The 72,089-nt window shown below is 40.4% G+C and overlaps 2 protein-coding genes and 1 pseudogene across 3 annotated transcripts; 1 reads left to right on the top strand and 2 right to left on the bottom strand.

The window, feature by feature from the left end:
- Nucleotides 1–11,513: 11,513 nt before the first annotated feature.
- On the bottom strand, nt 11,514–44,393 carry ADHFE1 (alcohol dehydrogenase iron containing 1). Of its 2 annotated transcripts, none has more exons than XM_037148947.2 (14): nt 44,317–44,393; nt 37,549–37,586; nt 35,842–35,888; nt 34,501–34,554; nt 34,166–34,320; nt 33,821–34,017; nt 32,294–32,371; nt 30,381–30,486; nt 26,262–26,414; nt 24,385–24,483; nt 21,486–21,564; nt 21,221–21,317; nt 18,454–18,611; nt 11,514–12,027 (listed from the first exon to the last, which is right to left on the bottom strand). In XM_037148947.2, the coding sequence occupies exons 1-14, from the start codon at nt 44,373–44,375 to the stop codon at nt 11,944–11,946; spliced, it is 1,404 nt and encodes a 467-aa protein (XP_037004842.2). In that variant the 5' UTR covers nt 44,376–44,393; the 3' UTR covers nt 11,514–11,943. The 2 variants fall into 2 exon arrangements, with proteins under 2 accessions (XP_037004842.2, XP_053517164.1); XM_053661189.1 differs by lacking the exon at nt 44,317–44,393 and adding an exon at nt 37,945–40,359.
- LOC119051963 (40S ribosomal protein S8-like) lies at nt 29,063–30,239 on the top strand (annotated as a pseudogene).
- A 1,508-nt stretch (nt 44,394–45,901) lies between the features above and the next one.
- On the bottom strand, nt 45,902–47,527 carry RRS1 (ribosome biogenesis regulator 1 homolog). Its single transcript, XM_037148961.2, has one exon. It carries the CDS (start codon nt 47,420–47,422, stop codon nt 46,325–46,327), a length of 1,098 nt encoding a protein of 365 aa, XP_037004856.1. The 5' UTR covers nt 47,423–47,527; the 3' UTR covers nt 45,902–46,324.
- Nucleotides 47,528–72,089: the final 24,562 nt, after the last annotated feature.

Below are 72,089 nucleotides of genomic sequence, written 5' to 3' on the forward strand. Positions count from 1 at the left end.
AATTTTCTGTGTTTTGGTTGTGTTTTTGTTACTAAAACTTTGTTGTCTTTAAACTTGGTTGTGTGAGGAGGCACAGTGTTTCCACCTACAACTCCATTGTGGCTGGAAGTCTATATATGTCTTTATGTATGTCTTCTAATATTTTTATAAGATGAATTTCTAGTTGTGGGAGTGTAGGTCATGGCAGATACATATTTAAAATTTTGGGAGAATTTCACAAATTGTTTTATAAAAATTCTGCATCAGTTGATACTTTTAGCCTTGGCAATACTTGATATTACTAATCTTTAAACCTTTGCCAACATGATCCTGTCTGACTGCTGTTCACTGAGCTCAGAATCTTGATCACATTACATAATTAGGGCTCTGTTAGCTCAGGCACTTTACAATGTCTGGAGGGGCAAATGGCTGGGTCCCCATTTGGGAATACAAACTCTATAATCCGTGCACAAATGTCAGTATATACCACACCTATGGGTACCAGTGACAACCTCTGTCCAGGACCAGATGAAGGGTAAGGAAGAGAGGCCTGTCCTGGCCTGGGGTCTTCTTCTCTGGGGTCCTAGAAAGTCACTACGGAGGGTTCTACACTGTTGGCACATGAATGTCCAGTTATGACCATTTAAAATTTTTGTTTCTATGGCCATAAGACCTGACTGACATTCACTTACCTGCCTTTCCTGTTTGGGGGAAATTCTACCCCAACTCAGATCCCATGGTTACCATTTTGCCCCATCCCCAGTTATCAACAAGATGACATCGGTACTGGGACTTCCTAGGAATGAGCCTTCCTAGCGCTGGGAGAGCACACTATCCAAACAGTAGGGTGGTCATCAATGCATCCTTCGGACTGATTATTACCAAAAGGAGGGACTGTGGACCTATTTATCAAAAAAAAAAAAAAGAAAAGAAAAGAAAAAAGGGTGGTGGGAAGATTCTATGTAAGGAACAATAAGTTCCTGAGCAAGTCATACTCCAGGAATGTAATTTTTAGTAAAAGGTTAATCTCTACCTTGAGCAAGCCCTGCCCATTGTTTCTGTGCATCTAAATTAACACACCCTGAAATAACCACCCTCAAGAAAGCACATAATCTTGTTAACTAACCTGTAATCCAATCTCTGCTTTTTTTCTCACCTCCAAGTTATCTTCCTTAGTCCCCTCCTTAATTGCAAACACATAGAAGAAGCTGCAAAACTTATTTTCTGGGGCCTTTGAGATCTCACTCCCTGCCATATGTGATCAGTTTGGCTCAAAAAAAAAAAAAACTCTTATAAAAATTTTTAAAAATTTGCTTCTACACTTACTCCAAGGGCAGTCAGTTCATGTCAACAGAAGCCTTTATTATGTTACTGCAAGTTTTGCAAAATGTTTGGTTACCAGTTTGGCTAGTGGGAAGAGCTGAGTGATTGCTAACTCTTTCTCCAACCTGGAAGCCCTGGAAATCCACCCTCTGGAGAAGCCCTCTCTGACAGAGTTCCATGTAGGCTGAAACATAAACAATGCTTCTCAGACATTAACGTGCATGGGAATCACTGAGGGTCTTGTTAAAGTGCGGATCCTGATTCCACAGTTCTGGGGTGGGGTATGAGTTTCTAAAGAGGCCCTGTGAAGCCCTCCTTGCTGGTTCCCGGGCACACAGGAGTGAGAGCAGAGAATTCTTGTAAGGAGAGCAGACATTCCTGAGCTGGGTGCATTATAATTATGAGGTGCTCAGGTCCCCCACCAGACTATTTAAATATGATCCCCTAGGGCCCAAGCCTAGGTATTGAAAAACAACCCCCATGATTGTAATATGCAGGTAGGGTTTAGATGAGCAAAATGGTTCTGAAACTGTCCTCAGACCACAGGTCAGTAGCATCCGGGAACTTGTGAGACATGCAAATTCTCAGGTTCTCCCTGCCCCACCCCGGCCTTCAGAAACTCTGGGGTAGAGAGTCCAGCAATCTGTGTTTGAACAAGCTCTCCAGAGCTTCTAATCTTTGCTGAAGATTAAGAACCACTGATGAACAGAAGAGGGTTCTTGACAAAGTAAGTCCTCTTTCAAGAACCCTGCTGCAAATCAGATCACTTAAGGAGCTTGATAAAAGCTGGAATGCCTGGGCCCTAAACTCATTCTTTCTGATTCGGAAAATCTGGAGTGGTTCTCAGTACGTACTCACACATGGCTTTAAAACCACCTGGGGGATGTGGCTTTAGTGGCTGAGCACTGAGGCAGTAGCCCCTCAACAGGATACCTATTGTGTACCAGGCACTTTATACACTAGCCCTGCAATAACCCTGCAAGGTGGGTCTCCTACTGTTTTACAGAAGGGAGTCCTTAACCCAGGTCAGTCATGACTCCAAAACCAGGACTCACCAGCAAGCCACAATGCCAGTCTGAAGACTTGGGGGCACCAGGCTGTGGGCCTCTGAGAAGCATCTGTGTTTAATGTTCAGTATCTGATTCTGTGAAGTTGGAGATACACTTGTAATTTTAGCAGGACTAACATTCAACTTTCAGTTCCTCTGAGAGAGAGAAAGATGGTTTCAATCTTTAACTTATGCAAAGTGATGTTCTTTGTGGGTGAAGAGGACTCTCCTTATCCGAGGGCAGGTACTTGGAGTATAGATAGTCAGATAAACTACAAGTTACCTAGTTACGTTTTAATTTAAGGAGAATAACAAATTGTTTTCCTTGTATGTTTTTCTCAAATATCACACGGGACATACTTATACTAAAAATGATTTGTTGTTTACTGAAATTCAAATCTAATTGGGTGTCTGTATTTTAGGCTAAGTCAGGCCTCCTAATTGACCTCCTTCTTGAGTCGCTGGATATTGACCACCTTGGGAATGAGTATGATCATGGGCATGGCAGTTCTCCCTAGAGGAGTGAGGTGGGTTTCTGAGAAACCACAGTAGGTGTTACCTGATCTTCTCCCTCTGAAATGTGTTGCCTTCCTGTTTAGTGATGATGGCTTATTTGCCTTGTTAAATCCTTGAACTGTTATTCTACATTGAAGCTGTGTGAGCACAACTTTTTCTTTTTTTTTTAAAGAAACTATGAAATTAGGCAAAAATGCTGTTACTACAAATGCAAGCTGTCATTTTTCATTTTATTTTTTAAAAACTTTACAAATAATTCTAAATATATACAAAAGTAAAGAATATAGTATAATAAACACCTAGCTTCCCATCACTCATTTTAATAATGAGAAACTCATGGCCAACTTTTTCATTTATAACTTGACTTCCTCATTCCATCTTATTTTGAAAACAACTGCGGACATCATATATTTCATCTGTAAATATTTGAGCATGCATCTGAAATGCATTTTTTTTTAAACTTAGAAGAGGATTTTTGATTTCCCTTGCTACCTCTTGTTTCTTGGTAAGATCAGCATTGCAAATTGGGTCCCTACACTCAGCACTATGGTAAATTTTTAGGTATTTCAACGGTTGGCACATTAATGACACAAGGAACCAGAGTTGCTATTAGCTCCTGATTCATGAAGCCACATGTTCAGCTTGTGTGACGGATGCCCTTGACATCAGGCGTGGCGGGCTCATTCATCCGTCTCTGCCCAGTGCTCTTCAGTCATGAGCTCACTCGGCAGATGGGGCATTTCAGGGCCACAAAAGGAGTTGTTTATCCTTGCATTGTTCCTGTGTCAGCAATCAAACTAAATCCATTATCCACCAATAAAAAGACCAACCTGCTGCCAATTCAGTAGAAGCAGTGGAAACTGTGTTGAGGGGTTTTAAGTTTTAGAGGAGATTAAAAAAGAAATAAGAAGCCACATAAAAATTAAAACCCGAGAGAAGAGTTTGAGTCTCTCATTCTAAAGCTGAAGGCTTTATGGGATTTAAAAAGAAAGGCCTAGTAATTCCATTTTTTTAACATAAAATACACTCTCAAGACCTATGATTATAAATGTTGCGTAGCTTTTATTGTGTGTTGATGGCTTTATTATTTAATTTTAAAAGTGAAAATGGCTGAAACTGGGCTTTGAAGAAGGAAATGTCAGATTCATAATAAAAGAGCTGGTAAGATGTTAATGGTGTTATACTGGCAGGAAGATTTTCTTTTGTGTAGATAAATAGTTGTCTGCTTTTTATAAAGTTGTCCCTCATTGGCTCAGCTACGGTGTTCTGTCTTCACCGATCTGTAAGAGGAAGCTCCTAAGTTCTGTGGACCCACCAGGCTGCTCTCCCAACATTCTCAATGGTCCAGAACTTTAAAAAGTGGGTCCTAGAATGCCATTTACTTTTTGCCAGATTGTTTTTTATATCAGGATATAACAGGCAAGGGATGCTAGTTCTGTCACTCATTGGTTATACCTGAGGATCTGGGACATGCAGGCTTGGCATTTATTCACTTGTAAAATTTGAGACTTTGGCCAATGAAAACTCAGATTGTCTGAGTAGGAAAAAAATCAGAGTGGCTGTTTTATTCTCTCCTTTCCATTCTATTCTGCCCATACTTACCAATAATTTACTGCTGTAAATACCAGCTATTTGCTAGGTGATGAGGATCTAGAAATGATTAAGGCAAACTTCTACCCTCTGCTTACTGATTACAGGGGTAGACAGACAAGAAAATAAATCATTGCCCACAGAATAAGATGTATTTACAACCCAGAGTAAAAACAGATGCATGCAAGAGACGTTATGAGAATTCAGAAGACCCTCAAATGAGGGTTGCTTGACTCCCCCAGAGAGAGGGGTGAGACTCAGAGGAATCTCGCAGTCAAGACTCACTTGAGTCTTGGGGAAAGATTGTTATATACTTTGATTACAAAAAAATAACCTAACTGCAGTAAATTTTCTAAGCATAAGCACTAGAGAGAAACAAAGGCTAGCATTAATATTTTGAAAGGAATCTTTTCCCTGGCAGGTCTCAACAGTGGGCTTAAAATATTCAGTAAACCATGTTGTAAATAGATGGGCTGCCATGGAGACTTTGTTGTCCACTTGTTGAGCATAGACAGAGCAGATTCACCATAATTCTAAAGGGACACAGGATTTTTGGAATGATGAACATTGGCTTCAACTTAAAGTCACCTGGTGCATTCGCCCCTAACCAGAGAGTCGGTCTGTCTTTTGAAGCTTTGAAAGCAGGTACTGACTTCTTCTGTTTAGCTATGAAAATCCTAAATAGCATCTTCTAATATAAACCTTTCATCTGCATTGAAAACCTGTTGTTTAGTGTAGCCACCTTCATTAATTGTCTTAGCTAGATCTTCTGGATAACTTGCTGCAGCTTCCACAACAGCACTCGCTACTTCACATGGCACTTTTATGTTATGGAGGCAGTTTCTTTCCTTAAAGCTCATGAATCACCTTTTGCTAGTTTCACACTTTTCTTCTGCAACTTCCTCACCTCTTCTAGGCTTCACAGAACTGAACAGAGGGACTGTCTCTAAATTAGGCTTTAGCTTAAGTGAATGTTGTGGCTGGTTTGATCTTCTCTCTAGACCACTATAACTTTCTCCATTGCAACAATAAGGCTGTTTCACTTTCTTATTATTCATGTGTTCACTGGAGTAGCACTTTTAGTTTCCTCCACAAACTTTTCCTTTGTATTCATGACTTGGCCAAATGTTTGGTGCAAGAATCCTGCCTAGCTTTTGGCCTGTCTCAGTATTCAGCATGCCTTCCTCACTAGGCTCGATCTTTTCTAGATTTTAATTTAAAGTGAGAGACATAGAACTCCTCTTTTTACTTGAACACTGAGAGGCCATCGTAGGCTTTAATTGGCCTAATTTCAGTATAGTTGTGTCTCAGGGAACAGGGAGGCCTGAGGGAAGTGGGAAAGACAGAGGGAATGACCAGTCAGCGGAGAAGCCGGAACACACACAGCATTTATCAATTAAGTTCTCCATTTTATATGGGAATGGCTCATGGCACCCCCAAACAATGACAACAATAACATCAAAGTTCACGGATCCCAGATTGAAACAAATATAATAATGAAACCATTTGAAATATTGAGAGAATTACCAAAATGTGACAGGGAGACACAGAGTGAGCAACCGCTGTTGGGAAAACGGTGCTGATAGACTTGGTTAACACAGGGGTGCCACCAACCTTCAGTTTACAAAACTGAAGTGCAGTGAAGTGCAATGCCCATATTATTATTGCCTGATTTATTATTATTACCAGCTGTAATAGGTGTCCTACTGAATAGGCCACTGTGTTTCACAAGAGTTGATATCTAAAAATGTCAACAGTTTGGTTAAAAATACCACTAAATGTCCTGTTCCTATAATTATTCCCTAGCCCTCTCCAAAACACTCCTGCCTGCAGATTCCCAATTCTCTTCCTCTTTCCAAATCAGCGATCCCCTTCCTTCTTCGGGAAACTCCTCTCCAAGGTACTGAGTTATGTACTGCATTTATTATAGCTGTTAAATGAGATATAAAACATGAAAGAAAACTAGCCTGTCCTTTACTCAGGTTGTCACTCCAGCCTCTTGTTATCATTTGGACATTTTTTCTTTGTATGCTGCCTTACAAACATTCGTTTCTCATATGCAATGCTTGGCATAAAGTCCACATTGGGCTGCAGTAATGTTGCCATCGTGGGACCAGTGAGCACAACCGCAAAGCTTGGAGAGGTTTAGGGTTAGAGGAGCAACTCAGCCCCTTGGAAGGGATGTTGGTGGGGTGGTTGTTTGAGGACGCTCACTTCCCCCCCAGTGTAGCAATAGTTTCATTCACAGGCACAAATGATTCTAGAACTTCCTTAGAGAAAAGGATTTTTCTGTTTTCTTGTCCTTTCCCTTGGTCAGCATAAGTGAGGACCATGAATGTAAAAACACAGGCCCATAGACTTAGGGGCCTATAGAGGGTCCTAGAAGGAAAAGTAAATGACCAAGAAAAATAGACTTGGTCATCTACAGTTTCACTTAAGAGGCAGTAATATAATATTAAAGTAAGCTTCACAGTTTTATTTGGAAATTTTAATCTGTTCATGTGAACTGTTAAGATACACTGACATAAAAGAAAAACCGCAGCTGAATGTTACAGATCTGCACATACAGTCTGGCTGGTGCAACGGCGTGAACTTTATTTCATTGTTGTTCTTGTTGTTCATTGTTGTTCTTGTTGTTCTGCACTACCACTGTTTTCACTTAAAATTTTATTTTTTAATTAGTTCATAATCAATATTATTTTGTATTAGTTTCATACCCACCTGGTACCATTTAGAATTCCTACAATATTATTGATATATCTCCCTTTCTGTCCACTACTATTGATGTTGAAGAGAAGATTGAAGGAGAGGATAAGCAGTGTTTAAAAAATAGTGAGGTGTATACAATTGGACGACATGAATTGGGAGCCATACAAATGTCTATACTCTAATGTAAAAATTTAGTCGGGGGTTAATTAACCTAAGAAATTCATTTAGAGCATGAAAAAAATCCATATATATAATATTCATTGCTATAACATTAGTAGGGATAAAATTTGGAAGCAATCTTGATGCCCTACAAGAATAAATTATTAAATTCCTATTTAAGAAACTATTGTGTACCTTTTAAATTGTTATGAAGATTATGTGGCGACATAGGAAATACTTAAAATATCATGCCTTATGAGCTAAAGATTACATCACCCGAGTGAAAAAGATGGAAAGGAAATATATCAAATGTTAACAGCTGTGTTTGGGTAATGGCATGATGGTACTTTTTTTCTCATTTTTGCTCATGATTATTATAATTAGTTTCCAATTTTATAAATTGGAAAACCAAGTAAAAGCAACCAGATGAAAAAGCTAATAGTATTTAAGGCCAGAAAGAATAAGATGAGGTTATTTTAAAGCTAGCTGTCCTCATAGCTTCAGGAGGCATTTCACATGAGACAAAATCACAAACAGTTACTGCAATTTGTGGGGCCTATGCATTTATTCGGAGTTGTTGGGGTGGTTGGAAAGACAGTGGAATAATAGCCTGAGAAACTAGACCCTCCCTCCCCCAGCTGCCAGCTCTTCAACCTAGGGCTTCATGAACCAATTTCTGCCCAGAGTGTGGCCTTTCCTGGTGACTGCCTCCCACAGGCCATTGTGATGGTGATGGCTGGGATGTGTGGCCTGGCCGCCTCACAGCTCCCAGGGGATCAGGCGGTTAACGGAGGAGCCTGCAGCCAGCTCGGCTTGGGGTCGCTGGTCATCAGAGACACAGCAGCCTGTGCGGTGTTGACCCAGGGTGACTGGTCCCCTTTCTCATACCCACTCCCCAGAGGCAACAGTCCTTCACTAGTGTACAGTTTCTAAACCAAACAACCATTAATCTTTCTCCGGGTTAAAAGGCCAGAAAAGCAATTTTTACTCTCTTTCTCTTTCTATATATATTTAGATACTGTACCTGTCTGTATTTTACAAGAGCAGACTGACTTCATTAACCACTGTCAATGGGGCCAAACACCCCACAGCTGTGTCCGCAGCTACGCAGACAATGCTGAGCCCAACACAGCAGTCTGCACGCACGGGGAAGGAGCGGGAGTGCAGAACCAGTCAACTATTTACTGTGGCACTTGACAATAACTGTGCAAACACGACTTACTTGAAATAAATTAATATTATGTATTTATTGTATCATGGAATAAACTAGGGATGTGCATATATTTTAAGTGAAAATGTCACCAAAGAGGATAGTTTTAAGAAAGTAGCATTTCACAAACTTTTGAATACTGTTCTTTAATATTCCTCCCCTTACTTAGCAAGTAAATTAATCCATATAAATGGAGCTGTGAGTCCGAAGGCCTTTTTGATTTTTAAATCAATAGAAAAAAATAAGATTTGATTTAGAAAAATGCACTCGATTGTCTCAGAAACATCAAAGTGTTTGGTTTATGGAAATGGGCCTAATCTCCTATTTCACACTCTTTTAATAGCTGGTACATCAAGAAACATTTTTCTATATTCTTAAATTGTGAGGACCAAAAATGATGGGTATTAAGATTAAAAACCTGAAGGCTTCCTAAAGCTGTTTCTCCATGATTGACCTTTAAATCCTTCCTCCAGCGTCATCATCAGTATGAACAGCAAACACTGCTCCTGGTGAGTCACATTTAGACATCTGGCTCCTGATATAAAGGCACCAGACATTTAAGAGAGATAGAGAATGCATTTTTATAGCTCAAATTATTTTATATTAAAGTTCTCATACTCAAAATCTTGCATTAAGGACGAGGAAAAATGTAAAACGCTAGTCATAGCATTTTCAAGTGGAAGAGGCCTGGGTTGAATAGTGACTCAGACACACCAAGGGACTAAAGGAGAATTCAGGGCCCTTGGCTCCTCATCCAATGTTGTTCTCAGGGTGCACGTCACCTTGCAGAATATATTACAAAAGTTCTGATGCTTCCCTGGGTTTTTTTTGTTGGTGGGGGGGAGCAACACCTTTATGTTTCTCCTATGCCAAATGTATTTTGAGACATTCATTAACAATTTTTACTAAAGTCCTCTAAAGAATCTCAGAATGACAGAGAATTTAACTGTTCTCTGTGTCATTCATGAAGCTTCTGCCCTTGGAATCCATGATAAAAAAAAAAACTGGAGGGAGGAAGGGGGTGTGGAGGATGGAGGGGAATGAAGGGGGGAAATAGAACAACTGTAATGGCATAATTAATAAAATATATTAAAAAATAAAATAAAATGATTCCCTTTAGAAAACCTAAAAAAAAAAACTGGAGGGAATTTTAACTAGATATTTAGGTATGCAAGGTACAACTGGAATTCTGTTGGTGCTATTTTAGACTTTCCTTTGGGGCACTTGGTATAATGAATTTGTATGTATAGTAGGAGTTATAACTATGCAATTGCTAAGTAAAAATATATGCATATGTACCACATCTTTATCCATTCACCTATCAATGAACACTGAGGAGTTTTCACATCCTGACTATTGTAAATAATCCTGCAATGAACACGGGGGTGCACATATCTTTTTTAATTAGAAAACACTAACATTTTACATGAGAATTCCCTCTTTGGAAAAATATTTCTCGTGCTCAGAGTAAATTAATTCAAAAGCAAGCAGTTTTGTAGTTTACACTCCTCAGTCCTGCCAGGGGAACTGAGGAGCAGGATGGTCTGCCTCCTTGTTATTCCTGACCTGCAGACACTTCTACGGCTCATTTTCCTTACAAAGGTTTCCACAGTGAGATCTGTCTGCTCAGGTTTTGGAGGCTAGATCTCAGTGTGCTTGTGGAATTATTCATGTTTTAAGTTGAATTAAAGTTTTAATCAAATAAGTAATGTATATTTAATTACATCAGGGTTTTAAAAAACGGATGAGTAGGGCATTGCTGTGCCATTCAACCTTCCCAGGCCCACTTCACCTTTATGAAGATTTTTATTTCTTTGAAATTCTGAAAATAACATTTAAATAATGTGTATTGTGGGGTTTCTCTAATTGCAAACATAAAATATGTTCAGTATCAAAAACTGGTAATACAAGGATAAACACAAAAGAAAATATTTGTTCACATTATACCATCCAAAAGATAGCCACTGTTAAAAATTTGGTATATGTCCTTTAAGTAATTTTGTATGCATCTATATATATTGTATAAATAATGATATATGAGTACGATGGAATACTGAGTCATAAGAAAAGATGAAATATTGCCATTGGAGACAACGTGGATGGATCTTGAAGGTATTACGCTAAAGTAAGTGAAACAAGTCAGATGGAAAAGGACAAAAACCATATGATTTCACTCATACGCAGAATGCAAAACAAAAAAGAAACAAATAAGCAAACAAAACAAAACTCAGAGATACAGAGATACAGACTACAGATTGGTGGTTACCAGAGGGGGAAAGGGGTGGGGAAAGGGCAAAATACTTAAAGGAGGTCAAATGTATGGTGACAGATGGAGACTAGACCACAGGTGCTGAGCATGCCAAACTGTACACACATATCTAATTGTTATGTTGTACACGTGAAATTTATATGTTAACCAATGTTACCTCAATTCAAAGAAAAAGTGTTTTTTGCAAAAGAACAATTTGTTTGCCAGAGGATAGGTCTCTAATATTAAACCCCTTTCTATTTGTTTTTAACTTTTAGATGTGTTACTAGTATTTTTATAAAATATGATACATCTGACCTAAAACTGTAAAGTGATATTTTTATTTTCTTCCCCCTTTCAGATGAGAAGATCTATGCTATTGTAACAAATCCAAACAACATAAATGTTCTTAAAATAAAAAGTGAAAGTATGAAATATAAAGTGAATATTTTAATTCTCTCTGTCCTAAATTCCATTTCTGCAGTGATAACTTTTAATATTTTGGTTGTATCCTTCTTTTCTATGTAATATAGACATATATTTATTTATAATTAAAAACACAAAAATCAGACTATAATAATATATAATTGTTCTGCAACTTACTTTTTTCCAACTTAGCACTATATCGCAAACATATTTCCAGTAGTTTTACTCATTCTTATTAATAGCATGATGGTATTCCATTATTTAATATACTGTAATTTATTTATCAATATATTATTAATGAATACTTAGGTTCTTTCAAATTTTATTAGAAAAAGTGCTGCCAGAAACATCCTTGCTGTATTTCTTTACACATTCATGAGAGTACTTTTATAGTATAAATTTTTAGACATGGATTACTGGGCAAAAATGTGCATTAATAACTTCTGATAGACACTGAGTTTTTACCCAGTTGATACATGAAGCAGGGGTGGTCTGCAGAGTGTAGGGCAGGAACACAAACCAGGGTCCAACACTTGGGGCATTTTTCTAGCCTATATTATGGAAATAGCTTGACCTCATGCATCTTGGAGTCTTCTGCAGGATAAATTCATTATCACGTTCAAACTGGTAACAGATAAGTTATGTATGGAGATGAGAAGACAAAACTCTGGCTAGACCAACTTTTCAGTTCAGAACTATGAGAGCTGATGCTAATTCTTTAGGTGAAAATAAAAATTAATACAGTTTCATTGAAGCTTCAAACAGGGCAGACAGATCCTCTTCTGACTGAGGGCGTGGTGCAAGCTTGGTAACCCTTTCCTGAAACATTAAACAAAAGGAGTTACTCGAAAAGACAGTTTGTAAAAGGTACTAGGTTATGCAAATGCACTTGGGCATAAGAAACAATGACTTCAGAATAGTTGTATCTTTAAAAATCATATTTCTTGTTTGCTTCATACTAGCTGATTTGCAACTTAGAAGCTTATCAAAGTGATGCCTCTTTCACAAAAAGCTTTCTTTTTTTAAATTTCATTTTTAAATTGTAGTTTACATTCAATAGTATTTTGTATTAGTTTTAAGTGTACAGCATAGTGGTTAGACAATCATATACTTTACAAAGTGATCCCCCAAATATTTCAAGTATTCACCTGACACCATACACAGTTATAACACTATTATTGACTAAATTCCCTAATCTGTATGGCTTTCAAAAGCCTATGCCTTGCCTTCTGCTCTGGCAATAGCCTTCTGCCCAAATGTACAGAACCAAACCAACCTTGGGAAAAACAGCTCCTATAATGACCAAATAGCATTGGTCAGCAACCTGAGCCAGTTTTTTGTGTGCAGAGAGCCCTGTCCCAGGCACAGCATGTGCAGCCAAAGGACATAGAACCAGCTGTCCCTGACTTCAAAGACTGTGTATTTTGCAACTTGGACTTCAGGTAGATTCAAAAGAATTTCACTGAGACATAACTTTCAGGCTACAGGTGACAAGGGGCTCCTTTTACAATATTAACTAAGGTTTTATCTTTACCTTCCCAAACACATCCGGGGACTTGCTTAATTTTCTAATGATTGCTAAGTCAAGTTAGCAAAGCTAGCCAGCACATGCTTCTGCTATTTAAACTCCTGTATAATCCCCTGTCCCAGTGGCTTCTTGATGCCTCTGGGACAAGGGATGAAAAGATACTATAATGACTATGTCCAAATTTCTGGGCCTAAATAAAATTAAGAAATGTAGCAGCTTGGGGGGGTCCCATTTTCATGCGTCTCTCAGTCTGTTTTCTTGTGATTGGCGCTTGTTTGGAAGCAACTGGTGGAAGAGGGAAGCCCCGTGAGGGCAGGGCTCTGTTCCCTCCACGTGCGGCACCTCCCAGAGTGCTCAGCACACAAAGGGGTCCTCAGCAGTTATTTGTTGAATTAATGAAGATGGTGGGAGCAGGGATACTGGCATGTCAAAATTCACACATTTTCATTATCTCAGAAATGACACCCAGTCACTAAGGCAAAAACCTAGCAGTCACCTCTGATTCCTCTTTCCCTTTCTCTACATGTTAAATCCATCAAAGTCTGTCAGACCAACCACAAACATGAACCCCAGATCTGACTGCTTCCACTTCCCATTCCACCAGAATCCAAATCTAAGTCCCCTTCAGTCCTCTGTTCTCCTTGAAAGGCCTCTTAAATTCACAACTATCATCAACTGAATCTAAAAACAAAACAAAAAAAAAAGTGAAGCAAATAACTAGAACAGGAACAGAATCACAGAAATGGAGATCACATGGAGGGTTATCAGTGGGGAGGGGGTGGGGACAGAATGGAGAAAAAGGTACAGAGAACAAGAAGCATAAATGATAGGTACAAAATAGACAGGGGAGGTTAAGAATAGTATGGGAATTAGAGAAGCCAAAGAACTTATATGTACAACCCATGACATGAACTAAGTGGCAGGGAATGCTGAAGAAATTCCAGGTAGAAGGGAATAATGGGGAGAGAAAAGAATGGGACAACTGTAATAGCATAATAATAAAATATACTTAAAAGACAAAGTATTTAACAAGTGTTAGATGTTGAAAAACTGGAGCCCTAGTGCACTGTTGGTGGGAAAGTAAAATGGTGCAGCTGCTGTGGAAAATAGTTTGGCAGTTTCTTAAAAAGTTAACATAGAATTACCATGTGATCCAACATTTCTATTCCTAGCAGACCAAAATAAATTGCAATTAGGGAGTAAAACAGATGCTTTTAAACCAATGTTCTTAGCAGCATTATATGCAATAGCCAATAGGTGGAATCAACCCAGGAGGCTATCTGCAAGTAAATGAATAGGCAAAATATGGTATAGCCACACAAAGGAATATTAGTCAGCCATAAAAAGGAATGGAATTCTAAAACACTGAAGACATTATGCTAAGTGAAGTAGGGCAAAAACAATAAGGCAAATATTGTATAAGTCCATTTATAGGAAGTACCTAGCACAGGCAAATTCATAAAGACAGAAAGTAAAATAGAGGTTACCAGGGGCTGGGGAGAGGGGAGAAAGGGGACAATGGTCATGTTATTTGCCATTAAACAATAGAGCAGAGCTTCTATTTGGGATGATTAGACAATTCTGGAAATGGACAGTGGTGATGGTTGCATAAGATAATTAATGGCATTAAATTAGTTAAATGGCATTAATTTTGGTTAAAATAGTTGATTTTGTTAGGTATATTTTTTACCATAATTAAAAACATAAACCTTGCACTGGCTGGAGTGGCTCAGTTCGAAGGTTCGATTCCTGGTCAGGGCCCCTGGCTGGGGCCCCAGCTGGGGATGTGCAAGAGGCAACCAATCCATGTTTCTCTTGTGCATCACTGACGTTTCTCTCCCTCACTTTCTCCCTCCCTTTCCCTCTCTCTAAAAATAAATAAATAAAATCTTTCAAAAAATAAAGAAAATAAATCTTAAGAAAAGAAGAATGGATGGACAGATGGCAGGAGAGGGAACAACATTGACAAGTATGGGTAAAACCGAGGTACAATCGTACACCCCAGCGGAGCTTTTAGAAACTAAGGAATGTTGAAAATCCACAGCAAGGCAGACACTTGTTCACAGTGACCGTTCACAGTGACCTATGTATACCTTTGTGGCAGGGACAAGAACTGAAGTTCAGCATTTGCTATGGCCAAAGATTGCTGTCCCATTATTCTCTTATAAAGAACTCTTGCCGAATGAGCAAAGGGCCCTTAAAATGATACAGTTCATCCTTGGTGAAGTAGTTCAAGACTCTCAGAAGTACTTCAGGCCAAGCTGAACTGAGTTTCTCTTTTAGATTTCTAACCTCCAATGACTGGTTCAACAGGGGCAAGGATGTAAAGTTTGTGATATATCCTCATGTCATCAATGCCAATAAAAGCTAAACTATTAAAATTAAGATGTGTTCTGCAGTGTGCTATTATTTATAAATATGTAACACCAAAAGACAACTGATTAACACGGGCACTGAAATAAATCCAGACTACTGCTTTCAGCACATTCATAAAATAACATTTCAGCTGGTCTGCCTGCCAGGGAGTGGAAGTACTCATTTTGGTAGACAGCTCTCCTCAGTAATGAAATGTTTTGATTTGAAATGTAAATGTTTCTTTCCAGAGGTTTCAGAAATCCAGCTGTGAAGATTAATTTATTCTCGCCCACTCCCCTTGCAGCCTGGCTACGGCCGTTGGAAGCCTCTGCACACAGGACTGCTATTTGCCGCTGCCAGTATGAGCCGGGTGTTTGGTCAAGAATACTGGCCTGGTTGTTCCTTCCAGAGAAAACCAATCCCTCCTCTCTGAACATAAAAGAAGCTTTATCAGATGTTGACTATATGAAATAACCTTTTTTTTTTTTGTAGGAGTAAGTAGATCCCCTTCACTACCTAAATCCTGCAGATACTAATAAGTGAAGATTAGTGTGCTGTATGTGTAAGTTCTAAAGTTGCTAGAGCACTCCTGTGAAATTTTTACTGCTGCCCAACAAAGAAACCCCATAGTTTTTCATTAGTCAGGCAAGCTTATTTCTAGGATTCCTTCTAAGGTCCTTCTAAGGTAGATTCCTCTATGAATATACCTCTCTTTTTATCTACATGTGTATCTATATATCTGTATGTCTATCTATATCTCTCTCTCTGTCTATATCATATATATGACACTGACTCCAAATGTGACAGTTAATTCAAAATAACTGTGTTTCTAACATAATCAAAAGAAAAAAAGGCAGCATACCTGTTGGGACAGCCTGAGGGAGTTCTACTTTATAAACATAACTGGTATTCCAAAGATTCAATCTATCTTGCATCTTTTGTGAAACAAAGAAATTAGTTTTGTCTGATTAAGGTTTTGCTATCTGTATTTCCCAGTATGACATGTACGCTGTGGTATTCAGAATGATACCTACTCAACTTGCTATTTTAGTGGATGGTCTCAAGTGTTAATCTGGAACAGCTTCTGAAAGTAGAAGTCTGGGCACAGCAGAATTAAAACAGTAAACACTTGTCAATGTGCCCTGATGGCTGGAAGATGCATTACTGCCAGCAATTCTGGCCAAAAAAATCATACAGTTTCATCTGAAAATCATGGATACCATTCATAGAGGTTGACAAACACATATTCCTGAACACTTCCCTGGGCTATAGAAGCAGAACTTTTCGGAGGACCCATTGCAGAATGACATTATAATTAGGACCATACTATAAGAGCCAGAGTTACATCAAAATTGTGATGACCGTTTGGTCTCTGCTATCCCTGGACAGGCTTTTATGGCTCCTTGTCATTGGTTGAATCCTATTAAATCTAAGAAAACTTCTCAAAAAGTTACCACCATTCCTCCATTAAGCTCACCTAGATAGAAGGTTTAGGAGGGGAGGGCTACAGGTGTGTGTTCATTTCACATGTTTACTAGCCCGTGCTAGATGCAATAGAGGATGGATGACCAAAAGAGACAGGTTTTAGCCTTCATGGAATTTACAGTCTAGTAGATTTGGATGGAAAAACTGGGATGGTCATGTTTTTTGGTCATTTAGTCCCTGGGACTTGTGGGTTAGGACCTAGAGTTTCTGAGTTGGCCTAGGAGCTTTGCTACACTTTCAGACTCCTCTTTTTCTCATTCATTTATATTTTTAGATGCAATAGAGTCCACTTAGACTGATTCTCAGTCTAAATCAGGAAAACTTATGAGCCATGGGCCATGTTTGGTTTGTACATTGGGAAATGAGGGAATTCAACACAAATACTCAGATTGTGGATTTTGCTTAAAAACGGAAAGTTCTACCAACACTAGGATCTAAATTTCTACTTGAAAATAAATTTTAGCTGAAAAGAGGCTTACCCAGTGAAATAAGCCATGTGATTTCCAGTTCACCAAAGTCCCCACTACTCGCTACTGCCTTAAATTACTTTGTTCATTGCTATTACTGGCCTGGCTCCTGTGGACAGGAGTAAACCCAAACAAATATTATCTTATCTGAGCTGAGGTCTTCAACATTCTAAGCATTTGCTAAGCAAGGATAAAGCTAGTGTGAAGCCCTTGCTTAACTGAGCAGGATGCTGTGTGAGTGGATATTCCAGCTGTTAACTCTGTTCAAAATTCAGGGGTAGATGTGTGAATACCTTTGGTCAGAGATGCCTTATCTTCATGTCCTCATAATGTTTAAGTGGCCTTGTCTTTCCCATTCTGGACAGAAGGACTAAGTGAGCACTCAGCATGTGAGCACTCAGTTCCACAAACTGAGCACTCACAGCTCTGGCTCTCTATTTTAAGGTTTTGACCTGTTAGGATCTGATGCTATAGCACCAGGGTACCTGATCCTACACGGAAGAGATGTCCGATGGGGAACAAACTCTCTTCATGAGAACCGCCAGAGGGGAAACTCTATATCTATTATGATTCCTCTACCAAATACAGAGTGGCAGCTCAGTTTAAGTTCTTTAGCAACATGTAGCCCTGGCTGGTGTGGGTCAGTGGACTGAGTGCCAGCATGCGGATCAAAGGGTCACCAGTTCAGTTCCCAGTCAGGGCGCATGCTTGGGTTGCAGGCCAGTTATCTATTTGGAGGGTGTGCAAGAGGATACCACACAGTGATGTTTCTCTCCCTCTCTCCCTCCCTCCCCTCCCCTTTCTCTAAAAGTAAATAAATAAAATACTAAAAGAAACAAAAAATGAATTCTTTAGCAACATTGAAATAAGTGAAATAAGACCCAAAGTGACACAGATATGTACGTTATATATTTCATATTTATATGTATAAAATATATAATTTCCCAAATATATTAAAAAGTGATTTTGTGGTAGTTATAAAGACCATGTCTATTCTTCACAAAATTGTAGGAATCTGTAATTCTTTGTGAGGGAAAACAGTATTAGTGGCTCTTTTGTAGCAGCTTCATATAGTTTTATAGGGAAGTACAAAAAGAGGAGACATGGAGAAAAGAGAAATTTCGCCATACCTCAATATAAATATGGTTGTTTTTGCCTTGAATTTTTATAAAGGCTCCTTTCAGTTACATCATAAAAGTTTCACACATGCCACAGTTTTATGGAGGAATATAAAGGTGAGGGAGCTGTGGCCCCATCCCCCTGGGGAAGGGGGGGATCTGCCCTCTGGTGTAGAGGAGACCTGAGAGCCACAGGAGGACCCTGGGTTTGCAGCTCCCGCATCAAGCACCAAGTGGGCAACGCCTTTCCTGCAGCTTCTAGAAGGGAGTGAGGATGCACTGCGTCTCTTACCTGGGGCAGCGTTCCTTTTACTAATGCAGGGATATCAACCTTGGAGTAACCAATGGCAGCTAGGCCATCATCCACATCCAGATCGAATAAGAGTTTCCGGAGTGTGTCGGCTAAAACAAGCCCAGCATCTGCGATCCTGGCAGTGCGGGTGTCAGCTCCTGGAAGACACAAAGCGCTGACTGTAGACGGAGGAGGAAGCTGGCCCTACGTGTAATTCAGTCCCATGATAGCTGATATATAACCTACTGCTGGCTCCCCTCACACAGAGCACAAGGGCACCAATGTGTCTCCACCTGGAGGCTGGCCCAGCAGGCAGTCCCACAGAAGACAGATGGGCCAGGCCAGTGCAGAGAAGTCGCTGGGGCGGCTAACCTGGCTCTCACCTTTCCAAAGGGCTGCTCACCCTTTGTGGGGTGGGACGACAAGGAACAGAGCCAAGAAGAGGCACAGGAAAGAGACCAAGAAAGAAGGCTGGTGTTTGGATGAGGAAGAGGGGGAATTGGTAGAAGAAAACACAGCTTATGTAACTTTCAAGGCTTGCAATTTGCTGACATCTAGAGGTTTTACATGTTCAATGTCTTTTTCTCACAAGCAACATTGAAGGAAAAGACAAACCCTTTGCAAAAATACTTTGTGAGACAAGGATATATGTAAGTACAAAAACTTCAACACTAACTGCTAAAAAAAGGAAGAAAATGACACAAATGGATTATGTGTAACTAGGGAAGGAAGCATTTCCTCTCTATAACTATAAAAGTTTTTATTTTGGACTTTGTTACCAAGGGGCAAAGCAGGTTCCTCTAAATGAATACTACAGAACTAGTCAGACAGAACCAAGAACGTGGAGACTCCCAGAAAACAGATTTTAATATGTAGATAATGACATTGGTGAAAGGAGAGAAGGTTGCCAAGGGTTGGAGATTTGAAGGACAGAATTTTAGACATGATTAATGATTAACACACAAAATTATAGAGATATCAACCTGGAAGAGCCAGGTTCCACCCTCAGGAAAGGTGGCAGGGAAGATTCCCAGATGAAGGGAACTGATCCCGAAACCTTGGCACCCCTGACCCCACCTATCCTAGTTGAATGCATTCGCTGCCCGAAAGTGGAGCAATTTACAAGTGGAATGTAGCGTTAGTTATCACCCCCAAAGCCTCTGCTGCCATCCAAGTCTACTTTTTCCGTATTGTTCGAAAGGAGACTAGAATGTACAGTTCACCTCCACACTGACGCACATTATAAAATTGGTTTTAACCTCTTGGTCTTCTAGGACAGTGGGAACTGTTTTAGTAATCCAGGAAAGGATAAACTGAACCAGATACAGGGCTGGCTGGTGGAGCAGCTGGAGCGAGCATAAACCTTGCCTGACAAGACCAGTCTAAGTTATGCAGCACAGCTAAAACATGGAGTAGGTGGAGATACAACACACGATACGAGTGTTACAAGATTTTTATTTTCTTGGGTTGCTGCCATAAAACACACCATCAAAACGTCTGGGGTTTCCTATGAAGTGTTGTAGAGAAAAGGGGAGAGTAAAGAAAGAGAATATACTGGTATAAAGCTATAAAAATATAAGATTACTTAGGGAATCAAAATATTAATGGCTAAGTGTAGAATTAATATTAAACAAAATTTCTGATGTAAGAAGAATTGGTGGATTCTTCTTGCCTGGGTTTTGTCTAACAGAGAAATTGCTTTTTTTTTTCAGTAATTTTGTTGGTTGTCTGGAAGGTAGCTGTAAGTTCTCTCAGATTTTCCTATTTATCATCCATTTAGCCTACTATATGGGCTCCTAGTCAGGAGCCCATACATGGTTTTACATACATGGTTTGCATATTAGCAAAGGCATCTGAGTCCCAACAAATGGGTGAACAATGTCCCTAGTCCCAAAGGGAAAAGGAACAGATGATCCTTAGTAAAGTGGGACCACATTTCTGACAGCATTTGCTGGAAAACCAGGTCCTCAGCAGCGTTCCTCTGCCCCCGACTTCTTTTGTGACATTCCTGGCCCAGCACTGGAACTCAACAAAAAGCACAAAGGTCAGCATGTCAGAGAGAAGCTAGAGTGAAGCGGCCCCGCAGAAGGACGTCTGTGTGGTCATTCCTACCTTCTCAGAAATCCCTCTCCAACAGCTGGTGCTAGGGGAGCATGATAAGTTTCCTTTTTAGCCTTTCCCTTCCTACCCTAAATACAAGTAGAGGAATAAAATGTCTGGAAAGTTAAGAAAAAATACTCATCTACTTAGAAGAGTTCTTGTTTTAGAAAAATACCAAAATTTTACTTACGTAAGCTATCCTGAATATATTTTATTTCTCGTTAGCATCTTATTATAGGCATTACTTATTCTACAGAGCAGCAAGATATTCTTCTTTGGTGATCTTTTTAGAAGCTTTCCAATTGTTTAGACTCTCTACAGTTGGGAATTAAATTAATTTCATTACCTATTAAACATACTAAAAGCCATTTATAACATTTTGCAGTATGTACAGAGTTTCATTTCCTTGGAGATAAAAAGTAGAAATAGGATTATTCTAAACTTAAGCAATATTTGGTTCCATTTCATTGGTAACAAGCTATTAGATACTCAAACTTAAAGAATTTTAGTGCTAGATGGGACCTGGAGCAGGTCAGTGACAAGTTATTATTAAACTATCTCAAAGCAAGATTTTTTTTAGTATTACTTTTTATGGTTTATCTTCAGAAGCAACCCCAGGAAATGCTCCCCCTATGTGGGTCAGAGAATTATGAGCAATGGTTCATACCCAATATTTCTGCGGTCTCCAGGTGCCGCTCAGGAAACATCTGTGCTGTGAAAGTGAACACGGCTGGGGAGGTCAGCACCACAGACAGGCCATGAGGCTGCAGAGAAAGAGAACAGGGGACCGATTGGGCAAGCTGGTTTTCCCTCTGCATGTTAGATATTAAATTACTTTACCCTGTACTCCAAGCAATCAAGAATCGACAAAAAATATTTATAGCAATTACAAGGAATGTAAGGTTTAATTAAAGAAATTATGATGATTTTACCACCAATGGGTGATCCACATTATAATCTTTTGCTTTATATGTCTTCACTAAGCCTGAAATTGGGTAAGACATTCCATGGCTAGAAAAAAAAGAAAGTCTTTATGTTGACATGCAGATATCAGAAATTCAAGTCAAAGCAAAGATCTCTTATGGGAGAGCCCTTCACAGTCTCCTAAGTTATACATTCTGTTTTCTTTGCTATAATGATGTATTGTTATACACTTGATATTTGGTGTTATTCATAACAAAAGCTCTGAAATGTTTAAATTCAAATGCTCATAAAATTATATGCCAATAAAATGTGTTGATGCAGAAGATTCTCTCCAAATATATTAGTTAACTTTATAATCTTGAAGAAATTGAGAATTCACTTTGAAGTTTCTTTAATAAGTTTCAGGGCATGCGTTTTCTGTCTTGCTCTGCAATACTTTGGCAGTGCGCTCCTGCACAAGCTGACCGTGCTGGTGGGAGTTTTATGAAGCAAGATGGGCTGCATCGGACATGCAAGCTTAACCTGCCAGTCATATGTACCACCAATAATTGATACAGCCTTCTGAATGTTACATATTAATGGAGTCGAATCATAAACGATTATTCTAGCCTGAAAGACTTTCAAGAAATAGCTTTTCATTTGTGGGAGTCTGGGGAGAGGGTGAAATTTGCTTTGCTGGAAAACCTTTTTATATCCTCTTGAATTCCTAATGAATAAATAGGATAACATTATAGTTGAACAGATGACTCAAAATATAGATTGTGAGAAGTTAATAAAATTACAATTAATATATTAAAAATAAAATGTTTTATAATAGTCTGTAAGTCAATTAATATGGGTTATTGGACAGCTTTGCACTTATGTACCAAAAGATTTATATTTCACAGAAAATGAAATTTTTGGTGAACTATATAATTATCTATTCCCCTCAAAAAAGGTTACCTTTGCCTATCATCTTTCATGAGGCAGATCAGAAGCTATGGGTCCTTTGATTTGCTGGGTATTTTGCAGTGTGTTTTACTTTTCTCAGGCTCCAGAGTATTCAGAAAATTATTGTTGAGTGTGTTTTCATGATATGAAAGGGTTCATGCAGATTTCAAAGGGACCTTTCCAATGATAGCCAATATTTTAGTTTGTTTCTTTCACTTTGTTATATACATTCTTTGTAAAAACATTAATATAATCCACAATCCTATTTCCTCAAAATAACTGTTATAGAATTATTCCCTCCTCATATTCATATGTATATCTTTAATATATGATCCTACTATGCACTCAGTTTTAAACAATGATTTTGTTACTTAATATTCTTTATAACATTTTCCCATCTTTTTATATTCTTCTAAAATATTATTTTAAAATGTTATTATTATTTTGATTTAGAGAGAGGGGAAGGAAGGGTTGGAGAGAGGGGGAGAAACATTGGTGTGACAGAGTAACATCCATCAGTTACTTTCTGTGTGTGTCCCGACACGGGACGGAACCTCCACCCCAGGCATGTGCCCCAACCAGAAATAACCAGTGACCTTTTGGGTTGCAGGACAATGCCTAATCAAATCACACCAGCTGTGGCCTAAAAAATTATTTTTAATAGCCTTATTTTATTCTTTAAGTACTGCTCTTTAGTTAACCATTCCCAAACTGTAGGAAATTCAGGGTGTTCCTAAATTTTTCAGTTATAAATAACACTTAGGTGATTATCCTTATAAGAAAACACTTTGGTCATATGATTATTATTATTTTTTTGTAAGATACATTTCTAGAAGTATTATTAGTGGGACAAAGGGTAAACACATTTTTCACACTTTGGCAGATCTTGTTCACTTGCTTTTTGGGAAGAGTGATAATCTGTGCACTTCTAAGCAGCAGAGTTTGGGGTGACCAATTATTTTATTGTTGCCTCCTTAGCAAAGGCCTATTCTCAATCCTCAGTGTTCACTGGTATCAATTTTTAAGGCAATATACTAAAGTTCTGATTAAGCAGGTTAATTCTGGGCTAATGGCAAAGATTCTGATCTCTCTTTTTGTGAGAGATTAGAAGAAAATATCTAGATTTTGTGGATTTTAAAAATTCACAACATGTAGCAAGGATGTGGGGAAATCAGAGCCCTCAGCCCCTGCTGGTGAGGATACAGAATGATGCAGCTGCTATGAAAAAACAGCCTGGAAGTTCCTCAAATTTAAATGTAAAATGACCAGAAATTCCGCTCTCTGGTATATAAATCAAGTGAAAACATATGTCTATACAAAAATTTGTACATGAACGTTCATAGCAGTGTTATTCACAATAGCCAAAAAGTGGAAACAACTGAATTGTCCATCAACTGGTGAATGAATAAATAAAATGTGTTATAACCACACAATGGAATGTTACTTGGCAATTAGTTGTACTCAACTAATACATGCATGAATGAACCATGGAACCACTACGCTCAGTTACAGAGGCCAGACACAAAAGGCCAGATATTATATGATCCTATTTGCGTAAAATGTCCAGAATGGACAAATTTATAGATAGAAGGTAGATTAATAGTTGCTTAAGGCTGGGGATATAGGAGGATTGGGAGGTGGCAGCTAAGGGGTACAGAATTTTTCTTTTGGGTGATAAAATGTTATAAAATTGATTGTGGTAATGGTAACTTTATGACTATATTATAAACCCCTGAATTGTACATTTTAAATAGGTGAATTATATAGTATGTAAATTATATGTCAATAAAATTGTTACTAAAAAACCCTATAACCCAATAAACTACATTTGTATTAAGAAAATATTCCAGGATGCTAAGTTAAATTATCTTCTGTCTATAACATGCTGAAATCTTAACACCTGTCCTAAGTTATAAACATTACAAAAGTTGAAAAGCCATAGCTTAGGTGAAGACATAAAATCTTAAATTTGCTCACCACAGATGAACACCAGCATTTCCAAAGCCAATGCCAGCAAAAGCACTTGCCAAGTGCATGTTGGACCTTGCTTCTAGATCATCAGGATTTCTGACAGCCCTGTGGATGATATAAAGACCTAACAATAACACATCAACATTGGCATTTCCTACTGAATAAAGAGCTGCCTTAGGGAAAAATCTGGAAAAAAAAGAAATGCTATTTGGTAGGAAGAAAAATTAGGCAACTTATTCAAACGACATCTTGTCTTCTAAAGGAAAACTGAGGGTAAACATTTTCTCATCAATGGTTTCAGCAGAGGCATAATAAATACGCTGTCAGGCTGCTCATGGGATAAAAGTGCCAGAGGAAGCGGAGCACTGACCCTTGGATTGTGAGAGCTGCTCTAGCAAAGTGCCCTGAGACTCATTCTTCTTCTTCATTTGTCAATGACCTTGACTGCAGCTGTGAATAGCCTTAGAGTAAACATACACTCGGAATGCACAGGGCCCAGACTGGTTTACTGGAGTGAGTCCCTGTCGCCTGGGGCTACCTGCAGGCTACACACAGCCTGCCCAGCCATCTTTCTTTTTGTGACACTGCCCCAGTCGGACCCACTGGAGGCTTCTTATGTTATCTGTGGAAACTGCACATGTTATTTTAATCTTTATTATTGTGGAAGTGGGATGTTATTGTAGGACCAGCTTTTGCTTGCTCTATTTGTCCCCAGTGCCACTTTGGAAAAGCAAATCCTCAAAGGCCCCTTTCAGAAGCGGCTCAGCCTTCCTGCACACACTGTGTGGAAAGCCACCCTAGGGAGAAAGCCTGAGACTGGCAAGCACACCACTTCTCACTTGCTTGCGATTTGCCTGGAGTTAAGGGTTCCTGTTATGAAATAAGAGTGCCCTGGCCTTTTCCCCCTTTCATTTGAAATGGCTGAGTGTTTGAGTCTCCTTTCCAAAACCCGGGGTTTGCTCTGTGTTCCCCAAATAACAAGATGAAAGAGTTGATGACAGAGTTTCAGCCTTTCCTCTGTCCAGTGCTACTCTGCCAAACCTTCTGCTCCTGCCAGAACACACTGGCTGACAGTTATCTGTATCCGCTTCTACCAAATCAGATGCTCCCGTGCTTCCCAGGGGTCCCTACAAGTCTGAAATAGTTTGGTGTCCCTTCCCCTGGCTCTGCCACAAATGCAGTCTAGTCTCCTCTTCATGGTAGCTTCTAGCTCTGGGCCAGAGGAGGCACCATGCTCATGTCGCAGCCTAACTTGCCATGTTCTTTCCCTCCTCCGTGTATAAATACAGAAGTGAGTCCGACTTTGTGGATGTCTTCATGTCTCAGGGATCAACTTTCACCTCTAAGTATATATTTGCTCACCCAGGGGCCTATTATGGTTATGTCATTCATAAATCTTGCATAACCTTTTAGGAAGCCTTTTATATCTCCTGGGACAGACAACTCCACACATTTAATTCTTAAATACATCTCATCTGAGTATACCTTTGCCCAGGGCTCAGATGGGCACAGCCAACATCTGCCTCTGTGGTTATCTTGGTAGCCAAATCTCAAAAGGACATCTCCCCTCATCCTAGCTTTGGTTTGGGGGCTTCAGTGAATAAACCTTGTATCTGCCTCTTTCATAAATTAGAGGCTTCTATTTTGCCCCCTTTTAGTCTTTGTCTTTTTAGACTGAAGGACTTAGTTTTCACCTGTCATCACATGTCCCCCCTAATCCCCCCTTCACGCTCCCAGAAGTTTGCTGATGCTTCTCTACATCCACTGACTGACCTTCTGGTGAAGAGACTTACTCCAGACATGTCAGGATCGGGCATGCTACTTTTATGTAAAGGTGGAATGTGGTTTTTCTCTTCTATTTTTATCCCTTCTGGGTGGCATACCTCTTTAGATACTTAGCGACGATCCGCAAGGCGTGGACTGCCCAGATGTCACTGATTGGGTTGCTGCCCTGGTAGGCTGGCCGAAAGATGGGATTTGAAGGGCAGGGGCTCCGCATGTGGTAGGGAAGGGCAGTGTAGGACTCCAGGGCATGGCTAACAAGAAGTATTTAAAATACACAGATTGAAAGTGTGGTCTTCCTCCTTCCCAACATGAGGATTACAAATGTATTCACTCAACTGTGGATATGCTATGTGGCACTGATAACCACGGTACATTCCACTGGTCAACTCTTGCCCACAACAGTCAATGCTTGTTACAGAAATTAATATAGTGAAGCTTACATTAAAAGCACTGCAGTTTTTTGACCCCTTCTAGTGCAAACAAATCTTTACCATGTTAAATTTTCAAACATTTAAGGAAGGAAAGCACTGAATCTAAAAAAAAATTATTTCCTCCTAAAGCATGTTTATCATTTTATACTTTGCATTAATCAAATACTATACTACACAAGTAGGATCATAATTACTCTACCCTCCCATTACAAGTACGTACAGGGAGTGAGAACACTGACCTGGGGTCACCTGCCCAGGTATAAATCCTACCACTGGATCTTCCCACTGCAGGCTGGGGTTGGGGGTCATCACCATCTCCCTATGATTCCAACATGGGAATAAACAATGCAACATTTTCCTGAGCTACTGTTGAGTTGACTTATGTAAAGTTCTTAGCACATGGTACAAGCACATTGTAAAACTTATTATTCACTGTTATTATTAATTCTTGTCCTGAAAAAAAATCCAATTCTTCTTCCTTAAGTGCCCTAAATTTAGGGTTGGCTATTTCAACACCCAAGCTTCAAAATTTCCACGAACTGCTTGTTGGCCACCAATTCTGTCTAATCCACTGCTGAAGGTAATAATAAACATAACTCTCCAGATCAGTGATGCATTGGGAACACAATATAACATGAATGATTTTTTGCACGAATTACAGCTTTCAGTCTTAGAATGGAGAATTTCCTTTCTTCTATACTTGAGAAGCAGATAACATCTTGAACAAAGCATTAGAACTTTAAAAAAAATTAGTTGGTATGACTTTGTGGTTCTAAACAGGGACTCTGTGGGCAATGCAAGAATAAGGTGTCCACGAGAAGAGGACAGGGTGGTGAGGTTCACTGAGGTACCCTGCATGCATCTTGATTCTGGACCCTAAGAGAAGCCCTGTCTCACCAAGCTGAGCTCACAGAAACTATGTATAAAATCTGAAAGTCCCATTAAATGTATAAAGAGAAATATAGCTGCTGAGGGGTACAAGTACCTGAGTCATCTAGAGAGCATCTTTTCTCCTTGTTGGCAAGTCCTATGGATGCTAATTCAAGATCAGAAGAACCTTGAAGTCCTAACAAAGGGAATTGCCTCTAAGGTTAAATACGTGGGTGTGTCTATCTCCAGAACTGGCCACTGGGGACCAGGGGTAGAGACTTCAGGCCAGTGGTTCTCTTCCTCAGAAAGTACTTGGAAGAGTGAGTACCATAATTTTTTCTTCTGAGCCCATCCCCACCCCTTTTTGATTGACAGTGAAGTGTTTGGGCTTGTGAGTCATTCACTTAAAGGTGACTTCCTTGGTCTATTATATATTTATTAGGTAGTTTCCAATTAGGGAGGATAATCTAATTTCCCTTATTTCCAAGTTGTTAGGGGACAACTCTTCAAAGCATTGACAACTTTGGCCAGGACAGAGTTGAAAACAATTTTGTCCAATTTTTTGGCAGGCAGCATAATGTAGGGAGAAAAGCAGATCACAGACTTGGATAGACCTGGAAATGAATCCTAACTCTGCTGCCTCCTGCTTGTGCAAACTTCATTCAACAGCTATGACATGCCAAGGGGCAGGGATATATAAGTGAGTAAGATGGTCTTATCCTCACCAAGGTCACAGTCCACTGAGGAGATGATAGGCATGTGAAGAGAGAGGTGTCTCAGAAGCAATGCACAAACCCCCAGTGGGGAAGTGCAAAGGATGGAATGGTCGGTTGTACTTGAGGAGAGGGGAGGGCAGGGTCAGTAAAGGCTCCATCAAGGAAAGAATGCTCCAGTGGAACCCAAAAATCAGTTACACAAGCAGATAAAGAGTAGTGCATTGTTGATATTCCAGGGCCAAAGAAATTGGACCTTTGGACATTAAGCATGGAAAGCCACTGAAAGACTTGTAAGGTAGAGTTGTATATGTGTGTATGTGTATTGATTGTCATCTCGAATTCTGCAAGTTTGGTGAGGCCTGTTTGGAGGACAGATAGAAAGACTATGGGATGGAAACAAGCAGACTGATGAGGAGGCTACTGCAACCATTCAGGCAAAAGCTGGGGTAGGCCTACACCAAGGCAGGAGCATTGAAGCAGGAGCAGATCTGAGAGAGATTCAGCAGGACAAAGTGCAGGATCCGATGGCTAGTGTGGGCATGAGAGAAAGGAGGCGTCCCTACTGAGTCCTGTTGCTCACTAAGGTAAGAGACTCAGAGGAGAAGTTGCCAGGTATGTTGGCTGGGGCAGGGGGTGGGGAAAGAGGTGGAAATTAAGAAAATGATCAGATTTCATCAAATTTAAGATATTGTGCATTATAACATACCATTTTAAAAACTGCACTACTGGGGAAGAAAATCCTATACCATGCCACAGATTTTAAGATATGTTCTGATTTGAGATGTTAGAATATGAAAAAATGTGCATGTGCAAATGGATGAAATAGGGTAGCTTGGCACATACTGGTGTGAAGTGCCCATGGGACCTCCGTGAAGCCGTGGAATGAATGGCCTGGAGCTCAGCAGTGAGGTCTGTGGTAGAAGCCACTGATTAGGGAGCCATCTCGCAAAGCAGCTGAAGCCCAGGGAGCTCACAGTATAACTCTGGGCAAGTTACTAAACATCTCAAAGACAGTTCTCCTTTTCATCTGGCACAGAGCTGTGGTGAAGTGATAATGAGTATGAAGTGCTGACATGGCGTGCACAGTCCAGCTCAGGGAATGTCAACTCCCTCCCCTCCCCTCTTCCGTGTTGTGGCAACTCTGGGATTCTCTGGTTAGTGTAGCCACAGAGGCATGCCAGCTTCAACTGCTCCTTTTGCCTGTCCCTGCAGCCACAGCTGCAGCTAGGGTGGTCCATCCTGAACAGCAGGTTTGTGGCTCACCCGGAGCCTCACCTATTTACTACCCTGCTCACTAACAGTGTCCTTCTTTTTCATTTAGGAAAGGGGATAATGACAGTCTAAGCTGAGGTTGCTGTGGAGAGCTAATCAGTGAATGGTTAGTAAGTACTTTCACTGAGAAAATACTGTGCTCTTCCAGCCGGCACCCAGCCATGGCATCTCTTAGGACAATTGGCACAAGCGCTGCAAGACTGAGGGCAAGAGAAAGCTCTGCCACAAGAAGCAGAGATATGAGCTGGGACTCCCTGCTGTCAATACTGATTGGCTCTTGCCTCATACAAGTAGTCTGTGTGCAGGGAAGCAATATGAAGTACTGAGCCTTGAGGTTGGACATGGGCAACTTCTCCTGGGGTTCAGAGTGTTGTAAGCACAAAGCAAGGATTATTGATGTTGTGGACAGAGTGTTCAACAATGAACCGGTCTGTACCAAGACCCTAGCAAAGAACTGCATTGTGCTCATTGACAGCACACAGTATCGACAGTGGTATGAGTCCCACTGTGCACTATCCCTGGGCCACAAGACAAGGGCCAAGATGACTCCTGAGGGAAGAAGAGATTTTAAACAAAAAGCAATCAGGAAAAAATTTCAGGAGAAACATGAAGAAAGGAAAGAGAATGCCACAATCAGTCATTTTCTAGAGGAGCAGTTCCAGCAGGGCAAGCTTCTTGCACACACTGTTCCAAGGTCAGGCCACTGTGGGCAGGCAGATGGCTTGTGCTCCAGGGCATGGAGCTGGAGTTTTATCTGAGGCAAATCAAGGCCCAGAAAGGCAAATAAATCCTCTTCCCTCCTATCTCAGCTCATGTAATAAAGGTTTTCATTGTTCGGGGTGGTGGGGGGGGGGGGAAGGAAGAAAGAAAAAGGAAAGAAAATACTGTCCATAGATCCAGGTACTGAAAATGCCCCTCAGGTACCTACCAAAGCACATCGAAGCCACTGTTGGCGACCACCCGGTCAGGCATATGCAGGGTGTGCAGAGGGTCAATCAGCCCCAGCGTGGGTTTGATGGCTCTGGAACCAATGCCTAGGACAGGGATTTTCAATAGAGGCTATAGGTATAGATGGATGTCATTTACAAACATTGAATAACTTTAGGATGATAAATTATCCTAAAAAATAGAAAAATATGAGATATGAGTTATTCTCACATAGGGAGGCAGCAAGGAGCATGGAAAGAGATCTGGAGTTAGACACCTGAGTTTTCAGTGGAGCAGAAGCTCTTTTCAGTTTGCAGGAGCCAAGTATGTGCATCTCTTCCCAAAGGCAGGCTGAGTGACATCATTGGCTATGGTGGGAGTATTTATGTCACAGGAATTGGCAAAGGCTGTACAAATCAGGGTTTATTTGCTTAGTAAATGTTAGAGAGGTGGTTCACTAGCTCACCCCTGGTTTGGATCTTTGCTCTGCAACTGATCATGTGTCTTTGGGCAAGTCACTTAGCCTCCCTGAATTCTCTGTGAGATTCGACTACACAGTCACAGGGCCTCCGTCCATCATGGAGCTGTTGTAAGGACCACTTTAGATAAAATTATGGGAAAGCCTTTAAAAAATTGTAAGATAAAATTTAAGTGTTGGTAATTATTATTCCTTGATGTCCAAGGATAATGTAATTTAATTTTAAAGAGAAGTTACTAAAAATGTGTGGTTGAAAGTCAATTTATTCTGCTATGAAGGCCTGAAAGAAGGATATTGAGACAGACTCAGAGAGAGGGACATTTCCACTCACTTAGCTGAGAGTCAGAGAAGAAGATAGAATAAAAAGGACAGAGAAGATGGAAAGCAGAGCAGTGGTTACTGGGAATGGGACTGGAGGGATTGCTCTGGAGTGATGGTGGTGCTTTGCATCTTCATTGGGGTGGTAGTTAAATGGGTGTCTATTATTTGTCAAAGTCCATCAAACCAGGCTCTTAAAATGTATGAATCTTATTACAGAAAAGTTATATCTCAATGAAATTGATTTAAAATGTAAAAAAGATATCTAAGAAAAGGAATAACCCTTTATTACTGATGTACCATTGCTAACTTTGGCAGAAAAATGGCCAGTCAAGACTCCAGGCCTTCTAAGTCATGAAAGGCAAGGACCTCATCCAAGATTGCTCTACCCAGCAAAACTTTCATTTAGAATGGAAGGGCAGATAAAGTGCTTCTCAGATAAGGTTAAGTTAAAGGAGTTTATCATCACCAAGCCCTTATTATATGAAATGTTAAAGGGACTATCTAAGAAAAAGAAGATAAAAAACATGCATAGTAAAATGACAGCAAACTCACAATTATTAACAACCACACCTAAAATAAAAACAAAAACTAAGGAAACAACTAGAATAGGAATAGAACCACAGAAATGGAGATCACATGGAGGGTTAGCAACAGGGGAGTGAGAGGAGGAAAGAGGGGGAAAAGATACAGAGAATAAGCAGCATAGATGGTAAGTGGAAAATAGGGGGAGGGCAAGAATAGTATGGGAAATGTAGAAGCTAAAGAACTTATAAGTATGACCCGTGGACATGAACTGAAGGGGGGAATGTGGGTGGGAGGGGCCGTGCAGGGTGGAGTGAAGGGGGGAAATGGGACAACTGTAATAGCATAATCAATAAACTATATTTTTAAAAAGACTCAAGTCTTTTCCATACACTTTTGTAGGCAATTCTCAAAAAGAAGTTTTTTAGACTTCTTCCCTATTTTTGATAGATATTACTTAGAAAAAAATGTGTATATGTATATACCCTTCCCTTAACTCCTTGATTGTTAAATATTAGGATTAAATAAAAGGGGCTAGGTTTGAAAGGTAAAAGAGAGAATTTTTTAAAAAAGTTAATGGGCAAAGTTCTTACCAGTTTTTACTTTCAAGGGCTCATAGTCAAAAATGGCAACTCCAGTAGTTTCACTCCCAGTTCCTGAAGTAGTTGGGACTTGAACAAAATAATATTAATATTAATAGAGCATCTAAATAAAGGTCTGTGGAAATATTTCATTCAGCCTTAGGAAATAAGAAACAAACAGAAGGAGGCTTTGCTGCCCCTGTTGCTTGTCTGATGTTATATCTCTATTCACTTGCATGCATATGTGCCTGCATTAACATGTATGTACAGCAGTACAATGCCCAGGCCAGCATTAACATACATAATGTTTGCATCTGTATTAACATGCATACGTGTAATGTGCATGTTGGCATGTATAGGATGCTTGTGTCTGTTAACACATATGGATGATGTTCACATCTGTATTAAGCACATGTAGGTTTAACATATATGTATGATGTCTTTTTCTGTATTAACAGTGAGGAGCTCTGGGAACCTCAGGCTTCTCTAGCGCCAGAGCTGAAGCAGCTGCAGTTGGATATTCAAATGCAGGCTGCTGGGCAACTCCAGGAAGAAAACTTGGATTTGCCTCTCTAAAAGATGTCTTTATTCTCTCTTGGCAGCAAGCACAGTAATGCTCTGCCTTTGCTGGGCTCGGCTCTGTAGTTCTGTCAAGTTTCTAAACTTTACTAATCACCCCTCTGTGTGATGCCGACACAGTTTCACCAGAGGGTTCCCTTTGCCAGACATCAATTATGCTGCTCCCTGCTGATCGCTCATTCCCATCAAAGCAGCTCATCTGCCGCCACCTCAGTCCTATCCTCTCACAGGCCTGTTAACAATGGGGGCAGAAGAAAGAAGATGAGACTTTAAACTGGCATTTTCCAGTGACCAGTTAGGGCATTTTAGCCATAAAACTTTAAACAGTAATATGCTAACAGTTATAAAATGAGAGGGGAGAAAAAACAGAAAGCTGCTAAGGTCTGTGTGAAACAGACAAGCTATTCTGATTTGCATTTGCATGTCTGTGTCCCTTGCAGCCAGAGAGCAGATGTCTCCCAGAGCTATGTGACCAGGCTGGCCACATGTCCCCGCGCAGAGACAAAGCCTCAGGTCAGCCGAAAAGCCATTATGTAAAGGGAGGGGTTGAGTCAACACCAGGAAAAATAATAGTGAATGTTCCACTTAATCTCCATAGTGGCTGGCAAAGTGGGACAAAACAGAGAGGGGCTTAGAAGACAAACCTACCTATAGGGGGATCTAATGATATGTAAATGATGGCCTTCCCTCCTCCTTCACATAGTGACTTCATAGCTTAAATCTGCAAACTTTCCTACTACTGGCCCGAACTGTTCCAATCTGTGCAATAATGAAGATCAGATTTATAAACAAACAAATTTGCTTTGTTTTGATCTCTAAACAAGGTACTACACTGAAATGAAGAAATCAGAAAGCTTTAGAAACACATACCCTAGAATTCCTGGCTTGCATCTTTCCTAAGGTCTTTTGCCAATTGCCAAAGAGAACAAATGAAAAAACAAGCAAATGAACAATCTTTACCTGCAATCAGAGGCTTCAGAGGCACGGAAACAGGCCTCCCCTTCCCAATGGGGACACTGACGTAATCTAGGAAATCAGAGTGAGGGCTGGACGCATACAGATTAGCGGCTTTGCAGGTGTCCATGGTGGAGCCGCCACCCACAGCAACGTAGGCATCAAAAGCTCCCTTTTTGGCAAACTCAATAGCTTCCATGAAGCTGTGAGAAAGGAAAAGAAAAGCGATTATGTGACATTTTTGAGAAATAAACTTACATGTCACTAAGCAATTTTTGCAGTAAGTTTCAAGCAACAGTGATATGTGTGGGCTTCCATTTAAAGTAAGTAACAACAACAATTAAAAAATACCTTCTATCGGTTGGTTCCACTCTCACATTATCATAAACCTTAAAGCGTATACCATGCTTCACCAGGGAATCCATAACTATTTGTGCAGGAGGGAGCTGGGAGAGGTTCTTATCTGTCATCACACAAACGTTTTTAGCGCCCATGTTTTGTAGGTCCTGCAATAACAAAAATAATTTATAAGTTAGGTCTGATTACACTAGAAATGTAATAGACACTTCTAGCCAACTTAACATTAAACTTTTTCTTTAAACAAAGGACTCAATTGTTGTCCATTTGCATTTGTTTTAAAAGATATGTAACCTCTCCAGTAGACTCTAGAAATCTTAAATACTTGCCATTCCCACTTCCTTTGTAACTCCTGCTCCATATCTAATGTTCGAAACAGCCATCTGAAAAAAAAAAAGATTTTGGTGATGGCTGTATGAGAGATTAACCACTTCACTTCTAAAGCCTGAAATATTTCCTCATTGCCTAGAGAATAAAGTATACGTCCCGTACCATGGCCTTCCTGTTCACTCTATCTGGCCAGACTCACCCTACCTCTTTAAGCAAACCTTGGCTCTAGCCACACTGAAATTACTTATCTTTTTCCAGACACATCATAAACTCTCCATTGTTTCCTCAGCTTGAAATGCCTGCCTTTCCTTGTCTCCACAAGTAAGTAACCTCTCAAATTTCTTATTTTCCAATTTAAATGTTACTTCCTCAGATATTTTCACCTCTTCATTCATTCATCCAACCATTCATCACCCAACCATTCTTCTACCCAACTATCCTTGCATGCACGTATGCATCCATCCATCCAATCGTCCACCTGTTTTTCCACCCACCCAATGCTACCGAGTGCCTACTAGGCTCCAGATTCTGTGCTAGGCTCTGCTGGTACAACTATGAACAAGAGAAACAGTCTCATAAAGTTTACAGCTGAGAGAAGAGCTTCTATACCAATGGATGAATAGTCACTATTGGCCCAAAGATGTGTTTTGTTTGATCCACAATATGTTTAGATTTCTTTATTGAATTGGCTCATAACTTTTAAAAATCGGCATAAAAACATCCAATGTGACTGTGCGATCTCTCTGAAATAACTGGGTGCATGGGCCTGCATCCCCATGTGGCAGCCATCCTGTGGGAATGAGGGGAGGACAGTCTTCAGAAGGCCTGTACACTCAGTGCACTCAGCACTGTCCTCATCCAGCCTGTTCGTGGGCTGGCTGACTGTCCACCCTGGTGACATTTAATTTACAAGTCCTGAACTGGGAAAAGACATGGATTTAAACAAATAATTATGTAATTACAGTGTGATAAAGATTCACCAGAATGAGTTGTTTCTTTACCCTTATGTGAAAAGGTTACTTGATATAATCTTTAGGGGTTGTTATACTTACAAAACTAAAGAAGATTTAACATGCAGCATATATAAACTGAAAAGTTTATAGAACTGGGAATTTGTCTTATTTTAATGGCCATACAGAAGATGGTATTCTAATCATTACTCATGTTATCAGAAGATTTATATTCCATTATCCTAACAAGGTATTTTGCTAAACAGGGCCAGATCAAATATTGAGATTAAGGGACACCAATTAATAGCAGACTTTAAATGAGATAATAATGCATACTCTAGTTGTATTTTTTAGATCATCCATGAAAGAAAGAAGGGCTGATAAATTTACCTCAAAGGCATAATCTGTCGTTTTTCCAGAAGGTGCAGGCCCGGGAGCTAGAAATGTAAAAGTTAGTATCAGTGCAGGCCTCAAAAACAGCAAAATATCGTTATTTGATAGTAAATTAGTATTCTAGCAGTGAACATAAGCATCTCCCTTGCAGCCTTGCCTGAAATATATTTTTCAGGTTTCATTGTTGCATATCAAATTAAAATTAAAACTATATTTTAAGAGAATGCAATGCTAACTTGTCTGATTGTGTGAAAATAAAGTTACTTAAAATATTTCCCCATTGAAATTAACATATACTTTTGAAAACATGTGTAAAAAATATTTTACAAAAAGATATCTTCTAGACTCAAGAGTTGGGTTATTGTTAGAGAACAATTATTAGCAGATTCATTAATTAGAATCTTGCTCACACTTCTTACAGTACTGTGATCATTTGTTTCAATTAATAATTTTTCCAAGGAGGTTACTTATCACAATAAGGTATTTCTATTTTTCAAGATTATAAATATAAACATTTTAGCTCTCTTTGTGAAATGTAGTTAAAATTTTTTATAAATTGATACTTCTTTGTAACAGTTGTAGGTAGGGCAAAATGCTTTTCTGCGTATTGGAACAACAAGCGGGCCCCACTAAATGTCCTTGTTTTTATCTACTTACTTTTAAATCAGTCCTGGTTCGTCTAATCTATTACTCTAGTGACTCAAGTTTAGGAAAGGACATAAATTGGATCCTATTAAACTGTGAAGTTAACTTTCTCTAAATTACTGATTTTAATCACCCATATAGGAAATTCCCCATTCTTTGTTGAAATCCAGTAAGAGTTGGAGAAAATCAGCTGAAGGCAAAGTTCTGCACAGGCTCTCGAGGGCCAGAAAGCCTTCTGTTTGGTGAATGACCGTTAATGAATGGGCAGTCCCTTGGCTTGTCCTGCAGTGTGAGTCACTCCACCGGCCGCAAAGCACTCAGTTTTCCTGTCTCTGTTCCACTCCCAACAGGCCTCTCTGCGGGTTTCTGCTTTGGGTCCTTTTGGCCAGACCCCTTACTTTTCATCCCTCTCCTCCCCTTGCTGTTTATATGTGACCTTTCCTTCCAAGAGGTGAAATCAGTGTTTGTGTCAGTAATTCATGTGACATTCTGACAACTCGCTGAAGTTACAATGAGCTTCCTGCTGGTCTGTGCACAATGGAGTGGGTAAGAATTAAGACATTTGTGGGAAATGAAAACTTCTCATTATTTTTAATTATTAAGAAATAGAGCTATTTTAATAGAATATTATTTTTAAAAATTAATGAACAAATTTTTAATTCTAGGAACCGCCTTGCTCTTTAGCTTCTTTCTTTTTTTGAGATGTATTACAACATTCAAAAAATTTCATCTTTATGGTTTGATGTCTCGGACAATCCTAAGAGTCTCTTCATGGCATCATTTTTAGCTTTGCAAATAATTCTATTTAAAACAGAAAAACATTATAAAACAAATTAAATACATATTAGAACCAAACACACAATCAGCAGCATGTATTCAGCTAACTTTGTGTAATTAGAAGCACATATTACCAATTTCTAGTGAAAAGGCAGCCATTTTCATCAACCTCCTTCTCCTATCCCTTGATTTGCTTGCTTTACCCTTTGCCCAAGTGTAACAGAGTGCCAACTGTGGAAACGGGAATTGTGGCCAGTTTAAAAACACAAAATGTATCATTACCTTGGGAGTAAGTATGAGAATGAGTTGGGCACTGGCATCTAGGGAGAAGGAGAAAAAAAAAAAGGCAAAACTGTAAAGCAAAACTGTAAAATCCAAAGATAGGACAAAGTAACTTGCTCTGCAGTCTTACAACGGTAGCAAAATAGTAGCTATTGGCAAAGATTGGACATAGAAAAAAATCAGAAATCACCATGGACAAAAATTCGGCCTGAGTCTTCCAGTGTTGTAAGCTCTTTTTTTTTCATTAATTCTCCAAGCAGTACTTAATAAATGCCCGCGAGCGTTCTGGGGACACAGGCAAGTTTAAGATGGAGTCCCTGGGCTCAGCGCTTACCAGTTAAAAGCTTTGATGAAACTGACCCGAGGTTAACTACTCACACACTTCCTTTTACCCACCTGTGTTTTCCCATTGTCGTCAGGTGTTTAATTCGTCTTCATACAGGTTCTGGGCCTCATCTGCTGGCCTTCCTGAGGAGGCCACCTCCCGCCTCCGCCTCCTTCCTTCCTCTGCCAAAATCCAGGGACCAGCGACCACCTCCTAGACTCCCCGTGCCTGTCCACTTCCGCCTGAATTGCACTCCCACCTGCTCCTCTACCCTTGCCTTCCGTATTCCTTCCCTGTCTTGGTAGCATCCTCCTTCGTGGACAGTCCCCTTCTCCAGCTTCCTTTTGTCCTGCTCATTATGTTTGTTGAGAAAGGGTTTTGTTTGTATTTATTGCCCAGAGGACTTTGTCATAGTGGGGTTCCTATAGATACCCGAGTGTATAACCTCCCCCATTCAAATTTGTAATGAAAACATCTGAATGAGAAGGAGAAAGAAAAAGGTTGAATTCAGTGGTAGTCAAGATCTCAAAAACCAGAAGTCAAAACTACAGGGGAAGCCAGCGTGAGCGCTACCGTGAATCACAGCTGCCATCTAGTGGGCGAAGTTGAGCACGCCAGGCGCTACGGGTTCCCCGGGAGCATCCCAGCCGGTCTGATCCAGCTGCAGGCTCCCCCAGGAGAAATGAAAGTAGGCAAGGCCAAGGTGTTCTCTCCTTCACAGGTGGGCTTATTTCCCTCCAAGGACAAGAAAAGAGGTGCAAAGGGAAGGAAAAAATCACACGCAAAGCTTTCATCCCATCCCCTCTTGCCTTATCAGGAGCTCTGTCCTGTATTTACTAGTTCTCCCCCTTACTTGATCTTGTTGTATCATGTTTCAGATTTTCATGCTTAGAACTCTCAACCTCATTTCCCTTTGGGCTTGTTCTTTCTGTGGTGCTGCACTCCTGACCTACATCTGCTGGCCCCATTTCCTTGCCTCCCACACATTCTTTGGCCCCCTAAAATCAGCTGCTGTCTTCACAAGTCCCAGCTTTCCTACTGTATCCTCACTCCTCAGACCTCCTCCCAGCACCATGCTCTCAAAGCACTGGACACTGTGGGCCCGAAATGCTCTTGGCTTCTAGGACTCCCTGCTCACCTGCAGTTATTCTCCTTGTGGCTTCTTTTCCACTCTGCCCATTGCTTTAAATGTTGGCTTCTGTCTTGGGCTCACCCCTCACCCTTTGTAACCAACCGTGCATCAAGGCCCCCAGTATTTCTCTACCCAGATCTGCCCACTGCTCTGGGGCCCTCTGCCACTCTCTTGTTCCAGTGTTATCTCTCATCTGGTTTATTATCAAGTTCCTAACATGCTTCTCTTCACTCCACCTTTGCCACACTGTGGCCAGGGGTATATTTCCAATGATGTCACTCCCTTGTTTAAAAGTACTTTGATGGCTCTTAGATGAAGTTCAGGTGAGGCCCTGCTAACCTCTCTAGCCTAGCTCCTCATCACCCTCCATCTCTGGGGCTGAGCTCTTAAAAAATAAACTTGGTTCTTTTAATCAACCACACATGCTCTTGCCTCTAGAACTTTGTCCTTATTTTCTCTGCCTGGAACTTACCTTCCCCACTCTTCTGGATAACTAGTGTTCTTTTCTGTTGCCAATTCTGATGTCAGTTCCCCACTCTTCTGGATAACTAGTGTTCTTTTCTGTTGGCAATTCTGATGTCTTCTCCGAACTTTGTCCTTATTTTCTCTGCCTGGAACTTACCATCCCCACTCTTCTGGGTAACTAGTGTTCTTTTCTGTTGCCAATTCTGATGTCAGTTGCCCTAGGCATTTTCCCCTAAGGCCTGGGGGCCACGGAAGGCACCCTCTCTCTGTGATCCCTGCACTTACCTTCTCATTAAAACCGTTACCACACTGCCTCTTTCCTGTTTCCATTTGCCTCCAGTATGTAAATTTTGTGGTAACAAGACACGAGCTAACCTTTTCCACAACTTTATCTGCAGTGGCTAGCATAGTGCTGGGCACAAAGTCAGCCCTTTATACTGAATAGATGAGTAATGAATGAAGACATTTTAAATTCCCTGACCTTCTCTGTTTTCCTAGTGTGCAAAGACACAGAACTTGACTTGGGGAAGGAAGAATAGACTGGTCTCCCCCACTTTCTTAGAATGGCCCAAAGCCACTGATGAGCTTCTTGGCTCCTAGGAGAAGTAGAGGAAACCCCAGTTAGAGCAAACACCTCACCCACCCACCTCCTGGCTCTGGCCTAACCCTCTGGCTTCCCTCCCTGCGTCACTGATAAACTGGCCATGCTTTTAGCAAATGCCTGCCCCTCACCTGTGTACTACGTCTCAGTCCCACTCAAGGGCATTACTAGTTGTTCCTCCTTATCAAAATTTCCCTTGCGATAGACCTTTTTCCATATCGTATTAGAAAGCAAACAGCTTTCAGCAGCTGTGAAACAGGAAATACCGGCTGGGCAGAGGACCTCAGGTCTCCTTGTCCTCCTAGCCCTTCATCCTCCCCCAAAGGCCCTCAGTAAAATGGTTTTATCTCCCCACCCCACAAAGCAAACGATAACCTTCTCTTGTTCCTCTTCCCTCTCCTGATGCTGCCCCCACCTCTCTCCTTCCCTTTACCTGACTATACCTGCTCTCTCCAATTTCTCTTCTCCTATCAGCTCTGGAACCTCTTCCAATTGGCCTTTGCCCATGATTCCACTGACAAGGTCACTAAAATCCTCACCTTGCTAATACCTGACTCACTTCTAAGTTCAGTTCTCATCTTACCTGACCTGTCAACAGCATCCTGTTGTCCATTACCTCCTCCCTGGAAACATTTTCTTCCCTTGGCTTCTAGGACACCACTCTCCGGTTTTCTCCCTCCCACACTGGCTGCTTGCTCCTTGACCGATTGCTCTTCATGCTCTGAGTCTGAATGCTACAGGGTCCTAGAATGCAGCCCATGGGCTTTTCTCTTTCCACACTCACTCCCTGAGTAACCTTACCTGGTCTCGTGGCCATGAATACCTTCTATGATGACTTCCACATTTATCTTCTAGTTTAGGCCTCTCACCTGAATTCCAGGTTCAACTGCACTTGAATATCTATTAGGCATCTCAGTTTCCCTGCTTAAGACTCAGCTTCCCTCGAAGCCTCCTCCCCACTCCAGGTTAATGGCAACTTCATCTTTCCAGTTGTTCAGGTAAAAAATATTGGGGTCATCCTTGGCCACCCACCTGGCCCCCAATGTCTCTGACCTTGTCTCCCCCTCATGCACTCTGCTCCAGGCACCATGTTCTAAAACCACACTGGGTATTGCTTCACCTCTAGGCACCTCCCCAGAGAGCCACATGGTTCACTCCCTCCCTCCATTGGTCTTTCTGCAACAGTTAATTCTCAGTGAGTGTGATCAGCTGAGTCCCTGAAGATATCTGGGGTCCCATTTCCTGGAATCTGTGAATATTACTTTATAAAGCACATCTGCTGGTGTGGTTAAATTAAGGATTATGGGATGGAGAGATTATCCTGGATTATCTGGCTGGGCCCTAAATGTAATCACAAGCATCCTCATAAGGGAGCCAGAGGGAGATCTGGCATAGCAGGCAATGCGACTACTGAAGCAGGATTCTACATTGCTGGCTGTGAAGCTGGAGAAAGGGGCCACAAGCAGAGGAATTTAAGGAGCACAGCTCTAGAAACTGGATAGAGCACGACACATTAGTTCTCCCCTAGAACCTCTGAAGGGAGTGTGGCCTTCATTTTGGCCCAGTAAAACTGATTTTAGACTTCTCAAACGTCAGAACTGTAAGAGAATAAATATGTACACAGCCAGAATATATGAGTTCATATTATGGCTGTGCAATTTGCTTAGCTGTGTGACACCAAATTCTTTTTCTCCATGCCACTGTGTTCACAATAATCTGTGACAGCAGCAATAAGAAACGATGAGGTCTTCTCTGACCATCTTTTCTAAAACTGCATCCCCTCCTCCAACACCCAATCTCCCTTTGCTTTATCTTGTTCATCAACATCTAATTTACTCTAAACTTACTAGTTTATTGTCTGTTCCGCCTGCCCCATGCACACAATTAAGTGCCAGGGATGTTGGGCTGTTTTGTTCCCAGTGTACCCCAGGGGATGAGAACTCTGTAAATATGCAGTTATTGTGATGTCTTTCCCTTCTGGGTTTTCTCCCATCTCTTTGGCCAGGACTCCAGTCCTTTAATGCTGATGTCTTTTCCTCCATTCAAAATGCAAATTATTTGCAAATCCAGATGCCTAAGGAGGCCAGTAGGTAACGTAAATAAGAGGCCAGAGCACGTCAGAGTGGCTGCTGTGTGGAGTGAGCGGTGGGCTGTGCTGGGTCTCTCAGGAAGCTGGAGTGCACCCCTGTCCAAAGGAGGTGGCCACGGCCTCGGCCCCTGCAGACTTCCTCCAGATGTGGGTCCCATCATGCCATTTCCCAATTTGCCAAGATTTTTATTTGAAAAATCTCTTTTAAATGCTTACCTTATTTAAAAAAATGTGTAGGACCAACAATGCACCATTTTACTACTTAGGCTGTAACAGTGCTGCTCCCCAGGACTTCATTCTCAGCCCTTTTTGTCTATGCTTACAGTTTGCCAGGGCATTTGCTGCCACCCTATGGTGCGTTCTCAACTTGCTCCTGAATTCCAGAATAATATATTCAATTCCCGGCTGGGGGTCTTCATCTGGATATTCCTGAGTCATGTCCAACTCAAAATGTCCAGGACTTGTAAGTCATCACCTTCCTCCCAAAGTGAACTCTCTTACAGTCCCGACTTCAGTAAATGTCCCCACTATTTAACTGATGCCCCAGGCAGAAACCTCCATTTCTCTTTACCTCACTAAAACTATACAAAATCTTGCTGATTCTAACCAATTCCTCAATATTTCTCATATCTACCTTGTGTACTGGCTGCCTCTCCTCAGTGTCTGAAGCCATCATCTTTCAGCTGGAGCACTCTGCAACCACCTCCAGTATCTCCACTCTCAACTGCCACCAGCAAGCTCTAACTTAATTCTAATTATGCCACATGCCTTTCTCACGTGACCATTCTGAAAACATATCTACATGACACTTCCAGGGCATAGAAATGGTGTTGCTTGGTGAAAAGGTCTCTGATGACACAAGTTTAGAATGAAGAGTTTAAATACAATTGACCATTTGCTCCCCTTGCCTGATTTCTCAGAGCCCTTCCTGTGCTCACACACATCCCGAGTGTCCAAGAGAGCTATGCACCAGTGAGCAGTTTCCCAAATCTATTTGGTCATTGAATTCTTTTTTTATGGGGCATTTCAACATATTAGTGTTTTCACAGTAAGAATTATTGCTTCCACAATTTCCCATTATCCACACAACACAATTCAAACTCCTTAGATGAGAACAAGAAATGTAAAACCAGAATATATGAGTTCATATTATGGCTGTGCAATTTGCTTAGCTGTGTGACACCAAATTCTTTTTCTCCATGCCTTTATTTCTTCACCTATGAGGATACAATACAGTATTGCGAAGGGTTGTTGTAAGGATTACAGTTACTATTAATAGTAAGTGTAAAGTGTGTAGGACAGTGCCTGGCACATGGTTAAGTGCCCAGTAAGTTCTATTTTCTTTTTATGGTCTTTTACCATCTGTCTTTTCCTATGAAGGGGCTGGAGGGTGCACTTTCTACTTCTCTTGCCTCTGGTGCTTCTCTTCCCTTGGCCTGAAATTTCTCTCTAGTGCCCCCTATCACCTTATTTTTCTCCACCTGTTTGAATTTTTCCAGGCCCAATATTGCACCAGCACATCCAACGAGTATTTTATCAGACGGCTGCTTATGTACCTTTTTTTTTTTTTTACAAAGTCATACACATCATAACATTTTAACAGTCCTGCTGTAACAGTGCTGCACATGAGAGGGAGTGAAGCTTCGGGTGACTTCTCAGCTTCATCTTTCTCTTCTACACTCTCTGTCCACTGCATTCCGCCCAGACCTGTTTTACAAACCCTAACCGCTCAACCCTATATCCTACTAGACTTTATAGTGTTCCAGTGTCTTTCATCTTTGTATCCCCAGCTCCTAGAATAGTTTTTTGGCACTTAACATGCACCCAGTATAAGTGCATTGATTGGATACACGAATTTGTCTCGGTCACTGTGCCATGAGCTGACATGACATGGGACCAGGCACTATCCTCTCTGGGCCTGTTTCCTTAACTGTATATAGAACGGGGTAAAAACCTGCCTCACAGCGCAATGCGTGATTGCGTGGTACTGTGACAACGCTGTCTCGCCCAGCGCACTGCAGTAGCCCCTTCCCCAAGTTAATGAAAGTAACCCAAGGAACAGTGCGCGGGGCCCAGGCGCATCACGCCCAGAGGGGCTGCGTGGGAACCATGTCACCCTCGGGTCCCCCACCCGCCCACCGGGCCCCCGCACTCACGCTGCACGCTGCAGTTGCCTCAGCAAGTGCGCGACACGAGAGCGGGAGGCAGCGGCCATGACTGCGCGTCTGTCTCCCCGTGGTCCCGCCCCCAACCCCCATGCTGGCCAATTCCTGCAGCGCCCGCCTCCTTCCTAGGACTGCCCACCAGCCTCCCGAGCTCAGCCCCCAGCGTAAGCCCTGGGGCTCAGGACCACTTTCCCACTAGCCAAAACCTCAACTGTCGCAGGGGTATCTCCCCATCCAGCTTTGAAACTGCTCGGTGCGGTTTTGGATACTTACGTCTCTCTACCTGGAACCCTCTAATTCACACGAAGGGAACGAGAAAACCATGACCCTTCTTTTCCCACTAATTTCTTTAAAATGCTATGACTTCTTAAAGTACTTTCAGAAAAAAAAATAAGACACTATTTAAACTGTTTCAGCAAACAAGAACCCTGCAAAGAGCCCGAGGGTCCCTTTTTACAGGATCCATGCTGTGTTCGATTGATAAATCATGCAAGTGTGAACGCAAACATGCCCAAAGAACACAGCAACATGACCACTCCCCGCCGCTGCAGTGGCGACCACCGCCAGCAGCCCTCGAGGCCACCACCACCACCAAGTTGAGATTTAAAAAGTTAAGTGTTAACTGCTCTGTGAATGGCTAGGTTTTTGATGAAGTTGTTCAGGATTCCACTAAATGGTTCAATGAGCACATAAAACTTTCCGTGATTAGGCTATACTCTCTGAGAGGGGACAGCAGCCCCAAGTGCATCCACGTCCAAGTGGAAAAGATAATCAATGATCAACTTGGCAAAGTTCAACTTTAACTTAGAAAGCATCCTGTATAATGACTAAGCATGTATCTTAAGTATCATGTAAGAAATCAGTATTTTCTTTCATAGCAATTTCCAAAAGTAACCTTATAAAATGAGAACAGTGAAAAAAAAATGAATTTCCCATTTTAATTTCCTATCAGTTGTCACAGCAAAAAGTACAGTAGAGTGACTTTCAGTTCTGTAATAGCAGCAAACCCTGCCCTGAATTCTAGATCTACTACGAATCTTTTTTAGGAGATACTTAGTTTTACAAGGATGTTACTGAGATCAAATTAGAAAAAAGAGACCCAGAATAGCTATAAACATTTTACCACTTACACCAGCTCAGCTCAATTTGACAAAATAATCAAAATAAGAAAATATTCCCATTAAGAAATCTGTAGGTTTTCTGTCTTCCCAAAACAGACCCTACTTGAAACTAAATAAACTGAGAATATAAATGTTGAAAGATGTGAATATTCTCTGGATTAAGGACGATTACCATTATTTAGTTAGGCTCAAATTTATCATTTGTAACAAATCAATGTTTTCAGTGTTCAAAAGCAGAAAGTCTTTTTGTCAGAAATACCAGTTATACCACACCTTCAATATTATATCTGATACTAAAAGAGATATAATTTTTTTACAGTGGTATCACTGTAATAATCACAATTCAGTTCCTTTTGTGTTTTTTACAGAGTAAAAGAAAATTATCTATTCAAGGTATCCAGGTCACTCGCTTTACTTAAAATTTCTACCAATAAGCCAACAAGTTAAAAGCAGTATTAGCTACAGACATACTTTTATTAAATAACTTCACCATTACTTTTAAGGCCAGTTCTGAAAATGTGATCTTTGTGTCCCACTTTTGAGAAATACACAAGCTTGTAATAAAAATAACGCCTAACAATTCTCCCTCACACCACATCCAAAATTTAAAAAAAAAAGAAAAAAAAGATGGCTTTTTCGACCAAATTCTTATGTCCTCAAATACATCCTTTAGATTTCCAGCCAAAGGCCTAGTCATTGGGAAAAAAAAATTAATCTGTAAAGTCCAACATTTACATACTTCTTGAGGGGAGAGCATTCCTATCCCTACAACCTCAAGTTCAATGAAGTCGGTGGCCTTCTTTATCCCCCTACAGGTCTTGGATCTCAACATTTAGAATAGTTCTCAGTTTACAGGCAGGCGGGTCAGAGGGTGAACTTTACTTCCTTTTCTTTCCTCCTTGGCGTTGCCCTCCTTTCCTCTTGCTACCCAAGCCAGGTGCCCGGGAATTCATCTTGCTTCCCAAGCTTCCTTTACTCTTCCCCCTCAGGCTGGGTGGACCCCCTTTCCTCTTGCCTGCAGGCTCCTGCCGGTGCCCCCTTCTCTTGCCCTTTTGGCTCATTTTCCTCCTCTTGGCAGCCTCTTCCTGGTCCTCTTCCCTCATCTGCTTATTGGTGGCCCTTGTCACGTCCAGCTGAGGTTTTTTGCTGTTCATGACTCGTAGCATCTCCAACTGGCTCTTTTTCTCCGCTGCAAAGTCCCCAAAAAGGGGCTGAAACTTTCTTTTCTTGCCGGAGCCCCGGGGTGCCTTCTCCTTGGGCAGGCGCTCCTGGAAGCGCCCCACAGAAGCAGTGGAGACCTTGGCCACTTGCAAGGCGCGGCCCAGCTCCTCCTTACTCTGGTGTCCGGTAGGGTGCATACCGGCCGAGCTGGGCAGCTGCATCTTGTGCGCACGGGCTAAGTTACGTAGCCGGTTCAGCTCGTTCTTGGCCACTCGTTCCTTTTTAGCCTGAATCCGCTTGGCAAACTGGTCTTCCATGGGGTCGGCATTGCCCGGCACTTCGATCAACCACTCCTTAGTGTCGTCGCGGGCGCGCTGGTATCCCCAGCGGCGCCGCCACTGGCCACTCACCTCGTCCCACACCAAGTTGGTTTTCTTCTTGGGACGGATGCCCTTAAGTCGCGCGAACTGCTGCCAGCGTGTCAGGGGCCGCGGCCGGGGAACTGGCTTCTCGCGCGGCAGGCGAGTGGTGGGTTCCGGCAGCTGCGCCACCACCGCCTCCTCCACGCGCTCCGTCGGCAGCTGCCACAGCTGGTTTATGAGCAGCTGCGTGTTGTCCCGCGCCAAAGCCCTCAGCTCGGCCTCCGGCGGGGGTCCCCCGCGTCGCAGGCCTGTTGGGGGGTTCCGGTCCGAAGCCAGTAGGTTACCCAGATCGAACTCCAGTTCCAGCTCTTTGTGGACCGTGATGCGCTGCAGCTTCTCCGCTTCATCCTGCTCCGCCTTTGCCAGCAGCTCCTCTACGCTCTGGCCCTCCATAGCTCCGGCTTTGCTCACTAGGTCCGGGAAGACAGTTTAAATTACTTCTCCGCCAGTACCGGTTCGGGGGAAACACAACCACGTGTGAGCATTCACCGGCGCAGCCCGGAAAAGAAAACTTCACTTCCGGAGCAACCGGAACTGTCCCGTAACCGTCAACTGGAAAAGAGGCCGGCAGAGGGCGGTGTTGGAGAGCAGATAGTATTTGAAGCGGCCCTTCGGCTCGAGCTGGGCTGGACGTAGAACTGGCGCGAGGAGATCCTTGTAAGAATAGCAGAGTCTAAAATGAGACTGCGTCTCTCACGAGGCGGCGGCGTAGGTGGGCGGCGCAAGTTCCTAGGGCTACGTGTTGCGGGGTTCCGGAAAGACTGTCACAAAGTGAGAATGTGTTCGCGAGGTGTTTAGACAGCCCTTTTTGGGGTTGGACAAGTTATAGTTCACCAGAACACTGACCCGTGCGTGGTGACGGGGGCGGTGGTTCCTGGGTGTGGGTCTAGAAAGACTCTTTCCACAGATAGGTGAAGCTAAGTGTAAGAGACTTGGTTTGCTTTGGGCGTCAGCGGGGCTTACAAACCGCCCTGAGTGGCGTGCACCCACCGCAGATTCCCGAGCGCTCGTAGCCCGGAGTCCCGGCTGCCTCCTCTCTTGACTTGTTGCAAAAGAGCGCCCGGTCCTGCAGTTGGACTGCCTGGATTCCAGTCCCGAGAGTGCCACTGTTTGACCTTCAGCTTTAACTTATTTGGGCCTATTTTAAAACCTGTAGCCTTCCAGGTTTAAAGATATAAAGATAGACGAGCTAAAATACCCCAAGGGAGTTTAGCCTAGAGTCTGGAACTTGTGTTACATACAAGGTATTAGTTAACCTTCGTTAAAAGCTCCAGGAGCTAGGCTGAAGAGGCAGTCTTACACGATGTGAACTGTTTAAGAACCTTAAACACCAGGTTCTTGAGTCAGACAACCTAGAAACAGATCCAGATGTCCTGTACCTAACTTGGACAGGTTGTTTAACGGAAGTTCTATTTATAAGGTGATAAATACGGTACAGTTTATGGTACATGGTAAGCGCTCAATAAGTCTTAGCTGTTGTTACTCAGCATATTACTCTGATGACAAAGGAAGACTCAGAGAGGTAAAGTGACTTGTCGAATGTTACAGAACTAGGAAATCCCGAAGCAGGAAGAAGCTTACAGCTTTACCACTCCTTATGTATTCTCTGTAAAATGTCTTCTAGGCTCTTGATACCTTACAAGTATAGTTTCTGGACCAGAATCAATAGCCCCAGCTGGGAGTTTGTTAGAAATGCAAAATTTCTGGCCTCACCCCAGAGGTAATAATTCAGAACCTTCGTTTTAACAAGCTCTCCAGGTGATGAGTATGTTCAGTTAAGTTGGGGAGGCACCGCTGCGTGTGGGTGAAAAGTTTTGTTTTCCTTTAAAAGGAGTTTGGGAGTAATAAGAGGGTGTTGGTTACACTGGAAAACTGACATATAGAAATGGACATAATAGCCATTAGGAAATAGACTCAGTTAAGCTTCTGCTACAGAAAGCTTTAGATATAACCCCATCTGTCACATCCATCCCCTGAGTTTGGTCTCTTTTTGAGTTCACTATCTTTCCTTAGCTATCTTTTGTTCATTCACTCATAAAATATTTGCTGAACACATTTTATACTTCAGGCATTGTATTGGAATCTTCTTTCTACCTCTTTTCTAAAAGCATTTTAGGATTTGCCAGGGTTTTTCTGAGCCTTTTCACCTGAACACTCAGCACCAGATCTTTAATACCAGTCATCCTCTGGACCAAGTCTTGGTCAATGGCCATGTTTGGTAATAACTTTTAACCTTAAAACTTTGGGGATTTGCTGTAGGAGAGAGTTAAGGACATTGGCAGCTACTCTGGACTTGGCTTAGCTTCTGATTCATACATACATTTAACAAACATTTGAATGCCTTCCGTGTGCTAGACAATAGATGCAAAGATAACTGAGACCTTATGGAACAGTGAAGAAAGAAAAGTAAAGAGAAATTTACCATATGGCATGATTGGACATTTAATAGGAAGTACAACTATGTAGGATTCATCTCCTCTATCAGTCTGGGTTGGGGTCCGGGGAAGAGAGATGTCAACAGGTGCTGAGTAGTATGCATTCTCGCTAGTTGAAAATGGTATTTGGTTTAAATCATACAAGTCAACTCTTAATTGAATTCTAGTTATTTTGTGCTCAGTGGTTTTTTAGGTCAGGTGGATTTTAATTTCCATGATGACTGGAGACTTATTTTTACTTCCACTTTGTTGAGCATAGTGCTGAATGTAAAATAGGTATTCAATACATGACGTTTGAAAGAATAAGCCTAGTAAACAGACTTTTCTTTTTTAAATTATATTTTATTGATTATGCTATTGTAGTTGTCCCAATTTTTCCCCCTTGGCGCCCCTCTACCCAGCACCCCCCAGTCCCTCAGGGAACCCTACACCTTTGTTCGTGTCCATGGGTCATGTTATAAGTTCTTTGGCTACTCCATTTCCTATACTGTACTTTATATCCCCATGCCTATTCTGTAACTACCTATTTGTACTTCTTAATCCTCTTACCTCACCACCCTTTCCCACCCCCATCTGGCAAGCATCAAAATGCTCTCCATATCCATGGTTGTCTCTATTCTTGTTTGCTTAGTTTGTATTTTAGATTCAGTTGTTGGTAGATATGTATTTAATGCTATTTTATTGTTAGTTTTGATCTTTTTCTTAAATAAGTCCCTTTAACATTTCATATCATAATGATTTGGTGATGATGAACTCCATTAGTTTTTTCTTGTCTGAGAAGCGATTTATCTGCCCTTTGATTCTAAATGATAACTTTGCTGGATAGAGCAATCTTGGCTGTCAGATCCAGCTTTTCATGACTTCGAATATTTCTTGCCAATCCCTTCTATTCTGCAAAGTTTCTTTTGAGAATTCAGCTGACAGTCTTACGGGAATTCCCCTGTAGGTCACTGACTGCTTTTCTCTTGCTGCTTTTAAGATTCCCTCAATTATCTTTAACATTTGGCATTTTAATTATGATATGTCTTGGAGTGGGTCTCTTCAAATCCATCTTTTTTGGAATTCTGTGTTTCCTGGACTTGCATGTCTATTTCCTTCATCAAATTAGAGAAGTTTTATTTTGTTATTTTTTTCAAATAGATTTCCAATTTATTGCTTTTTCTCTTCTCCTTCTGGCATCCCTATGATGAGAATGTTGGAATTCTTGAAGTTGTCCCAAAGGCTGTTTACACTATCCTCATTTTATGGATTCTTTTTTATTTTTGTTGTTTTGATTGGTTGTTTTTTGCTTCCTTATGTTTCAAATCAGCTTCATCCACTCTACTGTTGTTTCCTTATAAGTTGTTCTTTATTTTAATTAATGTATCTTTTATTTCTGTCTGGATCTTTTTTATGCTATTGAGGTCCTCAGTAAGTTCCTTGAACTCTGCATCTGATAGATTGCTTGTTTCTATTTTGTTTAGTTCTTTTTCAGGAGTTTTGATTTATTCTTTCATTTGGGGCATGTTTCTTTGTGTGCTCATTCTGACAGTCCTGCTGTGTTTTTTTTCTACATATTAGGAAGAGCTGCTATATCTCTCTGGCTTGGTAGTGTGGCCTAACGTAGTAGGTGTCCTGTAGGGTCCAGTGGCACAGCCTCCCCTATCACCCAAGCTTGGTAGTTGAGGTGTGCCCTTCATGTAGGCTGAGTACACTCTTCTCTTGTAGTTGAGACTTGATTGCTGTTGGCAGGTTAATAGGAGGGATTTACCCAGGCTAGTCAGCTACAAGGACTGGCTGTGACCACTGGCCACAAATCTCTGCCTGTTGTGGGTGATCAGCCGTGTAGGGGCAGGGTGGTGGTGCACTGATGTCTGTAGCTGTCCACTGGGTACACAGACTCTGGGGTTTTCCAGGTGGTGCAGGCCAAGATCAGCCCCAACCTGTGTTTTGCCCCATGGCCACTCTGCCTGAGCTATAAAGCATTCTGAGATGGCTGCTACTTGTAATGGGCTTTGACATTCCCAAGAGAAGCCAAGCTGTGAATGTAGGCTGGTTGCTGCTTAGTGCTGGGTATTGGGGCTAGGGGCTCACTGAGGCTGGCTGTTGCTTGTTTGAGAGAATTTACAAAGTTGTGAAGCATGAGACAAGAGCAGTCATTCATGTGGAAAAGCCTGTAAGTTGGGTAGGATGGAGTCTCTGGGGATTTCCAGGGCTGGGCAAACAGTGTTAGCCAAATTGATGGAAACTCAGGGATAGCACCAACCTGCCAGCTCTGTGGCTGTGTAGGGAGAAGGCTCAGAAAAGGGACAATGGCCTCTAGCTGCCCCTCTGTCCCTCAGCGATTGTTTAATGCCAGACACTTCAGTTTCTCCCTGTACACCATTGGTGCCTTTTAAGCTACTACCCTAGTGCTGGAACTCAGAGGGAGTGAGTCTATGTCCGAGCGTGGGTTCTTTGAGAGGAACTTTTTGAGACTCCAAAAGTTTCTTCCACCAATTCAACCCCCACTGGTTTTCACAGCCAGAAATTTTGGGGACTTATCTTCCTGGCACTGGAACCCTGGGCTGGGGGGCCTGTGAACCCTGGGATGGGGGGCCTGGTGTGAGGCTGGGACTCCTTACTCCTGAGATATTCCTCCCAAATTTTTATCCACCACATATGGATGATTGATCAACCCATTCCATGTCTGTGCCCCTCCTACCGGTCTGGATAGAGGTAATTTTTTTAATTCTGTAGTTGTCAGATTTCCATTCAACTTGATTTCCGACAGTTCTGAGTGATGGTTATTCTGTATTTTAGTTGTAATTTGATGGTGTTGTGTGAGTAGGCAAGCTGTGTTTACCTAGGCTGCCATCTTTACTGGAATCCTTGAGACTTTTCTTAATTATAAAAGGATTAATGTTAGCTGAGTTAGATTCTAGGTGAGCAAAACTGAGAAGATGGGGAATTGGAGCATCTGACTGAGGCAAGGAGGTAAGTGGTGGTCTCCAGCTTGCATTTGTGTCGTTAGGCAAGGCTGCAGTGTCAAGAAAAAGAAAACCTGCCAGTGATGTGCAAATGTATGTGAAATTATTTTAACAGTACAACAGATGATCGCATGTATTATCTTTTTCCTTTGTTGGTTTTTTTCTTTGTCTTTTCTCTGTGTTGGTTTCCCTTCCTCCCTCAGTCTCATAAGACAGAGCTCTCAAGTTTAGTCATTGGGCCTTCATCCTTTTCTCTTTATAACTGCTTTTTATGAATTTCATCCACTTTTGTGGTGTCAGCTGATATTTGTGCAGATGGTTTTTTTAAAATTGTTGACACTATTATAGATATCCCCTATTTTCCCCACCTTTGCCTACTTTCACCCAGATCCCTCCCTTCAGCCTTTACCCCATTGTTGTCTGTGTCCACAGGTTATGCATATATGCATATATGTTCTTTGGCTAATCTCTTCCAGTCCCCCCAACCTCCTTCCCTCTGAGATCTGTCATTCTGTCCCGTGTATCCATGCCTCTTGTTTTATTTTGTTTGTCATTTTATTATGTTTTTAGATTGCACATATGAGTGAGATCATATGGTATTTTTGTTTCTCTGACTAGCTTTTTTTTAGCATAATTATCTCCAGGTCTATCCATGCTGTCACAAAGGATAAGAGTTCCTTCATTTTTTGCAGCTGCATAGTACTTCATTGTGTTAATGGACTGTGCAGATAGTTCTTAGAGTATATCTTTATTTCTTTCCTTTTCAGAGCTTTAGGCTCAAATCTCCTGCTGGGCTCTTTCACCATACTCTAAACTTAGTATGTGTAAGGTTATATAACACATCATCTTCTCTCTCAAATTTGCTTTTTCCATCATCTATCCATTCATCCACTTCTTTTCTTCCAACAAATGTTTATAGAAGGTTTTTTATGCCCAAGGTACAATACTATGCATTGGGAATATAATGGTTGGTAAAAATAGGCTCAGTTGATGTTATTGTCATTTTCTTCTGGTAACTTAGGCTTGGAACTATGATGTCATCCTTGATTTTTCTCTTTCCATCTCTAAATCCACTCAGGCAGAAAGTCCTGTTAAATTTGTCTTGTGTTTTACCGTTTCCATTCCCACTGCCATGACCTTACCCCTAGACAGGGTCTCTTCTATTTGCTTCTCTAGATCCTACCTGCACTCTGCTCTCTGCCCCTGGCATCCATCTGGATGCAGTCAGCAGGTGGTGGTAACAGAAGATCAGAAGGTGTGAAGAGAGTAAGGTGGAGGCACGCATGCCTCTAGTCCTCTGCAGATTGCTGTGGGTTGGCCGGCTCTTCTTTTTTTTAACATTTAATATTCTAAAAATTTTCAATTACAGTTGACATACATTATTATATTAGCTGCAGGTGTACACCCCAGACTAGACATTACATTACTTACTAAGAGATCATTCTGATAAATCTCATACCCATGTGACACCATACATAGTTATTAAAATATTGTTTATTCTCTATGTTATACTTTACATCCCCATGACTATTCTGTAACAACCAATTTGTACTTCTTAATCCCTTTACCTTTCTTCACCATCTTCTCAAACCCCCTCCCATCTGGCAAAGATCAATGTTCTCTGTATCTATGAGTCTGTTTCTGTTCTGCTTGCTTGTTTGTTTTTTAGGTTTAATTGTTAATAGAGATGTATTTATTGCCATTTTATTATTCCTATTTTTGATTTTTAAAAAAAAATTTTATTTTTTTATTTTTAGGTAGAGGGGAAGGGAGGAAGAAAGGGAGGGAGAGAAACACTGATGTGCTGGAGAAACATCAACCTGTTGCTCCTCACATGCCCCAACCACAGATATGGCCACTACCTAGGCATGTGCCCTGACTGGGAATTGAACCAATGACCTTTCAGTTTGTGGGACCATGCCCAACCCACTTAACCACAACAGTCAGGGATCTTCTTCTTCTTGTTCTTCTCTCCCTCTCCCTCTCCCTCTCCCTCTCCCTCTCCCTCTCCCTCTCCCTCTCCCTCTCCCTCTCCCTCTCCCTCTCCCTCTCCCTCTCCCTCTCCCTCTCCCTCTCCCTCTCCCTCTCCCTCTCCCCTCCCCCTCCCCCTCCCCCTCCCCCTCCCTCTTTTCCTTCTCTTTTTTTCTTCCCTTTAACATTTCATGTAATACTGGTTTGGTGGTGATGAACTCCTTTAGCTTTTTCTTGTCTGGGAAGCTCTTTATCTGTCCTTCGATATTTAATCATAGCATTGCAGGCTAGAGTAATCTTGGATGTAGGTCCTTGCTTTTCATTACTTTGAATATTTCTTGCTCCCTCTTTCTGGCCTGCAGGGTTTCTGTTGAGATATCAGCTGACAGTCTTATGGGAGCTCCCTGGTAGGTAATTAACTGCTTTTCTCTTGCTCTTTTAAGATTGTCTTTAACCTTTGGCATTTTAAATATAATGTGTCTTGGTTCATCTTATTTGGGGCTCTCTGTGCTTCCTGGACTTGTATGTGTATTTCTCTCACCAAGTTAGGGGAGTTTTCTATCATTTTTCCAAATAGGTTTTCAATTTCTTGCACTCTCTCCTCCTTCTGGTACTCCCATGATGCAAATGTTGGCATACTTGAAGTTGTTCCTGAGGCTTCTAACACTATCCCCATTTAATTTTTTTTTCTTTCTGTCATTGTGATTGGGTGTTTTTGCTTCCTTATCTTCCAAATCTCTGATTTGATCCTCAGCTTCATCTACTGCACTGTTATTCCTTATAATATATTCATCATTACAATTAATGTATTCTTCATTTCTGACTTAGGATTTTCTATCTCCATTTTTTGTTTCATATCTCTTTGTTTCATTTCCCACTAAGTTCACCTACTCTCTCCCTACATTCATTGAGCATCCTTATAACCATTGTTTTGAGGTCTGCATCTAGCAGATTGCTTCTCTCTGTTATGTTTCATTCTTTTTCTGGAGTTTTGTTCTGTTCTTTCATTTGGTACATGTTTCTTTGTCTTCTCATTTTGGTAGTCTCACTGTGTTTTTTTCTATGTATTAGGTAGAACTGCTATATCTCCCTGGCATGATAGAGTGGCCTAATGTAGTCATTATTATGCAGGTTCCAGTGGCACAGCCTCTCCAATCACCCAAGCTGGGCACTTGAGGTGAGCCTCCTATGTGGGCTGTGTGTACCCTCCTCTTGTTGAGCCTTGATAGCTGTTGGCACGTCAGTGGGGGGGATTTACCACCCGGCTGATCAGCTGCAAGGACAGGATGTAATCACTAATCACTGACCTCTGACCACTGTGGAAGATCAGCTGTGCAGAGGCCAACTCCACAGAGCAGGACTTACTTTGGCAGAGTTCTGGTGCCTGCTGATTCTACCCCTTGAGTGTGCTGCTTGTGGAGATAGTGCCTAGATGTATTCTGAAGCTGTCCACTGGGTGCACTGGGGAGGTGCAGGCCCAGGTCAGCTGCTGCCTGTGTCCTGTGTGGGGCCACCAGCATGAGCTACAAAGCAATCTGAAGATGGCTGCTACTTGTGCTGGGCTTAGAGGTGCCCAGGTGAGACCAGGCTGTGAACCATGGTTGACTACCACTAGTGCCCAGTCTGGGGCCACTTGGTGAGAGGGCCTTCTGAAGCCAGATGCTGCTTGTTTGAGAGATTTTAGGAAAGCCTGAAGCATTAGCCAAAATAGGCCATTCGTATAGAAAAGCCACCGAAGACAGCTTGCATGGGCCTCAAATTTGGATGGGGCTGGCTTCAGGGAATCAACAGCACGGGGCAAACATTGTGAGGCAGGTTGATGGAGACTCAGAAATCGCACCTGCCTGCAGGTTCTGGGGTGGGGGAGGGAGGCTCAGAAAGGGAGCAATGGCCCCTGCCAGTACTTTTGTCTGGGAGAAAGTTGGCCTCCACACCCTCACCCTGCTGCCAGACAATTCAGTTCCTCCCTGTATGCCTCTGGTGCCTTTCAACCTGCTGTCTCTGCACTGGAATTCAGAGGGAGTAAGTCTGAGTAAGTCCCTGTGCCAGCACTTTAAGAAGAGCTGCCTGGGACTTCAGAAACATTTTATCCCCCTCAGCCTCAATCCCTCCTGGTCTTTATAGCCAGAAGTTATGTGGACTTATCTTCCTGGCACTGGAACCCTGGGCTGGGGGTCCTGGTGTGGGGCTTGGATCTCTGCAATTGAGATATATATGCGTCTGGATTTTTATCCACCACATGTGGGTATGGGACCAGCCCTATCCACATTTCTGCCCCTCCTACTAGTCTCAATGTGTCTTCTTTAGTTGCATAATTGTAGGGCTCCCATTAAGCCAGATTTCAGATGGTTCTGAATGATGGTGGTTTAGTTGTAATTTTGATGTAGTTGTGGGAGGATGCAAGTACCACATTTACCTATGCTATCATCTAGACCAGAAGTTTTGGCAGGTCTTCTCAATGGCCATAGCTCCAATCAGGCATCTGTCTCCATGCAGGCACCCTCTACTGGCTCCTGTAAGTGTTCTCCTGCCCCTGTAGGCCTAGGAATGGTTATGGCTTTTGCCCTTGTAGCACTCTTTTATTTTGAGTTTCCTTAAACTATGCCCACATCTTTGTAATATTCCCTTAGTGAATTTTTCTTAAATTACCCAGCTTGATAGCTATGTCTTTCCTGCCAGGACCTTGACTGATACCCAGGGAGCTATCCCAGAGGCATCCTTACAGTTTTCTGCCTCTGGTCTCTGTACAGGTCAGTCCTGAAGATTTACGTACCACAGATTTTGCCAAATCACTGTTTTAAAAATTTCCTTTCTCTGCCCAATAAAATATGATTGTTTTGGTATTGAGAGTTCATTATTAGGCCCCAACCAGCTCTTTACTCACATGGATGATAGTGCTCCTTATGATTATTTTCCAAATATTTCTTCCCCATTCTTATTTTTCATCTTAGCTAAATAACAACAAATGGGCCCAGGCTGAATAGCTCAGTTGGTGAGAGTGTCATCCTGATATACCGAGGTGGTGGGTTCCATAACTGGTCAGGACACCAAAAATCAGCCACTTGCTGATGACATCAGCAAGTGGAATGACAAACTGATGTTGTTTCTCACTCCCTGGCCCCCCAAGATTAATAAAGACAAAAAATAAAATAAAACAGTATCAAATGGATCTAGTATTTAATCTTATGCTATAGCAAGTGTTATTAAATCACTTAAGAACAGTCCTCAAAAAGTAAAAAAATTAGGTACAGGAAATAAGAAGAAACAATTACATTTTTGTATCAACTATTAAGAGAGTTTTCACTAAGGTAAACTATAGGGAGATTTTACCCCTCCCTTACATTCAACCAGGGACAAGAAGGTTAAAGACATAAAAATAATGCCTTTCACCTTTCCTCAAAACATAACTACACTGGCCAGTAAAACATTTTTTTGTAGGCAATGTCTTCATTCTTTCGATACATTATTAATGTAGATTTACTGTCTAAATGTTTATGAGCTGCTCCTTTTTGTTAGTGGAAATTTTTAAGGATGATTCAACCATTCTTTGAACATAGTTATTTTGAGTTTTTTGTGTAGGAAATCAATATGCCAGTAATTTGATAAAATAGTAGAAAAGGGTCCTTACAATGCTTACATTACTCATAGTTCATTTTTGCTGATTTATGATTTTAATTTGGAAGTACTTGAAGGGAAAATTTCTTACAGACCAAAATGTGTGTATTAATGTGCCTCAGTTTTAATCAGAAACCTGTACAAAAACATCCTTAATTTAAAAAAGAACAAAAAAATTGTAGTATTAAAATTTTGTGCAGTTAGTGTAAAAGCAGATTTAAACAGCCTACCAAACAGCCTATATTAGCCTACAAAGTACTTTAGATTTTAGCATAGTAAAAATAATGGTAGCATTCTGGAGTTGACTTATATTTGCTTTGCTCTCTGTAAAATACACAATGACTTCTGTTTTCGAAAATTGGCAAATGCAGTTTTCTTTAGTTTTTATTTTTTTAACATTACCTCAGGACATGTTTTTCATTGCTTTCAGGGAGAGAGTAAGAGGGGGATGGGTAGAAGGAAGGAGGGAAAGAGAGAGAGAATCATTGATGTGAGAGAGAATCATTGGTTGGTTGCCCTCTTGTATGCCTCTCAACTGGGGATTGAACCTATAACCCAGGCATATACCCTGACTAGGAATCAAACCCCTAATCTTTTGGTCTACGGGACAATGCTTCAACCTATTGAGAGACAGAGGCCAGGGCAAAGGCAGTTTTCTGTATGTGCCAAAATTTTGTCACTACTTGTGGAAAGCACTTCTGGCTGATTGTTTTCATTCATAAGAGTTGATCACCAAATCCCAAGGGAATGAGACTGATGTTAGGCTTCAGATTTTACTTCTATAAGGAATTCAATATGAGAATGAAGGATTGATATAAAAAGGAAAACTGAAGTTTCAGAATTTAAGGGATATTTGTACTCAAAGAATCAATAACAAAATGTAGATTAAAAATTATCCTTTTCTATTATATTTTAGTTTTTGAAAGTAAAACTCTAATGAATAAGAAATCATTTTGTGTATTCTTAGTCAATAAAATATGAACAATTTTGGCAAATAACTTCAGAGTGATTTACCCCAGATTAGGCAACTGAGTCATGATAAATGCCTTTCCCCTCAGGAAAGCAACTTTGCTGTCACACAGCCTTTAATTTGTCTAATTTGTTTTTGCAATCATAGATCATGTGTAAATATGTTAATCAAGTTTTTCTAAATTTCTCAAATAAGCAATATTAATAATATACAGTAAGTTACTGCTATGCCAAATAAACATTAATTCTTGGCCTCTCTTAACCAAAAATTGTGTCTAAACATTGTTGACCCATTATTGTTTAGAACACATCTATGAAAAATATGAATAGAATACTAAAAATATGACTACATGTCTGGTAAATTCTGTAGCAGAAACACTTTTCTTTTTCTAGGTATTTTTACTTGCCAAAGGAAGACAGCAGAAAAAAACGCCTCTTAGTGGCAAGGAGGTGTGTCATTGTGTCTTTGTTAGCATCCAAGAGTGCACTAAAGTCTCATCTAGCTCTTTGAGCCACTTGGTAATGAACAAGATCCAGTTGCTTGAGGAGTGTGTATTTTCCTGCAAGGCCTAAATAGAACTTGCTATTTAGAATGTATAAATAATGTTCCAGGTATTTTCCAGTTATTTATTTCACTTGCCTCATTATCTAAGATAGTATTGAATTTCAGTTGGGGAAGCCGACTTAATTATGGTAGGTCTTGAGTTCCCTTCTCTGGAAAGCCAGAGAAGGGAACTCAAAGGAGGATTTTAAAGGATATACGATTTAGGTCTCAGGCTTCAGTTTATTATCTGGAAAATAAAAGGTTTTAACTAGGTGGCCTTTTTGATTTGTCTTTGCGATCCTTTTGTTAAAAATCTATGCTGTTCAGGTGTTCCAATATTATTCTCTTGTGAAGTGCTTTCTTTTCTGTTTTTTTTAAAAATTCATTTATTCGAGAGAGAGAGAGAGGAAAAGAGAGAAACATTGATTTGTTGTTCCACTTATTGATACACTCATTGGTTTATTTCTGTATGTGCCCTGAGTGCGGATCAAACCCACAACCTTGGTGTATTGGGATGACGTTCTAACTGACTGAGCTAACTACCTGGCCAGGGCTCCTGGTTGTTGGTTAAAGTTTTGGGCTGCTGTATCTCACTTTACAAACCTCTCCCTCTTTCTGAGTCATTTATCTCATTCAGAGGCTGGCTGTATGGCTCCGCATAGTGAAACAACTCCCCATACACAGTGTAGTCACAGTGCTATTTGGTTTTCAAAAACACGGAGGCTGATTATTGTGTTTTATGGGTTATTCATGATGCTTTTCTTTTTTCTTTGCTGAATCATTAAACTACTTTGAGAATTGGAAGATAGGGTAGAGAATGAGCAAGGTATAGTTCATTTTACTATTTGTTAGTGGTTCTGGAAAAATGTCTTACAGGGGAAAAGATAGAAGATATTTATGAAATATTTATAAAATAGTTACATTTTACAAGGTTAGGTCTGAGAAAGAAAAATTGTGGATGGGCTTTATCTGTGTCTTTCTTGGCCCAAGATGTAGAACTGATGATATTTTTGATTATTACATTTATAATAAAGTATTAAAGAAAGCTTCAAAGTTAACTCCCTCAAATAATATGGTTGGGGAAGTTTTGTGTTTCCTTAGTTTGGTGTTCCTTCAGAGGAAACTGATGAGAGAATTTCAAAACACAGAGGGTAAAGTAGAATGAAATTGAGTTACATTTCTGGTATGTTTAGTAATTAATATTCTGAGAATGAGTCTTGGTGATTTTTGGCTTGATTACCTGGGGGGAAAATTCCCCAAGGGATCATTATGTCATCTGAAAAATGGGCTTGGATAGAGTTTGTGTAGATGGGAGGAGGAAGAGAGGTGTTCCAGGATAGCAGCAATATGAATAAAGACATGTAGCCAGCATTTACGGAGCAAATACAATGTATCAGGCACTGATTTTTTTATGAATCCTCAAAATAGGTCTAGCAAGTCCATATTACCAGTATCTTCATTTTATAAGTAAGAAGACTGAAGATCATGAGGGTTAAGTAATTCAGGACCTTAGGGTCATGAAGTTAGTAAATGGTAGAACAGGGATTTGAACCTTTGTAGTCTACCAACACAGGCACGTGAGTGGTATACCACAGAGCTTACTCTCTCTGGTCCACTAGTGGTTTGGTTTGCTTAGGACAGGTGATTTGTACTGATACGTGTGACATAAGCGTGGCTGGATTGGTAGGGCAGTGCCAAATGAGGAATACTTTTAGGATTTGATGCCAGAGGAAGATTTTAGACTGTTGAAGATGTAACCAAAATGCTGTTTTCTTAATTATATTATTTACATCTTCCACGTTTTTACTAAAATTTTGTCTTTTTAATCTATCAGTTACTGAGAGGTGTGTTTAGGTCTTCTACTTTGATAATAGATTTATCAGTATGTAATTATACCAAATTTTTATTCCATATTTTGATATTATGTTACTAAAGAAAATGAATGATTTAGTAAATCCTCCTGGTGAATTTTAAAATCTTTTTATCATATCATAGTGATCATATCCTTAATCATTCTTTTATAGTACTATAGCTATATTGCCATTTTTATTAGTATTTGTCTGATTTATATTTTTCCATTTTTCATTTCCAAACTGCGTCTGTCCTTTTGCTTTAGCTATGTCTCTTATAAAAGTGTACAGCTGGATTTGTTGGTGGTTGGTTTTTTTAAGTCGACTATGACAATCTATGACTTTTAATTAATACATTTGGACTATAGTCATTTTTGTTACTGATATATTTATTTCTATCTTACTGTATGCTTTCCATTTACCTAGTCTTTTCTATACCTAATTTTCTCTGCTCCTGCATTGTATTAGCTTGGTTGAGTTTTCTTTCTCTTTTTAAATTGAGATATATAATTGATATATAACATTATATTAATTTCAGGCATGCAACATAATGATGTGATATTTGTATATATTAAGAAATGATGACCACACTAAGTCTTATTAATATCCTAGTTCATCATAATTGACTTATTGGAAACACTCCTGTGAAGGAATTCAATTATTTTCTAAGTTTTTACTATAGCATTTAGAGATCCCTTTGAGACAGTTCTGAGAATTATCTCATATAGCTATTGTAAAAATAATTGCTAGATTGTTGTTGTATTGTTGTATAGACAATGTTGTATAATTTTATGCATAGTATATGTATATAATTTGAAATATTTGGAGACTATTAGTTTTTGTTGTCATCATCTCTAACAGCTATAAAAATAAAGGGGAATGGGAACTGCTACTTAAACAAAGAATATTTTACCAAATGTTCTTTCCCTTTTATTTTCTATTGGAATCTTGTATAAAGCTGTATTTTTATAATACACAACAAAAGGATTTATTCTCTTGACATTACATTTAATAACAGATGATTTAGCAGGCACTATTGATACCTTCCAAATGGTAATTGCTTCTAAGCAAGTTGAGAACATTTTGTTACATTATAATTTTCTTTTTGTTTACAGCTCCCAGGTTAGCCAAACACATAAGTACACTACAGCTTTGATACTAAGCCTTTGCAACATCTCATGCTATTTGCAATCTTGAAAATGGATGCATGGTAGGATATTTTAATTTTTTCTCTTAAATTTGCATAGATCACGAGTCAACAAACACTTGGTGAATGCCTAATGCAACAGACTCAAAATGCTATAGAAAGACAACAGGATGCCTGTAACAAAGGGACTGTTGGTATAACTGAAGTGAAAATGCCATCATGGGAAGGCATATACAAAGTGTGGCAGAATTTCCCAGACATTGTAGTGTACCCTGGCACAGGTATTTGCCCCCTTCCTATCATACTTTGGTATCAGTTCCAGTGTTTTTCATAACCATGTGCTTCCTACTTACCATGTGTAGAAAGAGAAGGGAAATCATATAGCTTACTATTTTGGAAGAAGATCTAGTGCTTGTAGGAGGAAACAAGAAGATTAGAATTAAGTGTCATCTGAATAAAGTTCGAAGGGATATCTCAATATTTATGATCTCCCTTCTGAGTTGTTTACTAGTAACCATTGGTAAATGAAAAAGTAATTTAAATATAACTTACAAACTTGCTATCTGCCAAGAGTCATAGCTCATGAGTTTAATGAGGAAGTCAGTGTTTCTTTATTGGATGCTGCTGCTCCTTCTGGTTTATGTTCAGAGAGGCGGGGTGACTTCCCCAGGGAACCCTGTCCTCCCACTACTGTCTCTGGATCGGGGCCTCCACTGTGCTCTTCTCCCACCACTTCCAGAGTCCAGGCCAGAACTGGTGCTTAGGATGGTGCCAGAGAGTCACCACTTTCCAACTGCACCGTTTGCCCTCCCCGCTCCCGGGCCCTGTCTTCTTTGGGTTTCCAATGTCAGCTCTGAGAGGCTGTGGTCCAGAGACCTCCAACTTAGGCTTTCTCAGAACCACGTGCATGTGACTCCTTATGGTCTCTGATTTATGTTCCAGACTCTCAGTCCTTGGGCACTGTTACTGAATTTAGGTTGGATATATCAATCAAATTTATTACTGTTTTATGGAACAAAATTATAAATATATATTATTTTTAAATTGAGACAAATGAAAGTGACAACTATTATTTAAAATGTAAACCTTTTGTCCAGCAGACCTGAAGTCAGAAATACCTAGAATTTTAGAAAACAAAACTTTGAGGTATCACAAGCTTGTGTTTTATGATTTAAAAATGACCCAATTGCTTTCTAAAGGTTCTTTAATACCAGATTCTCCATAGCATACTGAACCAAGTAGCTTTATCTGTTTCTTTTTGATATAGTAGACTAAAAAGGTAGCTTCAGGATCTTGAACCCATGAGAACAATATCTATGTTAAGAATGGTAATACCAGGATACAAAAGGACCAGGAAGGAAATGTATGAATGAAGCCCACAACTACCAAACATTCTGACAAACTATGTGAAGAGATATTTGGATTTATGGCTTCCTTGGTCTAGGAAACTTGAAAATATTACTTGGTTACTATAGGTTAATCTGGGTCCTGTATTCTTTGAGTAAAAATGATTACTCAAAAAACCTGTTGAGTGTATTTGCATAGTCTTCTGAAACTAGCATTTCCCTGAAAGGGTACCTGGGTAATCCTTTCACATGTCTGCTGTATTTCTCCGAGTAATCATTTACTTTGTAAGAAATTTCCAGTTCATCAGACTATAGTATAATGTCATGTGCTATTAAACTTCCATCAGTAAGCAAAAAAATAGTAAAAGAAAAAAGTTAAGATTACAAAGAACTGAAAAACTGTCATGGGTATATGGGTTTTTAAATGTTGACCCCAGAGAATCATATATGGCTGAGAAACAGCAGCCTCTTTCCTGAAATATCATGCCCATTCCAACCCAAGTTGTTATTACTCATAGCAAGAGACATCCATCTTAAAGATGGATTATCAGGGTTGCTGTGGAGATGATGCAGGCAATCATTCAGAAGATTGCTCAGAAATATCTTTCCTTGAATATTGATAAATCCCATGCAACATGTGTCAGTCTGTGGCAATTATAAAACAAATTGGATATCAGTGCTTTCTAATGACTCTGCCCTCAGGCTGTGCCCATGATGTGTAACCCACACTCAGATGCCATCATAAGTATGAAAGTAGAAACTTCCAAATGACACTCTATGCCACAGAGTTACACACAGAGACTGGATGATTTTCAGATTTGAATATGTGCAAGAATCACTGACAGTACTTAATGAAAAAAGATGGTTTTGTTCTGATTTAGGGGATCTGCAGGCCTTGTTTTGAGGAAGTTTTGGAAGCATAATAGAGGTTTTGACTTGTTTTCCTGATAAATGGTCTCGTTCACTCTCTGGAAGCCATTCCTTCTGCTACATAACATTAAGATTCCTTGAATAAAAATATGTTTTATCATTGTTTGGGGCTTTTTTAAATGTATTCATGATGTCTCCAAAGTTTATATCCCTAACCCAGAACTTTTCTTTGAACTCCAAGTGAGTATATCCAACTATCTGGTAGACATCTCTACTTGAATGTTTGATAGACTTCTCCCACCTCACACAGCCACATTCTAATCACCCCTGAGCCTGCTCTGCATATGGTTCTATTTCAATTAATACAACATCATTCTTCCAGTTGCCTTTGCCAAAAATCTTGGAGTCATTCAAGGAATTCTTTTCTTATTTCTGTCATTCCCCAAATCCAATTGCCTAATGAATCCCCCAGCCTTTAGAGGCATTCAAAGTATATTTAGAATCTGATCATTTCCCCCTACTTCTTGCTACATCCTTGTCTAAGGTTTTAACCATCTCTTGCCTGAATTATTTTAGGTCTCTTTACTGGTCTCCCTGCTTCCATTCTTCTTCCTTTACAATCTGTTCTCGACACAGCAGCCAGAGTATTCTTCTAAAATTAAAACTATATTCTGTCCCTCTTCTGACATGGCTCTCCATGTCACTCAGACTAATAACCAAAGAACTAAGATTGACCTACAAGGTACAAGATCTCTGACCTCTTCTTACACCTCTCTCCCATCTGCTCACTTTTCTCTAGGCTCAGTATCTTCAGCACTATTTCTTGAAGCCACAGGGCCTTTGTACTAGCTGTTCCCTCATTGTACTAGTTGCTTAGAATGCTCTTCCCTGATATACCTGAATTGCTCCCTTCCTCACCACCTTTAAATCTTCACTCAAATGTTGCCTTCATCAAGGGCCAACTCTTCTTCATTTATTTATTTGACACTGTGACCATTTCCCCCTTCTGCACATTTTCTCTACCATGATCCCCCGCCCCGCTTTGCCCAGCTCTGGTTTTCCATAGCACCTCTCCCCTGGTAACATACTGGATTAGCTTATTGTCTTTTTGTTGAATAATTCATTGATTTAATGTTTATTGTTTATTTTTCTTTCTTACACACTAGAGTTTGAGTGTCACAGAAAAGGGATTTTTAAAATCTATTTTGTTAACTGAGTTATCGTCCGTGCCTAGAAGGGTGCTCAGTAAACTCAATGAAATATTTCTGGAGTAGTTACTACAAGTCAAATGTTATTTTAAGTTCTAGGAATACAGTGTTGAATAGACAGGGCAGCCCCTCCTTGAAGCTGACATTCCTAGTGGGAACTAACTGCAAAATAGCAGAACTGCAGAGTGTGCAGCATTTCACATGGAGGACAGCACAAGGGGGCTGACAAAGGAGAACACCTGGAAGTGGCGCTAAGCAAAAGACAGAGTGGTGTGCAGGGAAGCTAAAACTTCCAAAAATAGTATATTACAATGTACAAAAGTACAGGGATTACAGCAAAGTGAGTGTGAAGAAGAAAGAATGTGGGGTGGGGAAGAGAAAGAAAGTTATGTAAACAGCACATAACAGCAGCTCCAAATAATGATGACTTAACCACACAGTGGTTTATTCTCCCAAATGAAAGAAATCCACAGGAGGGAGCCAGGTGTTGGATGGCAGCTTCAGGATCCCATCAGACCCAGCATCCTATCTCTCTGTTCTACCATCTTCAGCATATGCCTTCCATCCTCAAAAAATCACTTCCAGGAAGAACATACAAGGTAAAAGGAGTGCATCTCCTGGCCGAGGAATCTCTCAGAAAAGGACACAATACTTTTCATGGGCTGGAACTTACTTGCCTGGCCATACCTAGCTGCAAAGCAGTCTAATGTAACTTGGTCTTTTAATTCAGGGCATTGCTACTGAAATGACTCTGCCATAGGAATAAATGGACAAATTGGAATTTATTAGAAGAAAGGGCCCAAGATGAAAACACAGAGCATTAAAGAGTCAGATCAGGCCTGGGAGCAAGTGTTGGTGGTTAAAATGGTACTTTGATACCATTAGTTCTTTATATTTGTGTGTTCAGGGGTGATTAGCAGGGAGGGAGATTCCAAAATTACAAAACCAATGTCCTCAGAAGAGATGGTTTGCATTTCAAATTGAAAAGGTGCTTTGGTAGTTGTCTGATTAATGCTTCTGGCATGGAATATTGACTATTTTTATGTCCTTTGAATAAAAGGAGTGTAGGAAACCAAGACAATTGATCTGTCTTTCAGATCACATTTAGAGAATCTTTATAAAGAGGATCAGGAGTCATTTGTTTCTAAACTTATTTTAATATTGGTATTTTAAATAAAGGAATAAATGTACAGTGAAAAGTAAGTAATTTTCTATCCTAGGCCATTAGATCCCCAAACCTGTAAAATTCCAGTGCCTCGCCCAGAAGCAACGACTTTTATCAGTTTCTGTAGAAGGAGTCACATGAAACTGGTGAACCACACTACAAAGGTGTGCTTCTCATTGTTAGCAGTGAAAACTTTGAGTTTTAGGCATTTATAGAAGTGCAAGCTCAAATGATACCACTTCTAGGATCCCTCACCTAGATTAAGCTAAGAACATGTTACTTCCTCTCAACCTCTTTCATATATTTTTATAACTATCATTTTTATTGTGACAAAACACACATATAATGTTTGCCATTTTAATTTTTTTAAGGCTACACTGTTCAGTGGCATTAGGTACATTCACATTGTTGTGCAACCATCATAGCCATTTCCAGAACTTTTTCCTCATCCCAAACAGAAACTCTGTACCCATTAAATACTAACTCCTCCTTTCTTCCTCCCCTAGTCTCTGGTAACCACCACTCTACTTTCTCTCTATATAAATTTGCCTATTCTAAGTACCTCATGTCAGTGGAATCATATAATATTTGTCCTTTTGTGTCTTGCTTATTTCAGTTAGCATAAAATCTTCAAGATTAATCCATATCATGGCATGTGTCAAAATTTTCTTTTTAAGGCTGAAAAATATCCATTGTATGGATATACCACATTTAGTTTATTCATTTGTTTATTGAACATTTGGGTTGTTTCTACCTTTCTGCTATTGTGAATAATGTTGCTATGACCTTTGATATAGTATAAGTATCTGTTTGAGTTCCTGATATTAATTCTTTTGTGTCCTCTATGTCTTTTTATAGCAAGCTGTGATTTATTGTAGTTGATACATAGATGCACTGATACTTTAAATTCTTTGTTAGATTCTAATTCCTTGATAGGAATTATATGTTTTTCACTAAAAAATTCACTCATTTGGTCACACAACAGTTATATATTGAGCACCTACTGAGTACCAAACAGACTCTATGATAGACTCTGGGGACACAGAGTACAATGATGAACATGACCTCTATCCTCTTGCTATGAGTATAGGTCTAATGAGGGACACTTTTTTTCACTCATCTAGAACAATGCCTTGCACATCGTAAATATTCTACAAATATTTGTTGAATTATGGCTTCCTGATTTCCTGTGTCCTCAGTGGATCCTGAGAGTGGCATATTAGTGATTCAATAGTAGTAAAAATATTTGGAGTAAATGGAAGCTCTATGAAATAAAGAATCATGCCTTTCTTGTTCAGTCGTATACTAGCAAATAGCATCCAGCCCACAGTATGGGCTCAATAGTTCAAAACTGAATGTTGATAACATCATTTGTTCTAATGAACTCTGACAAGTTCTGATGAACTCCACCCATGTATTATGATTGGAAAAGCTGAGGCATTTAAGAAAAGCAGTGACCAAGTCAAAAATAGAACCTGGGTCTCCTGACTTGCAATCTGATGCTTTATGCTCTTGATCACACTAGTGTATAAAATTAGAACTGATGTTCCACCTTTCTGCGAAAGATGTGAACTTTAATTAAGTGGAATCACACACAGTATAGAGAAGATTTAAGGCCTTTAAATTTCCTAAAAATGTTAATGAATCAGATTCTATTTGAGCTTGTTAAATGCTATTCTTAAATTAAAAAGATAGTAGAATATGATGATGAATTGCTATTTGTGCTGTGAGGTGTGAGGTATCACTGTGTTGCCTCTTTGGGGAGGCCTTACAAAGCTGCCTAATTTTATACACCATTTCTCTGTTCATTCAGCTTGACCCCATTCTTGGAGTTTGGAAATGATACCCAATTCTTGACTATCAATGAATTATTTAGGCCTTCTGGGGCTTTTTGTGCAACCTAGTTTGGAAACATTTAATCCTAAATTATATGAGTTAAAGTTCAAATCACTTTATTTCACTAGGAATTCTGGCTAAATTTTTTATGAGGGAGAAAGTTGAGGTCTTTAATTATTAAAGGGTTTTTGGATTATTTGTGGATCTTAAAGCCAAGTTATTCTAAAAATTTCAGATATTTCAACTTCCCAAATGCCTCCAATATTTGAAATGAGTAAATTTGTTTTATAATAAAACTTAAGAGTACAGTTTGGAAACCGAAGGGGAGTACAGATGAAATTCATACCCAGCTGTAGCTAATTAAGTCTTGAAACTGTCACAGGTCCACTGCTGGCACAGGAAATAGAGGACCTTAGTTCATAAGGCAAAACCATTGTGTGTGTGTGTGTGTGTGTGTGTGTGTGTGTGTGTGAATGAAGAATTTGACATTTTAAGAAGAGTGAATTGAACAGGAATTATCTAGAAGAAGTTGAAGAAAACAAAGTGCTACCAATGCTGTCCCAAAATTGAAAAGGACTTGGATACTATCGGAAAGAGAATAAGCCTAAAGTCACACTTGTCCCCTTGTTTTAAAATTAATTATTATTTCTTTTTTATGGTAACAACAATTCAGATCTAGTTTCTTAGAAACTTTGAAGTTTATAAAACAGTATTGTTGACTATAATCACTATGTCATGCACTAAATCTCCAGGATTTATTTGTTTATTAGTTTTAAGTTTGTACACTTAAACATCACCGTAATTCCTCCATCTCTCAGCCCCTAGTTACCACTGTTATGCTCCCTGTTTTTACAAGTTTAGCCTTTTTAGATTCCACATATATGTGGTATCATATAGTATTCATCTGTCTCTATTTGACTTATTTCTCTTAGCATAATGCTTTTAAGGTCCATCTATATTGTTGCAAATGGCAGAGTTTTCTTCCATCTCCTGGTTGCATAATATTTCACTGTATATGTATGTATGCATCAGATCTTTATCTATTCATCTGCTGGTGGACACTTAGGTTGTTTCCATATCTTTGCTATTGTGAATAATGCTACAATGAACATGACAGTGCACAAATTTCTTCAATATCCTATTTTTATAACTCCTAGGAAAAAATGTAGTGAAGAAGTTCTTTGGCATTGGTCTTTGCAATGATTGTTTTGGATATGATACCAAAAGCCCAAGCAACAAAAGCAAAAATAAATAAGTGGAACTACATTAAATTAAAAGGCTTTTGCACATCAAAGGAAACCATCAACAAGATGAAAGAAAACCTATGGAATGGGAGAAAATATTTGCAAACCACATATCAGATAAGTGGTTGTTGCCCTTGTTGTTGTGCAGATTTTCTAGATAATGAAATATGTTTTTGCCTTTATGTAACAGCAAATGCTCAGAAGCCTTCATAGTTACTATGATTTGTCACAATTATGGAAATATTTCATCAATTTTTTTGTTGTTTGGTTATTTCCCATCACACACTTTTCTTGAGTCAGGAGTATGAAGATAAAATAACCAAGCAGTGGTACATAATGTTTGGCCCTTCACTACCAACATTATTGATTTGGGTGAAACATGTTCAAGTGTTTGTTGTGATAGTAAGGACCAGAGCAATAATTTTAGGTAATTTGGCGAAATCAAAGACCTGATAATAGATTTTGGTCAAAAGTTGTCTTGGTGACTGACTCAGTTTTGACATGCTGATTTCCCTGTTTGTGTCCCAGTTGAATGATGGGGGCTCTTCCTTCAGCAAGTGAGCCACTGTTTCTCCCTATGTAACCATGTGTAATGAAAGAGCAGAAGCTGAAGTAGGAGAGCCTTCTTGTCAGTGAGCTACTCCTCTCCTGATCCTGCCAGATAACTATCAGAGCCCAGTGAGAGGAGAAATCAGTAGTTCCCATTGTTCTGGTCATTTACATGTATCCCTCTAAAGAAGGTGGAAAGAGGCAGTCAGGGGATTGGGGCTAGAAGTGGGAGGAAAATATGTAAGGACAAATCTAGGGTCAAGTATTTTCACCAACATCTGACCGTAAATAGAAGGCTAATGCCTTGACAGTCTTAGCCTCTAAAAAATATCATCAAAGGCTTATATACTATGTTAAGTGCTTTGCAGCTAGCACCTCATTAAATTCCTAAAACACCCCATGAAGTAGGCATTATCCTGTAGCTCTACAAATAAGAAAACCAAGATCCACAGAGAGTTACTTGGCTAAGATTATGTGGCAAAAAAGGCAGAAACCTGAATTCAGACTCAAGGTAGAAACCTGAATTCAGACTCAAATGTGATCTGACTCTAAAACACTGCCATTGTGCATCTTCAGAATAAAGTGTTCTCTTTCTCTAACCCTGGATAGCTCTTGAAAAAGTCCACATATGGTCTGAAAACTGACTAAGATTGCTGACTGACTGGCTGTAGTCCCAGGCCATTTTTATGCCCCCAAAGGAGTTTGGCAGAAAAGATCATTAATTAAGGGATCTCAATATTTGAAATTTTGTCACATAGCGGGAATAGATTTACAGAAAATTTAAGCTCCTATTGTCCTGTAGAGATTGTGCCACTGTCAGAAGTTTAACAGACCTCTGTTTTTACAGTTCCACATATTCTTAAACAGTTGTTACCAAGTTGTTACCTTAATACCAGTCTTTCATATATTATATTACAGCAAAGCACACCTGATGTGCTTGTTAAAACAAATCTTGCACGATCACTGTCAATAGAAAGGTGCACACACAGAGGCATGTGGAAAACTGATTTGTTCAAGTAGCAGCTACTCTCCCCATAGCACATGGCTTCAGCAAACTGTTATGGGATACCTGCCTTCCTCCTACTCTCACGTTTCTTAGAAGTCTAGACTAGTATAGTTAATTGGAAAATTGTAGAGGAGGATTAAAGGGAGCAATCTGATGAAAACTGAAGTTTGTAGTGAGAGAAAGTGAAATTACTTGGGGGGGGAGAGTATTTCAGAGAAGCAAAGGAGAGCCTTCAAGAAGGGCCATCATCTCATGAAGCTATGATCATGTCATGTTAGAAGAAGGGGATGATTTATTCAGTGTGCTCCTAAGGGTAGAACAGAATCTGTACCATACCAGGGTTCATCCACAGGAGAA

Source organism: Artibeus jamaicensis, unplaced genomic scaffold (assembly GCF_021234435.1).
Source record: "Artibeus jamaicensis isolate MK-2021 breed Jamaican fruit bat unplaced genomic scaffold, CSHL_Jam_final scaffold_916, whole genome shotgun sequence".
Classification (NCBI taxonomy): domain Eukaryota; kingdom Metazoa; phylum Chordata; class Mammalia; order Chiroptera; family Phyllostomidae; genus Artibeus; species Artibeus jamaicensis.

What these genes read in the sequence shown, in the direction of transcription:
- ADHFE1 (XM_037148947.2), bottom strand. Translation starts at nt 44,375, where the DNA reads ATGGCCGCTGCCTCCCGCTCTCGTGTCGCGCACTTGCTGAGGCAACTG. An exon ending in TTCTCATACTTACTCCCAAG is followed by an intron (nt 35,889 to 37,548) that starts GTAATGATACAT and finishes TTACATTTCTAG; the next exon opens with CTCCCGGGCCTGCACCTTCT. An exon ending in AGTGGCTTCGATGTGCTTTG is followed by an intron (nt 26,415 to 30,380) that starts GTAGGTACCTGA and finishes ACTTCTTGTTAG; the next exon opens with CCATGCCCTGGAGTCCTACA.
- RRS1 (XM_037148961.2), bottom strand. Translation starts at nt 47,422, where the DNA reads ATGGAGGGCCAGAGCGTAGAGGAGCTGCTGGCAAAGGCGGAGCAGGAT.